The following is a 72,089-nucleotide window of genomic DNA, read 5'->3' as shown; positions in this document are numbered from 1 at the left end:
CCGCTATAGCAGCACTCAACAAATCTGTGACGCCAGTTCTACTCCCCTGTACTGATAACAAACCAATCATCAGAACTTACATCCGCTATAGCAGCACTCAACAAATCTCTGACGGCAGTCCTACGGTACTGACAGCCTGTACATTCGGTACTGACAGCATGTACATCCGGTACTGACAGTCTAATGCGTACTTGTATTTTCCTGTAGTTCATTTTATTGAATATTATAGTAATATGAACTACACCACAAACGGAATTGCCAACAGACAAGAGTTTATTTTAAGGGTAAAATTGGTTGCTTATATCGTTGCCAATTTTCAATTTTTGCACCTTTTTTCTTCATGGTTAGTTGCTTTTGTGTCACTCCCTTGTGTAAGTTTCATGGATGTTCATGTAGGAACAATAATATAGAGAGACCAAGTAGTCAGACATGCCACACAAGCCCACTGTTATCTCTCTCCATGATGAAAACAATCTCTCAGCTGAAGATCTGCCGCCAGAACTGTTGTGTTCGCGGAGTGACGTCATATCTGGCGATGATGACGTCATGGCTATGTCCCCGGTCTTGGCACCCAGTTGCTGCTCACACAAGGAAAGTGTCTTGTTTACAAACAGCGGCTGGGAATAGCTGGACGTCTGTGAGACCCCGGCTACCTTGGCGGCGTGACGTCATATCTAGCGATACTTACGTCATGGGCTGTGTCCCGACCTTGGGCTGTGTACGGTACTTGCACCCAATGGGGAACATTCCTCAGTTATCTCCCTTTACTGCTTTGCCAATAGATGGCGCCAATCGCTACGGTCCTGAGTGTACTTCCGGCTTAATGATGGCGTTCAAAGTTTGTGGCACGGTCGATTTCAAATGCGCAGCAATATTACTATGCCTGAGACATGCTGCCGTGCCTCGGGATGCTGCAATAGAGGTTCGACGTGTCCGAGAGGTCCAAACTTGCTGAAATGGTGGTTGACTATCATTCGAAGTAGCGACGAATGAAACAAAAGCATGACGAGGTAGCCGTCAGCTCTCGCTGGTCTCACTCTCAGCAGGATAATCTACAACCGTTATACAGTCTTCTAGACTAACGCTTAGTCTCTGAATTTATATAATTTGGATAGTAACAAACAAACCCATTTAAATTGAAAAGGTGAACCTGGGGAAATCTAGACTTGCTTCGTTTAGGGCTTTAGCACTACAGGGAAGGCTAGGCTGTAGGGAAAATAATGTGGTTCAGGGACTGTGAGACACACTATATAGTCTCCCTGCTCTCAGTGTTGTGTGCCATTTCCACTTCTGACAGAGCAATTTCGTTACTGTAACTAATTATGGTAAGTACCACGTATTTTGCATCTTTTACAGTTTGAAGAAAACGTTGTTATTGTCCTTGCCAAATTTAGTTCACGTACCAACCGAAATTACGAGCAGGGGTTTTGAATCAATTCAGGTAAAAAGAATGTGACATATGCTGTACAAAACTTTTCACGCGAAAACATTAGGGGCCTCTCTCTGTAGTAATCATCAAAACTTACAGTACACAATCTTTTCGCTTTACAAGGGGTGCAGCCCAAGGCGTCACCATCTGTAGAATGCCACTGATATCGTCTGAAATCGGCACCCCAGTGAAGATTAGCTATAAACATGATAAAACAGTTTCTGTAGTAGTTAGGCTTTATTCATTGTTAACATTGTTTCAGAATTTTCCACAGTACTTGAACACAGCTATTGCATTCTAATTTCAGGTTAATCTATTGAATTTATTTTCAACTATATTTCAATTGTATCTTAGCAAAGCATTCATCACTTGATATGGCCTGTTGATTATCCCCCGCAATGCGTTTTGCGGGGTATTAAAATGGACTTCGTCCGTCCGTCCGTGCACATTTGTCTTTTCCGGAGCAGAACTCTAAAACCATTCAATATTTCTTCACCAAACTTTGCACATAGATAGATCTGGTGGAGTACATAATTCTGAATAAAACATTTTTGGCATTTCCATGGCAACAAGTTTCGACTTATAATGAAATTAGTGGTAGTGTTCTTTTCCGGAGCTGAACTCTAAAACCGTTCACTATTTCTTCACCAAACTTGGCACATAGATAGATCTGGTGGTGTACTGGTGCCTTTTGGTAGTTTGGGAATTCTTAATAAAATATTTTTGTCATTTAAATGACAACAAGTTCGACTTAGACTGAAATTGGTGGTTGTGCTCTTTTCCGGAGCTGAACTCTAAAAACATTCACTATTTCTTCACCAAACTTGGTACATAGATTGGTCTGGTGGTGTACTGGTGCCTTTTGGTAGTTTTGGAATTCTGAATAAAACATTTTTGGCGTTTCCATGGCAACAAGTTCGACTTAGCCTGAAATTGGTGGTTGTGGTCTTTTCCGGAGCTGAACTCTAAAACCGTTCACTATTTCTTCACCAAACTTGACACATAGATTGGTCTGGTGGTGTACTAGTTCCTTTTTGGTAGTTTGGGAATTCTGAATAAAATATTTTTGGCGTTTCCATGGCAACAAGTTTGACTAAAACAGAAATTAGTGGTAGTGCACTTTTCCGGAGCTGAACTCTAAAACCGTTCAATGTTTCTTCACCAAACTTGACACATAGATTGGTCTGGTGGTGTACTGGTACCTTTTGGTAGTTTTGGTTTTCTGAATAAAATATTTTTGGCATTTCCATGGCAACAAGTTTGACATAGACTGAAATTGGTGATAGTGCTATTTTCTGGAGCAGAACTTTAAAAACCTTTCAATACTCTCCTTCCACTTTTCTATATACACACCTAAATATTTGACATAATCACAACTCGTAGACATAATCATGAAGAGTATTTTGCCATTGCGGGGGATATTGATGACTTTGTCTTCTTGTTAAATTAGATTTATGCCAAACTGGCATAAAGAAGACGCACTTTGAATTGATAATTTGATGAGAATGAGTGAGCACTTGTGTGTTTAGTTAGTGGTAAGCAAGATGAAGATTGTGACATTACTTCTGGAACAAAAGGATGCTGATTGCCTTCAATAATCAACATCTGCCCTCCAAATATTGTTTGATGAAATGACATTATTGAGATACCAGGTGTTTGGGGAAAAAAGGGATTTGCCCAAGTGACAGAGGTGATGAACCTTGGGAGCCTTTTCTCTGTGCCCCAAGTCTTGTTTTCTCAGAGTAATGAGTACTAATCATTATTCATAATCAGATTCATAAACATCCAAGGTCTGATGATCAGTCTGATGTAGGTCCTTCTTTGATATGATGTGGTATCCCAGCGGAACACATATCCAATTCCCAGAGCTTCTGTCAAACATTGATGACTCATCATAGGCGGATCCAGACATTTTCAAAGGGGGTTGGGGGGGTTTAAGGGGGTTCGAACCCCCTGAACCCCACCTTGGCTCTGCCATTGCAAAACATTAACTTCAATGTGGTCTTTAGTCGGGTGGGGGGTGGGGTCGAACCCTCAACCCAACCCAACCCAAAACACAGCACCCCCCACCCCGGATCTGCCACTGCTCATGTTCTACATGATGCTGGAGTAGATGAAGTGTCATGGCTTGACAAATGCTGTGGTGTGGAGCTGTACAAGGCATATAAGAGAATCTGGACATTTCAGTATTCAGGATTATTTGTAGCAAAGTCCCAGATGTTGAAAAATAGGACCTAGTTTATATTTTTGATCTGGGACTTCATTAAAAAAAAGCCTATTTGGTACAACATGACTTTAGCACCTGGCGAGGACAGATAACTCTTAAGCAGTGAGGTCAAATGTAGTTACTTGAAAAAATATATATAGCATTTTAGGTATTTTAATAAATATTACTCCTGTTTATCTCCTGGATTTGCTGTTGACGATGTATGCTCTCTGATTTGTTCAATATGGCTAGTAACAAGTATTCAGTAAGTTTTTTTACTTATTGCATCACACAGTGACATCGCATATATGAGGTCTGAATATTTAATAGATTCCAAATAGCTTCGGTTTTACTTAAGAGGTAGTTGTTTCATTCATAAAACTGGATACAATAAAAGTTGCATGTTACAGCCTAGGCTGATCACCATTAAGGTTATGTTTGACATTCTGAAGGAAATGAAAATCAAAGTATGTTTGCTCAAACCAAGACTGAAAGATCTGTGTCTTTACTTAACAGAACTTTCAAATGTATGTTACTGGGAGCTAGTTCAGCAGTGTAGACTGTGGTAATATCTTCAAACACAATGAAATGTTACTTGAGAGTAGCTTTTTTTAAATTTTAATGTTGATTAATTGTTAATGAATTTGATTATCAAATTTGGTAAATTTGTCCCATTTTCTGTCCATCCTCATCTGATATGTTTATATCAAAATCTTGTACAGTGACGTACTTAACTGCAGATTATTATCATCTATGTGCCCATAGTGTTTGTTTGTTTTAGAAGCTTGATATGTGATTGGTGATGTTCCACAGAAACATGACATGTATCATTTAAATAAAGTATTAAACGACAGTGATGAATAAAGGCCCTTTTTGTGTTACAGGATCGGCAAATTTCAGAGCTGAGAAACCATTATGAAATTACTATGAAATATATCAGATGTGGTTACTGGAAGTTGAAGTCTGCTTTGTTCATTTCAACACCTGAAATGTTTGGGTCAAAGGTAACTGCACAGGTAATGATTAGATGGGTATTAAACACAACCAGATAGTAACAATTTCATTTGGGATCCAACTTGCTCATACTTGAGGTTTCACTCATTGCTGTTGTATTGTCAACCATGTCAAGAGTCCTAAACTTCAAAAGTGAGAAAGAAAACAATCTACTTGTCACCCATTTGATCATGTGTGATCTTTTGCATATTACAAAATTGCCACAATTTCAAAATTTGAAAATTCCAAATGGCAAAAGGACCGTTATCCCTCATTGCCGTTTGTTTCTCCATGACGATACCCAACTTAAGCACTCAATTTAAATATGAGTATTATTGACATTTACCTCTTGTTTAAAGGTCGTCACACATCATGTATATCATATATATCCATGGGGAAGAGTTGCATATGAACTGTGTATATCATACTTTGTTATTGCATAACATCATGGGAATGGGTATTTGTTAAATCAACAAGACTTGTACAGATATAGAGCTGCAATATGTGTACATAGACATTGTAACACACAACACTGTATTATACAATATATTTTGTAATGTAACTGATAATAAAATACTGATAATTAATCATAATGTTTTGATTCTTCATGTCCAGGGTGAGTGAGGGGCGATGCAGTGGCCTAGTGTTAAAACGCTTGCTCCTTGCATCAAACACAGAGGTTGGGTCCCCACAAGGGTACAAAGTGTGAAGTCCATTTCTGGTGCCCCACCATGCAATTGCTGGAATATTGCTGAAAGCAGTGCAACTCAGAGTTGCTCCCCCTTGATATGACAGGAACCTGTGATTGGTGGTTCAAATCTTGGTTCGCACTGCTTGTTTTGTAAGCATCAGAACATTGTTGTGATAAACAGCTTGGATATCCAAGCGTTACACTGACACACTTAATGCAACTGAAATTCTATTAAAAGCATCCTTTGTCCAAACTCCAGCTTGTGAAGAAGTCATCCAGACAGATATTGTTTGTTGCCTACCATCGCCAGGATCATACAGGACCCTGTAAATGCCCCTCTGTCTCCCCATTTGGCGAACCAGTAGCACCCACCATTAACACAATATAACGAACGTCAGATAATAATATAGAACATGTTTTCAGCAACCCGTGTTTGACGTAAGATACGGCGAATGGGATCGGGTGGCCAGGCTCGCTGACTTGGTTGCTCCATGAAATAGTATCCCACTTGCGTAGATCGATGCGCATGATGTCAATCACTGGATTATCTGAGCTGGAATTTATATAGCTGGACTGACTGACTGAGTTTAGTTTTACGCCGCTTTTAGCATTATTCCAGCAACATCACGGCGGGGGACACCAGAAATGAGCTTCACACATCATACCCATGTGGGGATTCGAACCCGGGTCTTCGGCGCGACGAAGCTGGAACATAATGCTGAGTGCGGCCTTACACAACAATTCTTGAAAAATGAATGGATCTCCTGACAATCAGACGACATTGGGTAGGTTTTATTAATAATTTAACATTGAAGACACAGGTACCTCAGTGACTTGTAACATCATACCCTTATATACGTGTGTTTTTGTAAACTTGGAACTCCGCTGCTTTGTCATCTATCCGTCAAAAAACCAAAAGGCTAAAGATAGGTACAATGGGTGGACAGGCCTGGTGTCATACATTGCAAGTACGTCAGAGAAAGCGACTTTAGACCCACTAACAGTTATATAGTCATACATTAACAGATTCTATTTATATCCACATATATTCCGAGTCACCAGACGGCCTGACTACCGCCACGTGTACCATAGACATTATATAAAGGGGACTCCAACTGCTTCAGCACCACGTGAGAACCAACGTTGAACCTGAAATCAGCTTTGAAGTTTGCGACGTTTTGTAGGTAAGTTAATCTGTATCCAGTTGATTTCTATAGTCCGTGAGTGGGTGAGTGAGTTTAGTTTTACGCCGCTTTTAGCAACATTCCAGCAATATCACGGCGGGGGACACCAGAAATGGGCTTCACACATTGTTTCCATGTGGGGAATCGAACCCAGGTCTTAGGCGTGACGAGCGAACGCTTTAACCACTAGGCTACTCCACTGCCCTGATTTCTACAAGAGATGACAAATTGAGAGAAGTAAATGTTGTAACACACTTATTTAAATTATTATATGGAGGGATTGACTGCTTCTGCTGGTGTTCCTGCTGCTTCTATTGTTACTGGAAGACATATGATAACTACCAAGGCTAGGGAGGAACACATCTGACGGTGAAAAACTGTTAACTGTGATTCCTATAATGCTTGATGTTAGGGTATCAACTCTTCGATTGGTCGTAAGTGAATGCCTTCAGATGTATGAGCTGTGCCCCTTTCGCGTACCCGGATTCTATGATCGAGGGCGCGAATCCTGGATTTTATTTGGTATTGTCAGTACATATCTCTACTTGGAGGGGAAGATTTCAAAAAGAAGTAGATGATGTCCCAATCTTACAATGCCTCATTGTCTTGTGTATGTCATATCACAGGATGGCAGCTCGGTTACCGATCTTGATGAATTCCTCAAACAATGGGCGTGGAAAATATATACACGGTTCCGGTATGGTGTTTCTCAAAAGATCCGGGTGTATCAGGAAGACGTACCTCACGATGATGATGATGATGACAATGGTGATGATGACTACAATGGTGATGGTGATGATGATGACAATGGTGATGATGACTACAATGGTAATGGTGATGATGATGACAATGGTGATGGTGATGATGACAATGGTGATGATGATGATGATGATGACAATGGTGATGATGACTACAATGGTAATGGTGATGATGATGACAATGGTGATGGTGATGATGACAATGGTGATGATGATGATGATGATGACAATGGTGATGATGACTACAATGGTAATGGTGATGATGATGACAATGGTGATGGTGATGATGACAATGGTGATGATGATGATGATGATGACAATGGTGATGATGACTACAATGGTGATGGTGATGACTACAATGGTAATGGTGATGATGATGACAATGGTGATGGTGATGATGACAATGGTGATGATGATGATGATGACTACAATGACGATTGGTATGTGTAAACAAATGTGTCATTTGATGGCAACGTCATGCGAGGTGTGCATGTGGTATTATGCGACTATCCATGTGATTCTGTAACATTGTGTGAATTCCTCTGCACATAGAGAATGTAGCATGCTTATGACGAATATAACGAACTGTTATTGTACCGGTCACCTGCTGCAAATTTTTAGTAGAGGTGCGTATAACAAATTACAGTTGTAAGGAATTACTATTTGTAGTCCTCCTGAATGACGACTATGACGTGAAACTGTTTAAAAGAATCACTGAGGATAGGGGCGGTGGAGTAGATAAGTGGTTAAAGTGCTCCCTGTAACCACTGAAGGGGGTTCGTCTCCCCACATGGGTACAATATGTGATGCCAATTATCTTTCTCCCCCTGATATTGCTGGGATATCGCTAAGTGCGGAGCAAAACCTTATTAACTCACTCACTGAGAATGGTGACAACGGCAATGGGCGATGAGTGAGAAGCATCCACACCTGATAAACCTTCTTTTCCAAAGCGTTAAAAGGGTGGCTCCAAGCAACTGTGTTCAAGTCATTCTCACAACACGTTTGTCTGCAGATCAGTAAACAGTTAATGATTACCCTTACTGAACAGATACAATGTCTGTGTTTACTCCGGCCAATCTTTAGACGTCAAGACTGCCGGTGGATAATAGGCCCTGACGGTGGTTCCACGTACCTGTTAAGCTGCCCCTCTTACAGATCAATCCTCCCGATCCACAAAACGTTTGTAACGCTACGGGGGCGGTGGGGTAGCCTAGTAGTTGCAGTGTTCGCTTGTCACGCCGAAGACCCGGGTTCGATTCCCAACATGGGCACAATGTGTGAAGCCCATTTCAGGCGTCATCCCACCGTGATATGGCTGAAATGTTGCCAAAACGGCGTAAAACCATACTCACTCAATTCTGTTACCACAAGTGCATACGTCAATGTAGAGGAGATCATCAAGTGATACTCAGAGGCTGGAGAACTTGATGTAACACGTGACTTTAATTAACACGCACCTGTTATGTACTTTCTAAGGATAACATCACAGAACACCCTGTCAATTCCGGACCTATTTGTACCCAGAATCCCTTCGGATTCGCACTATGTAGGAAAGTGTTCCCATGGTCAGGGCTTTTACACTTGAAGGTCATGAGTGACGCACTCCTAACACGGCCACAACCTACACTACAACACAGTCTGTTTGTTTGTTTAACGCCGAACTAAGCAATTGTCCTACTATATCATGGGGGCATATAGTTAATCGAGCCTGGACCACACAATCCGTTGAATAATTTAAGAGTACCATTTGTTTGCTGTATAACGCCGCACTCAGCAATATGGCAGCTATGTGGCGGCGGTCTGTAAACAATCGAGTGTGGACCAGACAATACAGTGATCGACATCTTGAGTATAGATTGACGCAAGTGGGATAACATGTATCATCCAAGTCAACCAGCCTGACCACCGATCCCGTGTTTCAACTCAGTGACATGAGATGAGGTGAAGTTGGGTTTAACGTCGAACTTCAGAATATTTCGCTCATATGACGATGTGCATGCGTGTTTGAGGCTGCATGTACTAGCCCAGACTTAAGCCGGTTTTATAGTGCTACCTCACTGATAAACCATGCCGCAGTTAAGCATGAATGCCCCATGACACATTATACTGACTCCGAGCCGACCAGTACTTATTTTACCCATTAATGCCGAGCGCCAGGCAGGGACCAACAAGTACCATATTTTAACGTCTTTTGGTATGACGCGGTCGGGGATCGAACGCGACCTTCCGCTCTGAGGGCGGACGCTCTAACCATGTCTATGTGGACGCTGATACATTTATCTGCAAAATCTGCAAAACGGGCAAAAATGGAAATATTGTGAAAAAGTTAAAAGCGGTTCTTAACCCATAAATACACTTGTGTTTCTCAGAAACCTCTTTCATCGAATTGCGTATTCCATTATCTGCACAGCTTAAATATATAAACATGCTTCTGTGATCGACGGACTTTAAGGGCTCTCTGATGATTTCCGGCTCTTGCCTGTAGGTTTAAACATATGATTGTCAGATAGCCAGTATTTGGGTAATTCAGGGAGCAGTCATCAACGTAAGACTTTCCAAGACAATGTTCCTTAGTGTAATTTTGAGACATTTATATTAAAACCTGCAGTATACAATCTCTGGGACATAACAGCAGACCGCCACATAGCTGAAAAGCGAGATTTCGTTTTCAAAATTGTTGCCATTCGATAAATAACCAACGGAGAAGTAAACCGAAATTATGTGACTGTAGGTAAAATGATTCCTCACAAATATGCAAAATTTAACTTGGATCTTATGAAAATGAAATTCATGAAAATTATTAATGCTACACTAAATTAACACGTAAGTCTATGGAAATTACACCAAGTTGCCGAATATAACTGAAACGGGTCTGTAATTTAGGGCAACCAATTAACCTTCTGTTTCCGAACATGCCAGGGTGAGGTACAGCGACGGTCATGACACCTCATAGTTAATAATAGCTCTACGCTAATGAATTATGTGCAGCTGATGGATTTAGAGCTACTTCTGTGGAAATATAAACACAATAACGTGATTATTACAATTATATGACTGTCTAGAGAATGCATGGGGGCATGGAAACGGTCTTAATGGACAGACATCGTCCTTTGATTTTTTTCGGCTCCTCATGCTGTACCCACCTTATGTTTGTAGACACGTGACTTTCCTTGTCCACAACAGGGTGCAAGTACACAGCACAAGGTCGGGAACAAAGCCCATGACGTCAACATCGCCAGATATGACGTCACGACGCCAAGGTAGCAGATCTGACAGCTGAGCCCCTAAATTAAGCTGTTGCCAGCCGATGTCAGCCCCATGGGACCCAGAGGGTCATATATGTACTTCCTCTTCAACTCTCACTTTTAAGTCCAATACAATTCTAAATATATATAAGTTTATCACGCACACTTCATCGTAAATTTATGTCGCCATTTTTGATGCATTACAAAATAGCGATTCACAGCGTTATTTGGTGTTTGTTTTGAAATGTAAAAATCGGATAATTACTTGGAGTATTGAATTATAAATATAGCATATTAATGATCACTGATATCAATTCTTTATGAAATCACTAATGATAATTCTGAAACATCCCCGATAAACCTAGTATCGGTTGGGATGTTTTTGAAAATACACTAACCTGAACGCTGAAGTGCGCTTTCCTCCATATTGGATAGTGTTTACAAAAACACGTTTCGCGAAGGCCGGTAGTTGAGACGCCTATTACATCGCGTATATATATTTGATTATTTCATATTCAGATGCGACAAATGCATCACTGAATTCCCCATTCATTTTACTATCACATAAGAAAGGGTCTTTTTCACCAATACCAACTGTCTTGATGATATGAAACGAAAGAGTGTAAAAACGAACGCTGTGCTCGGAAGACTGCTCTTTTTCTGAAATGTAAACAAAGACACAAATCCGATTTTACACTGCGTGGCATTTTCTGAAACTTTCCGACATCCAGTCGTCTATTCATTGCTTGCAATGACTCAGTACCTTTAGAATATGCATGGAGAGAGTATCGTAGCACGAAATAGGAAATTAGAAATAGATAGATCTACAATGCAATGATTTGATAATTCATAAGAAGTTGTGAAGGTTTCTGTGCAGCGTGACGCCATGACTGACGGAAAATCTGGCAGAACGACAGCGGTAATGATCGACTACTTATCTTACTTACAATGAAGACGATAACACATATAACAATATACAGATAGTCAGAATCATTCTGATTACTTACATCACATATTTATGTACATACGATCCCTGAATCAGGGGAAAGTTCCTCGCAAAACCCTGCGTACCAATGTCAGCCAAGCCGCCATTTTGTAAGAAATCGGTCAACGGTAGTGATGTCATACGTAAACCTTGTTGTACATATTTGACAATTTCTTTGAGGCGAAAGTCGGTGGAATAAGAGTAAACACAATCGCCACGTTCCACCGATTACACTTTCAGTTATTTATATTGTACATTCTGTTTATCGTTCAGATATTTCTTTATGAAAATAATTTCATTATCTACATACTAAGCCTTGTTCAGTATCATATCCGTGGATATTATCTACATATTTAGCCTTGTTCAGTATCATATCCGTGGATATAGGGTATACGGTTTTTATTCTTTGAAGGTTTCTGTTTGTTTGAATAATATTTACCTTAGAAATTTGACATACTGAGTGCAGTACATAGAAGATCGAACGTAGGCATAACTGCAACATGTATTTTAATGTTAGTGAACAGCGAATTGATTTAACCTTGTAGTGAGTGAGTTTAGTTTTACGCCGCACTCAGCAATATTCCAGCTATATGGCGGCGGTCTGTAAATAATCGAGTCTGGACCAGACAATCCAGTGATCAACGATTTAACCTTGTAAGTAAAACTGACAATATTATTCAAAATGATTTTGATATTTCATCAAATGTATACATATGCAAACATTTTTAAAGGACTTGCCTTTTTCATTGAATTTGGTTATTTCGTTTTATTGACAAAACGGTGATCTATAATGAATGGCAAAGTGAGCGTATTTCACATACATTTTACGATTCACTTTCATTGTTTTCGATAAAATAATCAATTCATATTCGAAAAAAATGTTGTAATGACAGGATATCAAACTGTAACAATATTTCCACCAAAAAACATAGACATATAGACCATGCCATGTCTTACATTGGACAAAGCTTACATCATTATTGTGATAGTTCCATACAAAATGAGAGATGTTTTTGCATCTTTCAAAGTATACTTATGAAGAGAAATAATCACATAATCACAACAAAGAAAAGTCTTATCCTGAAAAATACATTCGGGAGTTGTGAAATATTCTTTTTCATTTACGTTAAATTCATACCAAACAGGTGCGTCTGTTGTTCATATCAAGATACACAGTCAAACGGTCTAATTATAGATCTATTCAGGACATTATTTAAATGGTAAAATCAGTCTTTTTAACTTCTGTTGAAAGAGTGTTAAATTCTGACAAAGAATGAGTGAGTGAGTGAGTTTAGTTTTACGCCGCACTCAGCAATATTCCAGCTATATGGCGGCGGTCTGTAAATAATCGAGTCTGGGCCAGACAATCCAGTGATCAACAGCATGAGCATCGATCTGCGCAATGAGGAACCGATGACATTTGTCAACCAAGTCAGCGAAACTGACCACCCGATCCCGTTAGTCGCCTCTTACGACAAGATAGTCGCCTTGTTATGGCAAGCACATGGGTTGCTGAAGACCTATTCTACCCCGGATCTTCACGGGTCCCTGACAAAGAAACCAAAACCTTTTATGCAATTCAGAAAAATTAGGCCAGACATAATAAACATGTCAGTGTGTTTTTCCGACGTCGGAAAATACACAAAACAAGCCATGGTGTCATCTAAAATGTTCTATCATTTTCAGTAATTTCATTCCATTTGAAGATAGTACTATGTTAATGATGATGCAAAATTAGTCCAAATACATCTACACAAACAGGAGAATATGGGAATGTAAGAGCTAATTTACATATTGGATAGGGCAACCCAAATCGCTATTATGTACTTTCTCATGTAACACGAGTGAGTGAGTGAGTTTGGTTTTACGCCGCTTTTAGCAATATTCCAGCAATATCACGGCGGGGAACACCAGAAATGGGTTTAACACATTGTACCTATGTGGGGAATCGAACCCGGGTCTTCGGCGTGACGAGCGAACGCCTTAACCACTAGGCTACCCCACCGCCCCTCATGTAACACGATGCCATCTTTCTTAGAAATTGTGATACTACCAAAATGTATTGGACTGGTTTGGTTCACCGTGAACAAAACATCACGAAAATATAGTGACGTATCCACAGGAAATTCTGTACGCGTGATCTAAGTTACAATGACCCTAGTGTTAAGCATAGCAGAGTTATGCCCCCTTATCTCTTATCCACAAATCCCTCCCGAAACCATAGCACCACTTCCAGCATACGGAACGACCTCGAACACAATAAGCTGCTGTTCGTTCCCCCCTTCTACGATGCATACGTTGTCGACCATTACCCCTGAAAAAGCAGAATCGACTCTCGTCAGTGAACGACGACCCTCTGCCAGTTACGTGGCTGCCAACGTCGTACATTTCAGGCCTATCTCAATCTCCGACAACGATGTTGCACTGTCAGTAGCTGCCCCGTAGCTGTGCGGTGTGTACGCTCTGATTCCTTGAGCCCTCAATCGTCTGGCAACTGTCTGTCGACTGACCACGTGTCCCAAGGCATTCCTTGCTGATGACGTCACTGTCAGTTATGGCGGTTACGGAGGTGCAGGGTGCGTAGGTACCGGTCTTCATGGGGCATTGTTGACCTCGGTCTTCCTGTTCTTGGCCTGTCTGATGTCTGCCCTGTCTGTCTGTCTGTAACGTTGCATGTGGTTGGAGACAGCGACACGCGAACAGCCAAACGTTCTTACAACGTGGACATGGGTGGCTCCCGTCTGTATCATACCAAGGGCTCTCTCGCGTTGTTCTGGTGTCAGTCGTGGCATTTCTTTGGTGTTCTTTTTTCATTGTGTGTGTCTGACGTACTCTCGGTATGACTTTTATACGCTTATAGCACGTGCGGTTACGGCTGCAGCTACATCACGTGTTTTTCGCGTTTATTAAATTTGTTAGACGTTGCTTTTCAGATTTCGATATTTTTAGGTTTGACAGTAACTTGTAAAGTTTTTTGGGGACGTCAGTTTATATTACGAGTCAATTTAAAGACGACGGGTATAACGTTATACATAAGGACACAAGCCCATTTCATATACAATTTTATTATATAGGTAGCATTTTTCCTGTACAACGATTGGTCAAAAGACCGTCACATGATTGACTACAAAACACGATATTGACTTGAGTTTTCTGGTAAATACGATATTGACTTGGGTTACTAAAAAATAGACAAGGAATCCCGTACGAAGGGGCTTCCCCAGCTTTTCAGCCAATCAGATCACTCGGATAGATGGCACAGTATGGGCATTAAAAGTTTATGTTAAAACCCGTTTCTCTTTCATTATATAATAAAACAATTATAGACTCTTGTAGAGGTCGATATCGGTTTTTATTGACCTGAGAAAAACAATATTGTTTAACTCAGGTCAATAAAAAACGATATCGACCTCTACAAGAGTCTATAATTGTATAATGTCGTTGAGCTGTCAGGCAGGATTTTGTTCGCTCACACTTTCCGTAAAGATGCCAAATTTAAATAATTCGTCACACAGTGTTTTTATCGGTGCACGGTAAAAAGCGGAGAGATTTACTGTTTTGCAAGGCATGAAAAAAATTCGGACACCATTTAGAAATGTCTGTCGTTTAAATTGCCAAATCATTTACACCTGAATGTATACCATCGGATAGGAAATTTAATATTCTACATTTCTGTGTAATTTTATAGCCGTACGTAGATCCAGGACCACGCGACCGCAATTCTCGCACAACGTTCACTTTTCAAACCTGATGAAAATGTGCGCCTGAAAAAAACCCCTCGGCATTAGTAAACAAGACTATTTAGTGACTTTCCTTGTTTCAACAAGCCCAAGGTTGGGGACAAAGCCCATGACGTCAACATTGCCAGATATGACGTCACGCCGCCAAGGTAGCAGATCTGACAGCTGAGCCCCCTAAAGCTGTTCCCAGCCGATGTTAGTAAACAAGTGACTTTCCTTGTGTAAACAAGCCAGCATTTCTGAAATGGTTTATTGTATAGTTATTTAACTGAATTAAATACAAGTAAGTAACCTTGAAAGTGGTGCGGTTTTCAGTTTATATTACTGAATTATTTAAAGGGTTTCCGGCACTGTTGTTCAGCTGAGAAAATATACACGCTCCACCAAGCTGGGACACAAGAGCAGGCCGCCACATACGAGATAAGGCATGGAAAGTGAAATATGGTGAAAATGAGGGACGCCATTTTTCACCCTGAAAACCAACTGAAATTTCATGCAGATTTCGTTCATGAAAACATTTCCCTCATTTAATAACATTAAATACACGAAAATACATGCAAGGGGTTTAAAGAAACCTTTGTCGTGAATTTCAGAAAAGTTTCATTGCTTGGGGCTTATATTATTTTAAAGGGCATCCTGCAGTGGTGTTTCAACTCTGAATGTATTAACATCCAAAGAGCTATGGTAATTATAGATTTTGTTAAGAGTGGCCACCGTCACAGTCAACCACAGGAATCTGGCTAAAACGCCGTTTCATCTTCTCAAAATAGACTTGCGTTTCTTGGAAATGTCTACAATGGAATTGCGCATATGAATGTGCGCATGCGCACAAGCGACAAGTTTTGAGGGTACTCCTCTCTCTCTCTCTCTCTCTCTCTCTCTCTCTCTGAATAATGACGTGCGACTCTGGAAGGCTCTATACATGCATTCTAAATATCGCATAGAGGTTTAATCATACCGTAGTCGTTCCAATGCAATGTTCGTTAGTGTACGTTTGCGAGATGAAAATAATATTTAAAGTGCACACTATGAATCGCTGGGATACAAAGCAGACCTCACAGGAGAAAAGGCTCGAAAAATGAAATATATCGAAAATACAAAAAAGGCATGTTTGACACAGTCAACTGAAATTTCATGGAGATTTCATTGGTGAAAATGTTTATGATATTCCTCATTTAATAAAATGAAACACACGAAAATATAAATACGCACACGCGCACACACACGCACACACACAGTGACTCTAAGAATGAGTCTTCAAATTCCTTATTACTTGGGTTTTACAATGTTTTATATTGCATCCCCTATCACTGTCTCAGAAAATATACAAGATTTAAATTCTATCACTGAAAGATTTTTTCTGACTCTGTACAGTAAAATGCAGACAAACTTTCTAACTACATATGCCATCAAGGCATAATTTGCAATTGACTATGTACTAATCTACTTTAATAGTTCGATCGCAAATACGATGTTTACTAGAGTAATTTGAGAAATTGACATTGAAAACCACATAGTGCATACGATATTACACAAGGGCGGGCGGCTGCTTTGAAGAAGAGGCGCGTAAATATAAATCTAATGCAAAGATGAAAAGCAAATCAACTTAAAGTCCTTGGAGATTTCATGTGTGAAAAAGTTTGTTTTATTCCCCAATAAATAAAATGAACTACACAAAGATACAGGTACGCAACGTGTTCAAATAACCCCTTGTGTGTGATACTGTGTTCCATTATCACCAACTGATAACCCACATGAATTCACGATTGTTTGAAAGTAATTATCCTGATACTGTTATACCCATCTTAAGAATGGTCATCAATACAAACAAGTTTCACAAAGGCTATGTCAACAAACAGAATGGTATACCAATGATGTAGGTGTATAGAATGGCCATCAATACAAACAAGTTTCACAAAGGCTATGTCAACAAACAGAATGGTATACCAATGATGTAGGTGTATAGAATGGTCATCAATACAAACAAGTTTCACAAAGGCTATGTCAACAAACAGAATGGTATACCAATGATGTAGGTGTATAGAATGGTCATCAATACAAACAAGTTTCACAAAGGCTATGTCAACAACCAGAATGGTATTCCAATGATGTAGGTGTATAGAATGGTCATCAATACAAACAAGTTTCACAAAGGCTATGTCAACAACCAGAATGGTATTCCAATGATGTAGGTGTATAGAATGGTCATCAATACAAACAAGTTTCACAAAGGCTATGTCAACAAACAGAATGGTATTCCAATGATGTAGGTGTATAGAATGGTCATCAATACAAACAAGTTTCACAAAGGCTATGTCAACAACCAGAATGGTATTCCAATGATGTAGGTGTATAGAATGGTCATCAATACAAACAAGTTTCACAAAGGCTATGTCAACAACCAGAATGGTATTCCAATGATGTAGGTGTATAGAATGGTCATCAATACAAACAAGTTTCACAAAGGCTATGTCAACAAACAGAATGGTATTCCAATGATGTAGGTGTATAGAATGGTCATCAATACAAACAAGTTTCACAAAGGCTATGTCAACAAACAGAATGGTATTCCAATGATGTAGGTGTATAGAATGGTCATCAATACAAACACGTTTCACAAAGGCTATGTCAACAAACAGAATGGTATTCCAATGATGTAGGTGTATGTAAATGGTAGGACTGTGTATTGGCACATATATTGCGATTCAGATAGATTGTGCAGTCCTAATGTATTGTATACCTTGTACTTATAAGCAGTCAGTCTCAACATACACACCGGGGTGATTGTCACACTCTGATTGTGTGATGGGTAGTGTGGGTTGTAAAGTTTAACAAAGGCTATGTTGTGGTGTCAACAAGCACACCATATTTCCATAATGCGGGAGTATGTATATATACCTTTTACTTGGACGCAGTCAATCTCAACATTACATATACAAACCAGGACCAAAGTACCGGGTGGTACACTGCTTACTGATTCACAGCTTGTGAGTAAAGGAAACATGTAAATTTCATCCCTGTGTCTGGGCTATCGTAGGAGAAAAGTACACATAACAATATTGATTACAGTTATTGATTTCATGACAACATTAGTTCAATCAACATTTACATTTGTTCTCTCTGGCTAGGTCTCCAAAACACGACCCTGGTAACATTCAAATGGACTGATATAATACCTTAGATTATGATTCGAGGAGCACTTTTGCGTAAAGTATATGAAGTTTCATGGTGTGTTGAATTAAGACAGAACTAAAACACATGAAGGAACTTGGGTTACTGTGCTCTGAATAATAGAAATATGGAAAATAGAACAACATCTCAGAACAAATCGACTTTACAAGAAGGAAATGTTTGAGAGGTTTGCAAAAAGAGCCATGTGGGAAATGTAGCATGTCGCGTCAGAAACACAAACTTCCAACAAGATAACAATGTGGATGATTCCCACTGGACACTGATACTGGACAGTACACATTGATACTGCACGGTACACACTGATACTGCACGGTACACACTGATACTGGACAGTACACACTGATACTGCACGGTACACACTGCTACTGAACAGTACACATTGATACTGGACGATACACACTGATACTAGGCGATACTGGACGGTACACACCGATACTGGACGATACACACCGATACTGGACGGTACACACTGATACTGGACGGTACACACTGATACTGGACGATACACACCGATACTGGACGGTACATACCGATACTGGACGATACACACTGATGCTGGACGATACACACTGATACTGGACGATACACACTGATACTGGACGATACACACCGATACTGGACGATACACACTGATACTGCACGGTACACACTGATACTGGACGATACACACTGATACTGGACGATACACACTGATACTGCACGGTACACACTGATACTGGACGACACACACTGATGCTGGAAGATACACACCGATACTGGACGATACACACCGATACTGGACGATACACGCTGATACTGGACGATACACACTGATACTGGACGATACACGCTGATACTGGACGATACACGCTGATACTGCACGGTACACACTGATACTGGACGATACACACTGATACTGCACGGTACACACTGATACTGCACGATACACACTGATACTGCACGATACACACTGATACTGGACGGTACACACTGAGACTGGACGACACACACTGATACTGGACGACACACACCGATACTGGACGATACACACCGATACTGGACGATACACACTGATACTGCACGGTACACACTGATACTGGACGATACACACTGATACTGGACGATACACACTGATACTGCACGGTACACACTGATACTGGACGACACACACTGATGCTGGAAGATACACACCGATACTGGACGATACACACCGATACTGGACGATACACGCTGATACTGCACGGTACACACTGATACTGGACGATACACACTGATACTGGACGATACACACTGATACTGCACGGTACACACTGATACTGCACGATACACACTGATACTGGACGGTACACACTGAGACTGGACGATACACACTGATACTGGACGACACACACTGATACTGGACGACACACACTGAGACTGGACGATACACACTGAGACTGGACGATACACACTGATACTGGACGACACACACTGATACTGGACGACACACACTGATGGTTGACGATACACACTGATGCAACTACTGTTGATCAGCCTACGACAGTCTAGCATGGACCTGAATGACATCATTCCAAAGTCAGAAAACCTTAGCGATGTACATGTCAATGGCAATGATATTAAGATGGTCCCGTGATTGTAAAAGTTACCAAAGCATCTGTGTAGACTATAAAAGTCATAAACTTCTAAACTGTTGTAGCAACTGTTGCTTCCTAAGACTGACTTGTGACACTTAGATAACACTTCTGCCTGTCCGTCTGTCTGGCTGTCTGGCTGTCTATAGATAAAGAAATTGTAAGATGCCGTTTATTTATCATATAGTATATAGGATAAATAGGGTATTGTTAGATCTAGTCCATTTCACTTGTAGCCTGACAGGTTTTCCTATTTAGTTTATTGGGACAGTATTGTCAACAAAATATGCCGCAGAGCATATGCCAGTATCCGCAATATCAGCCAAATAAGGAAGTTCATCACTACCAAAGCTACTGTTTTGCTGGTCCAATCATGTCTGCTCTCGCATCTGGACTATTGCCACGCCCTGTTGTATGGACTACCCGACACCCTCATCAACAAGTTGCAGCGAGTACAGAACTCAGCAGCCAGAGTGGCGACGAGAACACGGAAATCTGACAGCATAACACCTGTTCTGAAGCGCCTTCATTGGTTAAAAGTGGAGCAAAGGGTGAAATACAAAGTACTTATGCTTGTGTTTAAGTCAAAACACAAACTTGCTCCACCTTATCTTCAGGAGCTCATCACAGATTATCAACCAGCCAGAGCCTTACGGTCAGTTAGCCAGAATCTGCTTGACCTTCCATCTTCAAGTTCAGCAACCTATGGCGACCATAGATTTGCAGCAGCAGGCCCAGCACTGTGGAACTCACTTGCAGAAAGCATACGATCTATTTCGTATCTGGATGACTTCCCGGAGAGCGGAAGGTGGCGGGTTCGATACCCGACTGCGTCATACCAAAAATATGGTACTTGTTGGTCCCTGCCTGGCGCTCGGCATTAATGGGTACAACAAGGACTGGTCGGCTCGGAGTCAGTATAATGTGTCTGAGTGGGGTATTCATGTTTCACTGCGGCATGGTATCTCAGTGGGCTAGCACTATAAAACCAGCTTAAGTCTGGGCTAGTACAAGCAGCCGCACATACACATACACATACGCATGCACGTTGTCATATGAGCGAAATATTCTCAAGCACGACGTTAAACCCAATTTCACCTCACCTCACCTCACCTCACCTGGATGACTTCAAGAATGCCATCAAGACTCACTTGTTCCAAGAGGCATACAAATAGACATTCCAAGGATTGTGTATATCCATACGTTGTCAGACTCTAGCAGCGCTTTTGAGCAGCTGTGCTCAGCTGGTAAATGCGCTATATAAATCTTGAGTTATTATTATATTATTGTAAACACGTATTAGGGCGAATACAGTATATGAAGACACGGACAGACGCCAAGTAACGGTACATTCTCTGGACGACAACAGGACGGACCAACAGTACTCCTTTCTGCGCAGAAGAACAGCTTAATATCCTGTTTTGCATAAACTTCACGTGCAGCGCACAACCATTGGCGGGTTATTTGATACCACGTGACGTGGTCGTGTCAGTCAAGCGCCTGCATCTATGGTAAGTAGAAGTTTCTTGAACGATTTGAGCAGATACCGTCCCGCTGTTATGTAACCTCGCTAAAAGAGATTGGTGTGCTGTATTTTTATACTGATACACTAACAGCAATGCAAAAAGACGTAATTAGTAGTTAAAGTATCTGAATTAATTTGCTTTGCAGTGTTTAATAAACGAGATGAAGCGTGTATTGTAAGAGTATACGTGATCACTAACCAGGAAACGAGTGATACTTAATCTAGTAGTGTAAACAGTAAACTACACAATCAGTATCAATGCAATTAGGCGATATGCTGGCATAATGACCACTACATAGAATACCATTTAGTTATCAGTGAATCAAGTCGTAATTTCTGTGTAACAGTTATTTAATTAACATATAATTGATGTGAAATGCAACAGTCTGTATAGCAGAACCCAGATGTCATCAAACAACAACAAATATTCACGATTAACAAATATATCACTTAGGATATCCTCAAACCAGCGGCCATTACACAACAGGATAATACACTCACAGGAATTTCAAGCATTTCATACCCAAAACATACACACAATAACAAGCTTTGTAAGACCCAGACCCCCCAAAACACAATCAATTACTCAAAACATACACACAATAACAAGCTTTGTAAGACCCAGACCCCCCAAAACACAGTCAATTACTCAAAACATACACACAATAACAAGCTTTGTAAGACCCAGACCCCCCAAAACACAGTCAATTACTCTGTTCCCCTGACAAATACACAAATATCAAACCACCACTAAACACATCAACAAATACCCAAACACAGCCTTCACCCCTCACCTGCCCCGAAACAACCGCACACGACCTCACACATCCAACTTCTAATGACCCTTGGAATCCCTTCTGCAGTATCTATCCTTTACTCACAATGATTTGTAATGACAACTGTCCAGTACAGATGCAATGTCATTTACGAAAAAACAACCTTAAGCACCCCCAAACCAAAGGTCAGATAAAAATACAAAGCATAAATTACATCTTCAAAACACTAACTGGCAGCTGTTCACAAATGTATGCAGTCAAATTACACAACATGTACAACATAAATTCAGGCACAAAATTACCTATACAATCCCTACATCCAAATGTGTTCCCTTTCCAAACAAGCCATGCCCCTCACTCCGTACCATGGGGAGCATTGAAATTGTAGTAATTGCAAGACAAGTGAGAAAAGGTGATTAATTAATCTAACCCAGCAAAACAGCTGAGAAATACAACTAAACACATAACCACATGAACAACAAGAACCATTGTAAAACCTTGTTTGAAATCAACAAACAAAATGCTGAAACACTGTGGAAAACATTCAAAGATATTATTTGAAATTCGAAAGTTCCTATTTTACTGAAAATTGGAAGCTCAGTAACAAACAATGCAATGGTACTCGGCCACAAGTAGCTCCTACAAACACACACAATTCTAAACTTAAATACAATTACCCGAAATATGTTCTCAAAATAAATGCTACCAGGCAATTAGATAAACAAATAAACCTACACTACAGTCAGCTATACCTACAGTACTAATTACATTACAGGTAATCACCAACAATGTCTTAGATAGGACAATCTACACTCCCTCTTTTTAATCAAATTATGGATTTCAGGCACCATTGCCACTCTATGAAAATAAGCTGTGGGAATATCAAGTCTTAAACAGGGATACCTTCAACCTACCCACCCCATTTCGTTAGATTAACTCATAATCCTGGAGACTGTTATTAATAACAAGCACAAATTCCAAAGTTCAAAACAGCCATGTTAGCTGAGACGAGAACAGATTCCATCCAATCCACTTAACTTTAGGCCATATTTTACATTAAGAACACCATCTGAAACATTAGCACCAAAACAGTACACTTTGACAATTTATTGATATTTGAAAACACTATTATATTGCTTGGTACATCTCAAACTAAAGATTGTATGCATGTTTAGTTGACATACCACAGTAAATTTAAGCTCCCTGCACCCTATCTGAACCTTTTCTGAAGACAACGCCACCCCCATTCTGGACATAGCAAACCAATGTAACCCGCCCCAAATGATATACAACTACTATTCCATGATGGTCCCCCTATTGGAGTTACGAGACCAACGCTAAATAAATTTGACATAGCATTTAAAAACTTTAACTTTTATGCCAAATTTAACACAAATCAACATCAAAATAGTGAGAAAAGACTGTATGTTAAAAGGAAGTAAAATGACCTTGACCTTTAACCACCATGTAACATGGTCGCCACGTCTGTACTACAAATGGCCAACTCAACGAGAGCCAGCAGCATTGACAGCGGCTGTGCAGAACAAGGAGGAACTCGCCAACAGGTATGTAGGATTTAACCAATCAACTTGCATAATTACTTACCCTGATGGTAATGGTGTTGTGTTAGGGTGTAAGATGGATAGTTTTATCAGTGGGTTTGTGGACTAGAGGTTGGAGGGGAGTGATTTTTGGGAGAGGAAATCTGGAAGGGGAAGGGGGAAGTTGTGTGTTCCATGCCATAGTCTTCTGTTGGATCTAGGGAATTTGAAATTAGCCTTTGTCTATTGCTATTTTGCCATATTCAGGTATACTGAGAGATTCGTGATGACAAGATAGCGCCACCTGGTAATGATGACCAGGATTAGTGTATGACGGCAGCATCTCTCACAGATCAGCAGCACGATTCAGTTGGTAACTGGTAAGTAATCTTTAAATACATATGTAATATTATTGCACACATAAAACATATATGTATATGTGTCCCCACAAGATAAGTAATCATCAACTTGTATAAGTTCCCTTACACTGACTGTTGATTATGATCTGAACACTTAGAGTCAATAGAATTCACTGTGTATAACCACTCTTTAACTTACGTCCCCCAGAAATAAACACCGAGTACATTAATTTGTATGGCATGGGGAATAGCAGCGTGTTCATGTAAGCACTATGTTCATAATTAGGTCACCTTGTCAATGTGAACTGACATCATTGGGTTTGCCTTGTGTTAATCTGTGAGTCCATCTGTTGGCACTTCAAGCTTTAATTCTCTACTTTTCCGGTCATGTCCCATTAGTCATACGCCCATTAGTCCTACTCCCACTAGTCATACATCAAATGAGGGATTAATTAAGACAACAACAGGCATATACCCTTTGCGCAAAATGGACTAGCCTGCTGATTAGAGAGCTTGAGGTTAGTTCAATCTCTAACACTGAGAATGCCACAGTCTGTGGTAATGAAAACATATAAACGAATGTTATTACAGTAAATTACATTGAAGTTATAATGAATGGTTTATTCTCATGAAGATCACACAATAGCGACATAGAGAAAATACAAATGTACAGAATTGTTTCATTGGAGCACATAGTTGTTTATTTTCAACAGTAGTGCTTTATGTGTACAAGACATTAGGGATATAAATTTATGTAATGATGTATAATTACAATAATAATTTGGTAGAAATGAAATTCTTACATTACTTAAATATGGACAATATAACATGAAGTGAAGTTCATCTCCTATTGTGTTCTTACACAGTGTACATAAGCTTTCTTCTTTAACAATATTATACCATCTACCTGTTTCTATTGAGAGTTTGTGGTTACAAGTTCTAATATAAGTAAGCCAAATGCGTACATTTAATGGGAGGTGTAATAGATAACTTTCAAGGTGGCCTTTAGTAGATTTTGATTTACATTCGTTCCAGTGTTGATAAAAGTGGTTACATAATATGGACTTAATGTTACTTTTAAGCAAAATCTTACTTGTACAGGTTTGAGATATCCATATATAGTTTAAGCCAGAACATTCCAAAATTGTTTTAACAACATTGATAAGAGGTAAATATATGTTTGGGTCATTCAGTTTCATTGTAAACATGATCCGATATAAAATGTTAGACAATGTGCCAGTTGATGAGATTAGTTTGCACCAATGTGAGATGATTCTAACCTTTATAAGTATATCTGTTGGATATCTTCCCAGTTCATCGTACATCATATAATCTGGTGTTGATTGTGTAACTTTTAATATATATTTACAAAATTTTAAATGAACCCTTTATATGAACATAGTACACTACAACCGTTGATAATCGAAACATTTAAATCAATGTCAAACTCTACTGAGTTTGACTGAGTTTACTCAATCTCGTAAAAAAGCATAAACTAGTGTGTAAAAGTCCCTTGTTATAGACTCGAGCATATCACCCCCCGATTGTGGGACTAATTTGAAGCAGGCCAGAAAAACTCAGTTCAATTTCTGGATGCTGTTGGTTATCTCTACGCAACTGACCATTAACTGAATTCAAGTTATTGACTGTGTACTGTGTTCATGATCAGATTATGCATGTATACCATGCTTGTCATACTGTGCTCAAGATCAGATTATGCATGTATACACTGCCGAAGACAGATTATTAAAGTTTACTGATGTGAAGCTGTATTTTTGTTTCTTGGACCATTCAGCTTTATGTTTACAAAGATATTACAAAGGTAGTTGTTGGTGCAGTCAACCATACCATATGTTGTTTTAACCCGTATGACTAGTGGGACGTATGACTAATGGGAGGACACCACTTCTCCAAATCTACTGAGCTTATAGTTCACTTTCACATCACGTCCTACATGTCCCCAGCTACAACTCCCTCTAATCGTATCTCCATAGGAGTAGTGGGACGTATGACTAATGGGAGGACACCACATCTCCAAATCTACTGAGCTTATAGTTCACTTTCACATCACGTCCTACATGTCCCCAGCTACAACTCCCTCTAATCGTATCTCCATAGGAGTAGTGGGACGTATGACTAATGGGAGGACACCACTTCTCCAAATCTACTGAGCTTATAGTTCACTTTCACATCACGTCCTACATGTCCCCAGCTACAACTCCCTCTAATCGTATCTCCATAGGAGTAGTGGGACGTATGACTAATGGGAGGACACCACATCTCCAAATCTACTGAGCTTATAGTTCACTTTCACATCACGTCCTACATGTCCCCAGCTACAACTCCCTCTAATCGTATCTCCATAGGAGTAGTGGGACGTATGACTAATGGGAGGACACCACTTCTCCAAATTTACTGAGCTTATAGTTCCCTTTCACATCACGCCCTACCTGTCCCCAGCTACAACTCCCTCTAATCGTATCTCAATAGGAGTAGTGCTTCAAAAGTTTTGGAATGTGTCAAAAAATAATTCATAGTTATATATTTAAAAAAAAAGAAATGTGCTTTTTAGAAAAGATTTTAAATAAGAATCGAATTGGTTCATCTGTCCTACAACTCTGCACTGTAATTGTGAGCAATGTTATTCAGTTTGTGATCTGTTGACTTTAAAATTGGTTTGAATTAGTTTTGAAATAGGTATCAAAACTGAATAGTTCCACAATAGACTGATTAATAATACATGTATAAGGTTACCATTGTGGAAAGGGCGATGATGATGCAATTGAACAGGTGCGTGTATTACGAATGAATACAAAAGGACCAAAGACACCCTAGATGTAACCCTTTTTGAAAACAATATGGCAAGAAATTTTCAAACTTTGATAAGGATCTCTTTGTTACGACTGCAAAGTTGCATTCATGCACAATATCATCTCTGGAACCTTAATAGTTTTGGAGAAAATTTGACCTCATTAACAATCTGAGGAACAGACAGACAAATGAACTGTTTCTACATCCAGCTCCCCACTTCAGGGTGGGGAATGATACCGTCCAGGTAATCTGTAAAGGATGGGAATAATGTTAACAGGCTTGTTTCACAACAATATGTGTCATTTGGAAAACTAGGTCATTAATGTAGAACAAAACAATGTACACCAACATTCAGACAGACAGTTTTTTTAGTAAATGACGGGAGGCCCATTATAAACACTTGATACAATCATTACGCATCAAGTAATTTCTGAAGGTAGTATACAAACGTATTGTTCAGTAGGTGGAGGTTGTGAAAATCTACACCAGTAAGTCTGGTGATGTAAACAATCTGTAGGACATACCATCCACCTTCTGGCGTAAAACCCTCTCCACTTATTATCAAACATGAAATGACCCAAAATCTACACCAGTAAGTCTGGTGATGTAAACAATCTGTAGGACATACCATCCACCTTCTCGCGTAAAACCCTCTCCACTTATTATCAAACATGAAATGACCCAAAATCTACACCAGTGAGTCTGGTGATGTAAACAATCTGTAGGACATACCATCCACCTTCTCGCGTAAAACCCTCTCCACTTATTATCAAACATGATATGACCCAAAATCTACACCAGTAAGTCTGGTGATGTAAACAATCTGTAGGACACACCATCCACCTTCTGGCGTAAAACCCTCTCCACTTATTATCAAACATGAAATGACCCAAAATCTACACCAGTAAGTCTGGTGATGTAAACAATCTGTAGGACACACCATCCACCTTCTCGCGTAAAACTCTCTCCACTTATTATCAAACATGAAATGACCCAAAATCTACATCAGTAAGTCTGGTGATGTAAACAATCTGTAGGACACACCATCCACCTTCTCGCGTAAAACCCTCTCCACTTATTATCAAACATGAAATGACCCAAAATCTACACCAGTAAGTCTGGTGATGTAAACAATCTGTAGGACACACCATCCACCTTCTCGCGTAAAACCCTCTCCACTTATTATCAAACATGAAATGACCCAAAATCTACACCAGTAAGTCTGGTGATGTAAACAATCTGTAGGACACACCATCCACCTTCTCGCGTAAAACCCTCTCCACTTATTATCAAACATGAAATGACCCAAAATCTACACCAGTAAGTCTGGTGATGTAAACAATCTGTAGGACACACCATCCACCTTCTCGCGTAAAACCCTCTCCACTTATTATCAAACATGAAATGACCCAAAATCTACACCAGTAAGTCTGGTGATGTAAACAATCTGTAGGACACACCATCCACCTTCTCGCGTAAAACCCTCTCCACTTATTATCAAACATGAAATGACCCAAAATCTACACCAGTAAGTCTGGTGATGTAAACAATCTGTGGGACACACCATCCACCTTCTCGCGTAAAACCCTCTCCACTTATTATCAAACATGAAATGACCCAAAATCTACACCAGTAAGTCTGGTGATGTAAACAATCTGTAGGACACACCATCCACCTTCTCGCGTAAAACCCTCTCCACTTATTATCAAACATGAAATGACCCAAAATCTACACCAGTAAGTCTGGTGATGTAAACAATCTGTAGGACACACCATCCACCTTCTGGCGTAAAACCCTCTCCACTTATTATCAAACATGAAATGACCCAAAATCTACATCAGTAAGTCTGGTGATGTAAACAATCTGTAGGACATACCATCCACCTTCTGGCGTAAAACCCTCTCCACTTATTATCGAACATGAAATGACCCAAAATCTACACCAGTAAGTCTGGTGATGTAAACAATCTGTAGGACATACCATCCACCTTCTCACGTAAAACCCTCTCCACTTATTATCAAACATGAAATGACCCAAAATCTACACCAGTAAGTCTGGTGATGTAAACAATCTGTAGGACACACCATCCACCTTCTGGCGTAAAACCCTCTCCACTTATTATCAAACATGAAATGACCCAAAATCTACACCAGTAAGTCTGGTGATGTAAACAATGTGTAGGACATACCATCCACCTTCTGGCGTAAAACCCTCTCCACTTATTATCAAACATGAAATGACCCAAAATCTACACCAGTAAGTCTGGTGATGTAAACAATCTGTAGGACATACCATCCACCTTCTGGCGTAAAACCCTCTCCACTTATTATCAAACATGAAATGACCCAAAATCTACACCAGTAAGTCTGGTGATGTAAACAATCTGTAGGACATACCATCCACCTTCTCGCGTAAAACTCTCCACTTATTATCAAACATGAAATGACCCAAAATCTACACCAGTAAGTCTGGTGATGTAAACAATCTGTAGGACATACCATCCACCTTCTGGCGTAAAACCCTCTCCACTTATTATCAAACATGAAATGACCCAAAATCTACACCAGTAAGTCTGGTGATGTAAACAATCTGTAGGACATACCATCCACCTTCTCACGTAAAACCCTCTCCACTTATTATCAAACATGAAATGACCCAAAATCTACACCAGTAAGTCTGGTGATGTAAACAATCTGTAGGACACACCATCCACCTTCTGGCGTAAAACCCTCTCCACTTATTATCAAACATGAAATGACCCAAAATCTACACCAGTAAGTCTGGTGATGTAAACAATCTGTAGGACATACCATCCACCTTCTGGCGTAAACCCTCTCCACTTATTATCAAACATGAAATGACCCAAAATCTACACCAGTAAGTCTGGTGATGTAAACAATCTGTAGGACATACCATCCACCTTCTGGCGTAAAACCCTCTCCACTTATTATCAAACATGAAATGACCCAAAATCTACACCAGTAAGTCTGGTGATGTAAACAATCTGTAGGACAGACCATCCACCTTCTCACGTAAAACCCTCTCCACTTATTATCAAACATGAAATGACCCAAAATCTACACCAGTAAGTCTGGTGATGTAAACAATCTGTAGGACACACCATCCACCTTCTCACGTAAAACCCTCTCCACTTATTATCAAACATGAAATGACCCAAAATCTACACCAGTAAGTCTGGTGATGTAAACAATCTGTAGGACACACCATCCACCTTCTCGCGTAAAACCCTCTCCACTTATTATCAAGCATGAAATGACCCAAAATCTACACCAGTAAGTCTGGTGATGTAAACAATCTGTAGGACACACCATCCACCTTCTCGCGTAGAACCCTCTCCACTTATTATCAAACATGAAATGACCCAAACTTCTGGCCCACAGCACAAAATGAGAGGAACCATGGAATAGTTGTTTGATATCCTATGTACAACCAATATTTACATTTCATTGAAAAATGTTAATGGCTAAATTGCTTTATTGGCGTGATGCTCAAACAGCCTTGACTCTAAACAACCTTGGACATAATGATGGGAGAAGCCTGAGGCAAATCTAGACTTGCTTCAATAAGAACTTCTGCATTGCAACAAAGACTGGGTGGAAGGGGGATTTAATACTGTGGGACAGACTAACATGTGCTAGTACAGAAATCTCCAATTTTCCCTGCCAGCTGAAAAAAATATGATTAAATCTAGACATCATCAAACATAAGTAGACACAAATTAATTAAATCAGGTGAAATAGAATCACCTGTGGTACCAATACCTTCCTAAAAGGTTATTAATGACAGCAAAGAACATTAGGACCTTGATACAGCCTTGACTGGTGGCACCCTTTGAAGGAAATACTTCTGCAGTTCATAGTGCCTGATTTATCCACTGACGTATGTAGAGGACCAGCTTTACTGTTACCCCATGAAAGTGGCCAAATACTAGTAGTGAAACGCTAGAAGATTTAGTAAGTCCATTCGAAATACAATCTTCTGAAGATTTGATGTTTTAACTTTGCTGCCAACAACAAAGATACATAGATGAAGAGGCAAACCCATAATCAACCATCTATATCATTGTGAGTAATACAAATGAATTCGCCCCTAAAGTTATCAAAGATACTGCCATTAAATACATGTACATTTCGGCTAGCTTGACTCAAAAGTTATTGATGGTGTCAGGTTACCAGATGTGTAATAAGAATAATGGGAGTAATCATGCAGACAATGTATGTTATCTTCCTGTGCCAAATCACCAAAAACCTCAGAAAATAGCTATGGAAGAATTTTTTAATTTTTTTATTATAGGATATTTATATAGCGCACATATGCATGCAACCATTGCTTGCTCAAGGCGCTGGTATTTTTTCCCCTCGATCATTGGATGTCAATCTCAACGTCACATCGTATTATCAATCTCAACTCCCTGGGGAGTATACAACTCTTGCAGCCACTAGGCGCACCAAGTTATTATGGCTTTCTCATCCTAACGAGGTACCCATTCACAGCTGAGTGGACTGGGACACATAGTCAGAGTACTTTGTCCAAGTTCACTGCACGTTGCTGTACCCACAACTAGGAGTTTACACGTATTCATGTGGCCACCATCTGGTCAAATACCAACGGATTCGTGGGTTCTTTTAAGTGCACAGGGTTGTGTACTGTACACTGGGGGTTGTGACAACACTGAAAGAGTCTGCACACAAAGTTGACTCCAAGGTTTTTTACACCCGGTCACAGGTAGGCTCGATCCCGACACCTTCAACCTCGCTGGATCACTAGCCTGGCACTTTAGCCAGCTCGCCCACCGCGCCCCCTAAGAATCAATGAGGTGTCCGACCAGAGCTTTCATATTCTTTCATTAACATGCTACTCAACTAATTGTTACTTACCAGTAATTTTAAAGTATTATTATTGTATGTCTCTTTTGATAATTAGATATACAACTTTACAACTTTATTATGCTGTTGATACAGTTGTGATTGCCATGCCAAATGTCTCCGATGACACATTACATAATTCCATCACCTACTGATATTCAATACTTGAAGTTATTAGCTTGGTTACATTCACTGTATCAGTTTCACTACAGTGAAACCCCATTACAGCTTAACAAATGCAACATGGCCTAAACATGCACAAACAGTGATATAGGTCTTTCAAGTCAGGAAGGCCTCATTATGTTAATGGATGGTACATTTGTAAAGGCTTTGTGTGGTTATCCCACGGTATCAAAATGAGCATTTCATGTACAGTGGGCAAGCCATGCAACAATTTCTGTAGTGCATGTTGGAACCATTATTTTTAAATTGTCAACAGTTTTCGTGGAAAGCTTTTCATCTATATTTAATTTTGAGATGGTAAAAGTACATTCAGCAAGGTGATTTCTGCGAACAATTGTTATAGTTTTACCATGATTCGATAACAGGAAATATCACCAAATCTGTTTTACAATTAAACTTAGATAATTATTATCATAATGGAATATATGATATCATATTTGTCTGTGTTACTTGATGATTTATACCACAATCTGACAACTATATCTTAAAAGCTGATGAGTCAGTTCCTGTACAAAACACTGCCCATTTTTCTGTTGGTATCTATCTCCTATTAATAACATATCAACAGGAAATGAACGAAATAGTCCTTGTTACCTGCATATGAATGGGAATAGAAATTAACAGCAAAATGTGACAGTGGAACATGGTTTGTGATCATTATTCTTTTGAAGGATATAAGAAATATACTATAATAGTTATTACTGATTACTGCTAGTATTCCAATCACAACCACAAATGTGGTATTCTTGTAATAATACTGCTTGTACTTTTGTGTTCAAGGTGAGGAGGTCGTGGAGTATCCATGTCTGTGCTTGGCGGCACCAGTGAGGAACGTTACAATGTCCAGGACATAGGTGGTCATTGAGCAGACCCATGGTTTACTGAAACAGGTCGTGGAGTATCCATGTCTGTGCTTGGCGGCACCAATGAGGAACGTTACAATGTCCAGGACATAGGTGGTCATTGAGCAGACCCATGGTTTACTGAAACAGGTCGTGGAGTATCCAAGTCTGTGCTTGGCGGTACCAATGAGGAACGTTACAATGTCCAGGACATAGGTGGTCATTGAGCAGACCCATGGTTTACTGAAACAGGTCGTGGAGTATCCATGACTGTGCTTGGCGGCACCAGTGAGGAACGTTACAATGTCCAGGACATAGGTGGTCATTGAGCAGACCCATGGTTTACTGAAACAGGTCGTGGAGTATCCATGACTGTGCTTGGCGGCACCAGTGAGGAACGTTACAATGTCCAGGACATAGGTGGTCATTGAGCAGACCCATGGTTTACTGAAACAGGTCGTTGAGTATCCATAACTGTGCTTGGCGGCACCAGTGAGGAACGTTACAATGTCCAGGACATAGGTGGTCATTGAGCAGACCCATGGTTTACTGAAACAGGTCGTTGAGTATCCATAACTGTGCTTGGCGGCACCAGTGAGGAACGTTACAATGTCCAGGACATAGGTGGTCATTGAGCAGACCCATGGTTTACTGAAACAGGTCGTGGAATATCCATGTCTGTGCTTGGCGGCACCAATGAGGAACGTTACAATGTCCAGGACATAGGTGGTCATTGAGCAGACCCATGGTTTACTGAAACAGGTCGTGGAGTATCCATGTCTGTGCTTGGCGGCACCAATGAGGAACGTTACAATGTCCAGGACATAGGTGGTCATTGAGCAGACCCATGGTTTACTGAAACAGGTCGTGGAGTATCCAAGTCTGTGCTTGGCGGTACCAATGAGGAACGTTACAATGTCCAGGACATAGGTGGTCATTGAGCAGACCCATGGTTTACTGAAACAGGTCGTGGAATATCCATGTCTGTGCTTGGCGGCACCAGTGAGGAACGTTACAATGTCCAGGACATAGGTGGTCATTGAGCAGACCCATGGTTTACTGAAACAGGTCGTGGAGTATCCATGTCTGTGCTTGGCGGCACCAGTGAGGAACGTTACAATGTCCAGGACATAGGTGGTCATTGAGCAGACCCATGGTTTACCGAAACAGGTCGTGGAGTATCGATGACTGTGCTTGGAGGCACCAGTGAGGAACGTTACAATGTCCAGGACATAGGTGGTCATTGAGCAGACCCATGGTTTACTGAAACAGGTCGTGGAGTATCCATGTCTGTGCTTGGCGGCACAAATGAGGAACGTTACAATGTCCAGGACATAGGTGGTCATTGAGCAGACCCATGGTTTACTGAAACAGGTCGTGGAATATCCATGTCTGTGCTTGGCGGCACCAGTGAGGAACGTTACAATGTCCAGGACATAGGTGGTCATTGAGCAGACCCATGGTTTACTGAAACAGGTCGTGGAGTATCCATGTCTGTGCTTGGCGGCACAAATGAGGAACGTTACAATGTCCAGGACATAGGTTGTCATTGAGCAGACCCATGGTTTACTGAAACAGGTCGTGGAATATCCATGTCTGTGCTTGGCGGCACCAGTGAGGAACGTTACAATGTCCAGGACATAGGTGGTCATTGAGCAGACCCATGGTTTACTGAAACAGGTCGTGGAGTATCCATGTCTGTGCTTGGCGGCACCAGTGAGGAACGTTACAATGTCCAGGACATAGGCGGTCATTGAGCAGACCCATGGTTTACTGAAACAGCAGGTGCTTCTTGTATCCCTTATGTTGATGTGTACATTATTGAGTGAGTGAGTGAGTGAGTTGAGTTTTACGCCGCACTCAGCTGAAGACCTATTCTACCCCGGATCTTCACGGGTCACATTATTGAGAGTTCCTTTCCTTATTGTTAAAATTCATAAACATATGACTATTTCATGCTACCCACCTTATTTTGGATGTCATAATGGTGTGTTTCTTGGAAACATTAAGTTGTTATTTTTTTAAAAATGCTAATCTCTGGTAATGTATACAGGAATGTTGATGAAAAAAGGAAGAAATCATGTACCCTGTGAAATGTTTAACAATAGATTGAGGAATCCTACTATTTTATTAACACAAATATTAAACACTGTCTGAAATAGTTGTGTTGTGTTTGTATGTTGTTGTTTTGTCCATAAAAGTGATGAACTTTTTTCGTCACATTTACAAACATGATTGGTCTTAATATTTCGACTTTATTACTGGACAGAATGGCGTTATGACAGTGTAGGGCATCAGAATATACTGGTCTTCTGATGGGATGGAGTTTGCTGGAGGATCATGGGGGGGACATGTTGGGATGCGGTTTGCTGGAGAATCATGGGGGGGGGGACATGACGGGATGGGCTTTTTCTGGAGAATGATGGGGAGGACATGTTGGGATGGGATTTGCTGGAGATTCATGGGGAGGACATGTTGGGATGGGGTTTGATGGATAATCATGGGGGGACATGATGAGATGGGCTTTTTCTGGAGAATGATGAGGAGGACATGTTGGGATGGGGTTTGCTGGAGAATCATGGGGAGGACATGATGCGATGGTTTTTTTCTGGAGAATGATGGGGAGGACATGTTGGGATGGGGTTTGCTGGAGACTAATGGGGAGGACATGATGGGATGTTTTTTTGTATGGAGAATCATGGGGAGGACATGTTGGGATGGGGTTTGCTGGAGAATCATGGGGAGGACATGATGCGATGTTTTTTTTCTGGAGAATCATGGGGAGAACATGTTGGGATGGGGTTTGCTGGAGAATCATGGGGAGGTCATAATGGGATGGTGTTGGCTGGAGAATCATGGGGGAGGGGGCGTCGAATGGGCTTTTTCTGGAGAATGATGCGGAGGACATGTTGGGATGGTTTTTTTATGGAAAATAATGGGGTGAAGATATTGGGATGCGGTTTGCAGCATAATCATGGGAAGAACATGTTGGGATGGGGTTCGCTGGAGAATAATGGGGAGGACATGATGGGATGGGTTTTTTATGGAGAATCTTGGGGAGGACATGGTAGGATGGGGTTTGCTGGAGAATAATGGGGAGGACATGATGGGATGGTGTTGGCTGGAGAATCATGGGGAGGACATGTTGGGATGGGTTTTTTATGGAAAATCATGGGGAGAAGATGTTTGGATGCGGTTCGCAGCATAATCATGGTGGGACATGATGGGATGGGCTTTTTCTGGAGAATGATGGGGGAGGACATGTGTGGATGGGGTTTGCTGGAAAATCATGGGGATAATTTGATGGGAGGGGGTTTACTGGAGAATCATTGGGAGTACATGATGGGATGGGGTTTGCTGGAAAATCATTGGGAGAACATAATGGGATTGGGTTTGCTGGAGAATAATGGGGATAATTTGATGGGATGGGGTTTGCTGGAGAATCATTGAGAGTACATGATGGGATGAGGTTTGCTGGAAAATCATGGGGAAAACATGATTGGATGGGGTTTGCTGGAGAATCATGGGGAGTACATGATGTGATGTTTTTTATGTAGAATGGTGGGGAGAATATGATGGGAGGGGGTTTGCTTGAGAATGATGGGGAGAAGATTTTTGGATGGGATTTGCTGGAGAATGATGGGATGGGGTTTGCTGGAGAATCATTGGGAGTAAATGATGGGACGGGGTTAATTTGATGGGAGGGGGTTTGCTTAGAGAATCATGGGGAGAACATGATGGGATCGGGTTTGCTGGAAAATCATGGGGAGAACATGATGGGATGGGGGTTTGTTGGAGAATCATTGGGAGTACATGATGTGATGGGGTTCTTATGCAGAATCATGGGGAGAACATGATGGGAGGGGGTTTGCTTGCAAATCGTGGGGAGAAGATTTTTGGATGGGATTTGCTGGAGAATCATTGGGAGTACATGATGGGAAGGGGTTTGCTAGAAAATCATGGGGAGAACATGATGGGATAGGGTTTGCTTGAGAAGCATGGGGAGAAGATTTTTGGATGGGATTTGCTGGAGAATGATGGGACGGGGTTTGCTGGAGAATAATTGGGATACCACGATGGGAGCTGGAGAATTGGGGGATAGAAGTATTAAAGCATGGGTTTTGATGAAGAATGATGGAATCGGTTTTGATGAGGAATGATAGGATAATGTTTGAATGGGATATAAAGAACCCATCTTCATGGAGTATGGTCATACAATATCTGGTGAAGGGAATGATGGGATGTGGTTCAATGGAGTATAATTAATTTTTTATTGTGTTCATTAAAATTCTGGAAATCTGATTGGTTAACTGGGAACATTTCTTTTGATTTCATTTCCCAATGAATCTAAAAAAATAAGCCACGCCCACCGAACCGGACTACTTTCGGACCTGAGGAATGTCGGGGAATACCTTTACACAGCGAGGGAATTCCCTTGCACTCGGGTACCTTAATGAACTTTTTGATAAACATTGAAGTGATACATTGTGGTTAACATAAACAAACAACTCAAAATTATCCGTGAACGTTAATAAAGTGTTTATTTAATAAAAAAGTGTTTGTCATTATACATTATTTGACTGGTTACGGTGGTTACCACGTGCAGTCAGCGAACAGTCGTCTGCAACTTGTCTTGTTTACATTCCAACAAGATGGCCGATTCCAAGTACGGAAGTTTTGATCTGGGGAATTTTGAGTCGATTTTCGAAGATCAATCTACCGGAAACGTTGCAACTCTTAGCACGGATAACATTGATTTTCCGGATGATTTAGACCTGGAAGAAATTGAAACTTTGTTAGAGACAACAGCATCAACCAGATCTACAAAAACATCGGCAAATCACGAGATGACGTGTGCAATGCAAGTCGATGATAAGCCATCCCAAACACATCGTTTCAAACGTTTATCAAGTAATGATTTACTTCGAATGGACGACTACAGACAATGAACATCCACAAAAAGAAACACAAAATGGGGTGTTAAACTATTCCAAGGTAGATATACACAATTCATATAAATATTATTTTCAAATTCCATCTTACGTATATTTTCTCAAAACGAAACACAGTTCATCAGCACAAAGTTGTATTTTTAAAAATGGAACAATTATCAGAATGAGATTAAATTTTGTAGATCTAACCGAGAAAAATGATTTGCTATAAAGTTACCTAGTTCAAAGTTTGCACAGTTGGGTCTGTCATAGTCAGGTTTCTAGATATTGTTTTCGTTCTGTTTATTTAGATTGGTCGTTCGAGAGCGAGGGGAGGACTGTGGATTTTTCAACAATTACACCAGGAGAACTTAACACAAAGTTGAGATTTTTCTACACTGAGGCACAGCCTTAAAACAAGGAAACAAGATGTGAAAATATGCCGGCTGCACATGTTGCCGAGTATCACAAGAACACTTTAAAAAATGTTCGTTCTGCCCTGAAAAGACACTTAAATGATATCGGGAGAGATATTGACATTATAAGAGACAAGCAGTTTAAGTCTGCAAATGATATGCTTGATGCTAAATTAAAGTACAATGTACAACATGGCTTGTCACGTCCCACACAACATAAATCAATCATTGAAACAAGTGATCTGATGAAAATTAGCACTTATCTGCATTCGGCATCCAATCCTGTTATCCTCAGGTACAAAGTATGGTACGACTTGGCCATCCATTTTGTAAGTCGTGGTCTTGAATTTCACCAGCAGCTTACGCCCACATCCTTTGAATTTGCGGTAGATGATAGCAATGTTGAATATGTCCCACTGTCCCACGAAACGAAACAAAAAAACATCCAGGGTGGTCTCAGCAGCGATGAAGCGCAAAGCGACAAACGAATGTACGCGACGAATGATATAGATTTCTAAACCAGTGTCCCGTCAATGCACTTCGCCAGCTCCTTGACGAAAGTGACCCAAATGCCGGATCACTTTTTTCGCACTGTATTAAAGATGTTCTTAGTTCTCCAGACGCACACAACATTTGGTATACAGCAACCCCAGTCAAAAAATACCAGTTCACTCGTTTCATGTCTGACATATGTCGCAATGCCCAATGTAGTCAGTCATACACTGCTCATTGTCTTCGTGCCACAGCAATCCAAACCATGAGTGACGCTGGCTTTGAACTTCGTCACATAATGTTTATGAACGGCCATAGGAATGAAAGTTCCGTGCGTAGTTATAGTCGCCACGCAACGACTACTCAAAAACTAAGAATTAGCGAGACGCTTTCCGCCATTGTAACGCCTCGACAAGAGTATGCGCACGTTGGAACATCAGTTCATGGCATCGCAATCCCAGTCACATCACAGCCCCTTTCCACTTGCGCAAATACTGCTGCCACTAACAATCTCAGTTCCGCTAACTTCATGTCATCGGGCTTCATTTCCAATTCTCACTTTTCAAACTATGTCTTTCAGTTCGCTGGTAATGATTCAAAATGTTTGAACTTGAAACTTTGCCGTTAACGGAACGCGTCACGTTGTGTTGTTCCGCTCTGATTCGCAACCCCGATGTTAGCTTGGTTGATTGACAGCTGTTGGGGGTGCTCTATCCTGATTGGCTAATGGTTTGGTAGGCGTGTCATTTTATGTAAATGAGTCACCTGAGTCATGTCACGCCATTACCGAATTCTTACACCGAAAATGTTAATCGGTGGTAACAAAGATATCTGTTTCGATGAATTTGATTGTGTTTAAATAAAATATTGTTGAAAGCCTGTAGTACTTGTTGTTGAATTTAATTATAAGGATTGACTGTGTATTTCTTTCGTTGCATTGAGGTATGAAACTAAAAACCAATGAGCAAACTTTTGTAAGAATCCGCTACGCGGATTCATACAGTTTGCACATTGGTTTTTAGTTTCATACCTCAATGCAACGAAAGAAATACACAGTCGATCCTTAAGACCCTTGAATATATCAACACCCCGCAAACTAAGATCCTGAGAGTCCCAATCTTCTGACAATCTTCCCCCGCCGTGATATTGCTAGAATAGTGCTAAAAGCGGCGTAAAGCTAAACTCACCCACTCACATTTCAGTCACTGGTTCTTGGAGGTTTTGGATTTTGAAGTCTTTGAGGTTGATTTTAATGGCTTTCCAAATTGCATATGCGTTTTATGGAAGTAATGATAAAAAAACTTTCAGATAATAACCACTTTAATACAATGTTAACATCTACTAAAATATACCCGATGTATAGTTTGTCAAAATACATTAATGACATTGATCCCTTTTCTGGAGTAGAAAGAAGAAGAGTTGACCCAGATGCTGGAGTCGGTGTCGTTGACGGACGAACCCCAGGATAACAGCAGCAGCTTCGGCTACAACATGAGGAGGAGTTGGAGGTCCCTGTCCAGCAGGGTTGGCCTAAACAAGCTGGGGAGGTCCGAGAAGGGCAGACAGATCTCCAACGTACTCAACAACATCAAGAAGAAGATGAAAGCGCCGTTAAGGCGAAGTAGAACCAAAGGTGACTGAAGCGAAACCATACTTGTCCAGGGCCTACGTGCACGAAGTAGGAGTAGTAGAACATTTGCGCTAAGATCGCTTTGGGAAGCGGGACCCTTGGACCTGCTTGCACAAAGCGATCTTAGTTCAACGGCCTTCGTTAGTCTAAGTTTAAGTATGAAAGTTTCGGTCTTGTCTTAGCGCTAAGATCGCTTTGTTGAACAGAGCACAGGAACCGTCTGCATTAAACGATTTTAGCCCTAAGGATGCGTTAGTGTATGTTAAAACAAGAGGGGTACGATCGTCTCTGAACTAAAATTTAGAATTGGATTTGATTGAAAATAAACTATCGAATTTTTCTTTGTATGATTAGTAGCCACGATAAAAACGAGTGGCTTCCTGATTTAGCGGCTTCATTTTGTGTTATATGTTGTAGTGGAAGACACGCTGTCCAATTCAGTCATATAATACTGAATACCTATAGCATTATCATACAATTAAATCTTCCTGTACCGCTTAATAGTGCCTGATTTGGTAGTATGACGGAACTAACATAGGTTGACCCGTGTTTCCTTGCCTTGCGCATGTATTTAGCGGTGTCTTAAAGGATGCGCTCATAAAATCTCATAATATTCAGTCATCCTGAGAAACAGAAAGCATTTCTCACAATACAACATGGGACTTTTATGACGGTGTTTGTGAGTCTGTGTTTGTGAAGCGTGAGAGCATTTTGAACTTGAGGTCCTCCTAGAGCTGCATATTAGTTGCCGTCATAAGTCACGTGAGCGTTATGTGTGAGGAAAGGTACAAGCGACGCCAGATGTAGTAGTTTGTCACTTTCGGAGTTCGTGGATGGCCCAGTAGGGGAAGGTTGGCTCTTCTAGCCTATTGTCCGGGTTCGATTTGGAATATGAGTACAATGTACGCCCTTACTTTCTGGCATGATTCTGCCACAATTTACTAACGGGCACGGTGCTGCCTAAACAGCAAAGGTGAAATATCAGTCTATTTCGGTCTATTTCGATCTAAATCGGTCCAGAGGTTGTTGTATAAGTGAATATATTCTCTGTAATGACAACGTTGGTTTCAGATGGTGTGGTGAAGACGGATGTAGACACACAGACACCAGATGCAGGTACATCTAATACATCTAATACAATATTTTTGTCATCGGATGAATGTTAAATTTATTACGACCATATTTGAGGCTTAAAATGTTAAATTTAGCGCGATAAGAAATCTACTGATAACTTAGCTCGACACTGAAAATATAGTTTTGTATATTTCCTTTGTATTTGTATGAATGCAAACTGTTTGTGGAGTGAAGTTTAGGCAGTATTCCAGCAATAATCCAAAAGTGAAATGGCTCATTGTGATTCAAAACGTGATTGTCTAACATAGAAAAGCGCCCATTTTCAAGCTTCCCCTAAATTTTCAAATCCACCTCTTTTCAGATATTCTGCTCTTGTTTTTGACCCAAAATGTATTCCCTCATTTTGGATATTGCAATAACCACAAATCTGTTTTGTTACCCACTGTTGTAAACATTACTGCAAATATAACGACAATGGCGTACAAAGGAGCATCTTTCTACAACTATTAGATTCTGGACAAGGTGTTTCAACAATCAAATCAGCTGTTTCCGGTTGTTATATTGTGATTTGAAACCTGGGACCAATCACAATGACATAATTTCTAAATTATTCCACGAATTGTGATAAATACTCGAGTTTTACTTGTTGTATTAACGTATAGAAGCGTCCCCAGCATTACTCGGAAAGCTGGGGTTACCGGATTACTAGGGTCCAAAGTAACGAGAGTTAGCAGTATTGCTGGTACATGTAGTACACGACTTCTAGTTGTAGATGTGTCGGTGCTGAAGTATTACTGGTACATGTAGTACACGACTTCTAGTTGTAGATGTGTCGGTGCTGAAGTATTGCTGGTACATGTAGTACACGACTTCTAGTTGTAGATGTGGCGGTGCTGAAGGATGAAGAATCCCAGACTCCAGGTGAGGGTATGCTATAGTGTTGGGAATTTATAAAAAATCTAATGATTGGTGATTGGTCCATTACAACCGATCAATCATCGAAAATAATTGGTAAGCGTCATTTATCAAATATTCCTGTTATCTTTGTTAATGCACACAATTTTTTTTAGAAAAAACATGTAGTAATTTGGCTTTATTGCAAATTGCACAAAATTCATTTGCAAATTTCGCATATTTAAAGGATGATTAGTATGTTAGGAACACAGATTTCCTGGATTCTTTAAGATAAATTCAATCATGACTTGGAACGAGCTTGTAGTGCTTATGAAATGTAATTTAATGACACAGACAAAACCAACCTTGTGAAAAATGTTGTAAATGCAAACAAGTGTTCCAAGATTGGTTGCGTTCGATTATGAGAAAACATGTTCGATTGCTTGGTTGTTTAGCCACTGCGACCAATCTTCGATTATTTCAATTAATCGGACCACCACTATGCTACATCTACACCCGTGTTACAACAGCTCTCAGCGTATTAACGAATGAAATAACAAAATGTTTCTGAGAAAGGTTCCACTCGGATGTCAATACTGTTGTGACAACACTGTTAGATATTTATCACTGTATACATTCCTTGTGGCGAGTTTTAGAAATGTTTTACATTAGCAACAGGCTCCAGATCGTGTTCTATGGGCCTATGGTCTTATCTGTGTTATGAATACAGCATGATACAGCCAAGGTGCAGATACAGTGGATGGTTTGTGAAGTTCTGTTCTGATGTTGCAGGTGTGTATCCGGATGGGGAGACAGAGGAGGGACTGGTGTACATTCTGACCGACGTCCAGGGGATGTCCAGCATCTCTATCACATGTGAGTGTACTGCTGGGGTGGGGAAAATAGGGGCGGTGGGGTAGTCTAGTGGTTAAAGCGTTCACTCGTCACGCCGAATACCCGGGTTCGATTCCCCACATGGGTACAATGTGTAAAGCCCATTTCTGGTGTTCCCCGACGCGATATTGCCGGAATATTGCTAAAAGCGGCGTAAAACTAAAACTCACTCACTGGGATATTAGGGGTGGGCTGGAGAATGGGGGTAGTAACGGGGACCCTCGTGACCTTATGAATGAAGGCATTGAAGCAGGCTGTGTAGAGTTTCCTCCCATTGTCCCTGGTAAAGTATGTGAGATACAAGGTCCACAAGACTATGATAGTGCTAAGGGAGGACTGAATGGGGTTTGAACTTCTGTTCAAGATTATTGCGCACGTGTCGTGACGTAATGCACGTGTGTGTGGCTACTTGTTACCTACCCCTTTAGCAACAATCCCATGCATTTGACATATAACAACTATAAATGAAAAGATAGAGCGATGCTTATTATGTTGATCACTGAATTGTCTTGTCCAGACTTGATTATTTACCGTCCGCCGCCACAGCGCGTTAAAAAACAAACAAACAAAACGATTCAAAAAAAGAAAACTCGTTCCTGGCATGTTACTGGCATGTTGCTGGGTGCGGTGTTAAACAAAATCAGTTTAACAGAGCTGAACAAACACATCCTCTGTATATCCACTGCTCACATTTCGGTAAACCTACACTAACCCCTGGTTCTTAAATTACCTGAGATATAGAGGGTGGAACTAACGGGCTTTCACTTTGTCTCGGGTAGCCTAGTGGTAAAAGCGTTCGCTCGTCACGCCGAAGACCCGGGTTCGATTCCCCACATGGGTGCAATGTGTGAAGCCCATTTCTGGTGTCCCCCGCCGTGATATTGCTAGAATATTGCTAAAAGCGGCGTAAAACCATACTCACTCACTCACTCATGGTCTGTATTCAGGTCCTCACCAATCGCTGGACACGAGCAGGGTCAACACCGAATGTTGCCACATCACACAAGACGGTCAACTGATGAACTGTTCGCCCACGGACCCCGGTCAGGGACAAAAGAAATATCAGAAATGTTTTGGGACATGTGCATCACCTTTCATCACCCTTGCCAGGAATACCGCCACGCCCCCCTCCCCACCCCAGTACTGGGAGGTGGAAGCCCAGGTAGACATCATGGACCTTGATAAGTTGTGGAAATGGAAGACGTGCCTGGAGATTGGCGTAGCGGAAGAAGATTCGACGGACAATATGTCGCTTTACCGCCAGACGGGTGTGTGGTGTATACGGGTGGCAGACTGTAAACGGGTGATTTCGTCTCAGATATGGATCAGAGGGAACCTTGTGACCTTCAAGGACATTATGTCTCGATCTCCAGGAACAAGTGCCACCCTTAGCTTTGGCATTGTGCTGGATGTTCAAAGAGGCAGGATAGCCTTTGTGGACGTGGGCAGAAACGTTCTTCTGTACAAAACTGATGCTGTGTTCAAACAGACGCTTCATCGGATGTTTAGTGTTCATCCCTTCTCAGATGAACTGTCGGTGAAGGTGAAGCTGGTCAGCGGAAAGGACATCGTGATGACCACACAGAAACAGAAACTGATTAGTAGTGCACTGGCACCGTCCCTTGTTGACGAGTCCGAGTGCTGACTTGTAGGCCTGGTAATCTTCACTTTCCCGAGACAGATACTTATCTGGATAATAAGCTCTGGATACACGATGATACATATGATACAATAACTCGAAACGGATACATATCATGCCTTAACACGCCGTTATCAAAGGTCATCGTATCCCAGTTGCGTAAATCGAGGCTCATGCTCAGTAACCGCTTAAGAGGCGACTAACGGGACTTGGTTGACACATGTCATCGTATCCCAATTACGTAGATTGATGCTCATAACTGGATTGTCTGGTCCAGTATCGATTATATAGAGACCGCCGCTTTACAGCTGTAATATCAAAGAAGAGAATATGTGGTCAACAGAAGCATGCTTGGTAGATAAAATTAATTCCATGAAAAAGTAGCTTGAGTCACTAGTACACAGAAATCTAGAGTTAACTTTTAAAAAGTTTTTGTTTTACCAGGTAAGAGGAAGTATACACTTGAAGACCAAAATAATACAAACTTAACCAAAACGTCACTTTGCCGAAAACAGACACCGAAACACTGCAAAGTTAAGGTTCCGGGCAGCGATCCACATGGTGTTCGTAACCTTACGACCTGTCGTAAAATTCTACAGTTTATCATAGGCGTATCGCTACGAACGCTTTGTGGATAGAGACCCAGATCAGAACCACGATTCTCGTTTCAAATTCACCGCACTCGAATTACCATGTCTGTTTTGCTCCATATAAAACCACCATCAAATAGCGGTGTATACTTTCTTTTGATCGTCAGTGTATGTTTCCATCTGAAAAAATTGCGGTGGGGAAGCCTTAAAGCGTCCGCTCGTCACGCTGAAGGCCCGGGTTCGATTCACACATGGGTACAATCTGTGAAGCCCATTTCTGGTGTACCCGCCGTGGTATTGCTGGAATATTGCTATAAGCGGCTGAAAACCACACTCACTCACTCCATCTGAAGAACGTTTGCACGGTTCCTTCTTTATTTATATACATCCCGAACTTCCGTCCATGTACGTATGACATTGAGTGAGTGAGTGAGTTAATATTTAACGTCACATCGGCAATATTTCAGCCATATCGTCGTATGATATTGATCTCATTGTGAAATGTGTAAGATACCAGCGATGCTGGATAGTTGGTCACAGACACTAATGGACACGGTCGCAAGTAGTGGGCCAGCAAGCAAAGGAAACAGCTGAAACCGATTATACAGAACTGTCATCTATTACAGTGTGGTTCAGTTATATGTCGTGAAATCAATAAGAACAAATAAGATAACTGATTTTCAGTGATCGATGCATATATGTCACCGCCATTTTGTCTTCCATCTGATTCGGTGGTTAATCGAGACTAGCGATTGCCTGGTATTGAAGTTCCTAAATACCATTTGCTAGTTACATCCATCTATAAAAGGACGAGCGGTGGGGTAGCGAAGTGGTTAACGCCTTCGTTTGCCATACCGAACATCCGGGTTCGATTCCCACATGGGTACAATTTGTAAAAGCGGCGTAAAACTAAACTCACTCACTGACTTTAAAAGGTAGTGGTCATAGCGTTCACGTGTCAGGTCCGAGTTCGATTCTACATATGTCTACACGCGTGAAGTCCATTCTTGGTGTCCACCACTGCCATTATACTTGAGAATCGCAAAAACAGACTCACAGAAAGGGAAACTGGGGTTTCTATTTGAATTAAACTGCAAATACTAATATTTTGCTTATACATTCAGATTAACAGAATCCATTTCGGTCCTTGCTAGATAATGACCCTCTGATATGCTTTGTGTTTGTTAAATATTATGGTTAAATTATTGTCTGTGTTCGTGATATTAATGTCTATTGATGTTGTTACATTGTTACAACCAAATGTTATTGATTATATCTCGACCACAACGACGGATATTTTGAAGTAAAAATGTTCTAAGAAGCGCCAGTGGTGTTGTTTTAACTCTTTGCCGGACAATGTTTTAACATTCGTATCTGACAACGGGGTCATCAGGCTAAAAAACCACACAACCCTGTATGTGTTGATATACATCTCTTGTTCAGTGGTACCAACCACAATGTTTGTAGCAAGATATGACACGATTTTGGAAACAAACCGAGATCAAAGAGGTACAGGTTCTACAGAACGAAGTCAGTGTCAGCTGTATTGTCAGCGGGGCGGTGGGGTAGTCTAGTGGTAAATGCGTTCGCTCGTCACGCCGAAGACCCGGGTTCGATTCCCCACATGGGTACAATGTGTGAAGCCTATTTCCGGTGTCCCGTGACACTCACACACGTATTGACAGCGGTCGTTTAACCACCACGGTGCAGAGTTAGACATCCAGCAGCTGTGAGCAGAGGATTTTTATTTTTAACATGTGACTTATGTGATCGCATTGTGATCGAATATATACTCTTCAAAAAAAAACAAAAACAAAAAACAAAACAAAAAACAACAACAAACAAACCGTATCAGCCATTTTTAGAAGAATTTCATGCATTAGGTAAAAGGCAGTTTGCGTAATGCAATGCGTCAGTTGAATCCCCACATGGGTGCAATGTGTGAAGCCCATTTCTGGTGTCCCCCGCCGTGATGTTGCTGGAATATTGCTAAAAGTGGCATAAAACTAAACTCAATCAGTCAGTCAGTCCTGGTGGTAACTCTTGGTACATGTGTGGCGACTATTAGTTCCGTCCTGGCAGCACCATTGGTACACGTGTGGCGACTATTAGTTCCGATCTGGTGGTAACTCTTGGTACATGTGTGACGACTATTAGTTCCGTCCTGGCAGCACCATTGTTACACGTGTGGCGACTATTAGTTCCTATCTGGTGGCACATTTCTGTCTAAGTACAAAGTATTTTGCGTTAGGCTCCCGCTGGATGGTTGAAAATGTTTCCCTCCTAGATCTATTTGCTTATTGGTCTTGGGTCAATACCATTGTTATGGAGCTCACCTTAAGTTACCAGTGAAATACTGATATGTTTTGTAAATGTAATAACACATGATATTTCATTAGAGTGAACATAAGGTTCTTCTACACCGAATCAGAATCATTAGTTTAACAAGCAGTTTTCACAGGGAGACTTCCGTGCAGATTGAATCAGCTGTGACTGGTCCATTTTGTGTAAGATTGTTACATGTACATCCATCCAGTGATTAAAACTGACAATATGTTTCAATATTGTGTGCTGTCGTTTTGAACATAATGACTGTTACTGAATGCCACCAAAGACATTTTCAAGTGGTTGACTTTTTGTTTTGAACTGTGGTTGGTCTGTTTAGTTTCCTGTACTGGGATAAGGAGCTGGTTGATCATGTCATTAATTGTTGTTTCTATAGCTGCAGTAAGGTCAGACCACGCTCACTTGTACGTGTAGGAGCTGCTGAGGGCTGAGTTATCTAGGATGTAAAGATCGACGTAGTTTTAGTGTTGAATAACACTGACAGGACGATTTATTTCCAGTAGTTACAACCCTATACGTTATTTCACTTTAATCGTACGTGTCTTGTACTGGAAACAGCTATAGTCGACTTTCTGCAATATATTAGTATCGCTCTAAAATATTAATATATGCATACAGAAATTACCACTGATCGGCACGTTTTGACAAACAAAATCATAATTTTTGTTTGTGTTGGTCTGGTTGTCTGGTTAGGTTATCAATACCACATTTGTCCCTCAAATGTCAGCACAGATATTTTAGCACAGATGTACTCCAGCCATTATAGAAATCGTACGCCCTCCTCAAAAACTGTATCCGCTGTTGGTTAATATTTTATTAAACTCGTCAATAGAGACTGTTATTTTCATAGTTTGTTATTTGATCATGATGAGGTGGAAAGCATTCAAGAATATTTTTCAAATTAGGACAAACTTTATGGATGAACAACGTCCGTATTCAGATGATGCGACGTAGTGATAGAGACTCTTATATCGCTGCAGCAGGTATGTAAATATTTTTCAAGTTGATTGTGTATATAATTATAATCACGTTTGATAAAGACGTAATTGTTCTCAAATAATGGACAAATATTATATTCTTTTTCATACAAGTTCATAAAAGGTAAATATATTAAATAGGACATTCCATGTGTTGCTTGAAATCGCATAAGTGAGAAGGAAAATCAGAAATACCATTTCCACTTCCTATCTTCGTAGACTCCATCTCTGTCCCTTGACCCGTGTAGGTCCAGGTTAGAATGTACTTTCAGTAACCCATGCTTGTCGTGAGAAGCGACTAACGGGATCGGGTGGTCAGGCTCTCTGGCTTGGTTGACACATGTCATCGGTTCCCAGTTGCGCAGATCGATTCTCATGCTGTTGATCACTGGATTGTGTGGTCCAGGCTCGATTAATTACAGACCACCGCCATATACCGGGAATATTGCTGAGCGCGGCGTAAAACTAAATTCATTCTCTCACTCACTCTGTCCCTTGTTTCATGGGGCTCTGATCTCATTCTGACACGTGTCCTCTGAAGTATCAGCACCTCTTGGACGGACTCATCAATAATGCAGGAATCGAGATTTGTTGCACATACCAGACCAACTGTCTCTCCATGGTTGCTGGTTATGTAGGTTTCTAGACATTTGATAAAGAGGCACAATAAACAGATCCAGATCAGCATTCTAACAGAAGAAGCGTACAACATTGTCAGTGAAGATAAGAGAGTAAGCATGGTTTTGTTCTGCTTTTCGTAATTTTCCAGGAATACCAGGTACAACAAACGGCCATCTTTGTTGGGAATCGACAATCATTAATTGTAACTGACCACGCACCACCCCCCAAATGTGCGATGTAAAAGGTATTTGAACTAATACCTTTCGATCTGGGTATTCCACCTCATGTGACCTCATAATTCAAGTGGGGGCGGTGGTGTAGCTTAGTGGTTAAAGCGTTCGCTCATCACGCCGCGTCGACCCGGGTTCGATTCCCCACATGGGTACAATGTGTGAAGCCCATTTCTGATGTTCCCGCAGCGATATTGCTGGAATATTGCTAAAAGCGGCGTAAAACCATACTCACTCACTCATCATTCACGTTGAAAGTCTTAATGTACTCCCAGCATGAACGGAGAATACATTGACATTTAAACACCTGCTTTCTGGGCTCCACTGTTTGAAGGCCATGTGTGTATGTAAATTGAGTAAGTGATGGGTACTACCTGTAGCTTAGGACATGCTTTTTGTTGTCGAGGCGGTGGGCTAGCCTAGTGGTTAAAGGGTACGCTCGTCACGCCGAAGACCCGGGTTCGATATCCTACTTGGGTACTGTGTGTGAAGTCCATTTCTGGTGTTATCCGATGGGATATTGCTGGAATATTGCTAAAAGCGGCGTAAAACTAAACCCACTTACTTTGTTTCCACGAACTCCGAAGTATTTATATAATTATTATTAATATTTTGCCTCATATGCCGATGGAATCTGTGTTGGCAGATCATCGAATCTGGTTATTGTCTGGCGTTGACGTTACATTTCCCAAACATTGATTCCATACATTCCAGCTACCATTTGAATGTACAATTGTATATAAAACATCATCATCATCATAAACTCACTAACGTGATTCACGCAGAAGCCTCAGTGTATAAGTGAGTGAATACATACTGAAATCATGTTGTAGACATGTATGTCTTAATGATAACAACATGTTCTCATAGGGTATATTATCCGATGCTCAAGCGAGCTAACTGTCATGATGCTGAAAATACTTATGCATAACTTTACATACTGACTGTACGCTCAGGGATTATGTAGATGTTAACAAAACAACAACAGAGTTAACGCAGCCATTATATTATATCAAGGCAGAGTGAGCGAGACGGGATACAGGTCGGTGATCTTTGTCACTTTGTTGAAATATGTGTGAAGACAGTTAAGGTTTTATAAGAGATAAAGTTATGTTGTATCTATCGAGTAGATGGAGAATCAGTGATTCTGAAAATAGATTGTTACTGATTCAACCACGACAGATGATAACATATCAAACAAAGAGCAAGTTTCACGTGTAATACAATCGAAACATCACAAACTTTCATTATTCTGTTCCCAGGAATCTAGGAGGGTTGCGCAGCACTATCGATATTCCAGCTGTGTGACGTCACACAGTAAATAATCGGATCTGTTAAGATCTGGGTTAGAATTGGTCTTCAGCAACCCATGCTTGTCGTAAAAGTCGAGTAACGGGATCGGGTGGTCAGACTCGCTGACATGGTAACACATATCGTCGTATCCCAATTGCGCAGATCGATGCTCATGCTACTGATCACTGGATTGTCTGGTCCGGTCTTGATTATTTACAGATCACCGCCATATAGCTGGAATAATGTCTTTTTGTATTTGATAAGCCTTATGGATTGACGTGACTTGTAAATAGTGAGTCCTATTTTCCTATGACACAGGAATTGTCACTGGTGACAGATTAATAGCCTCTATTTTTCTATATATAACGGTTCATATTGCAGGGACACAACTAGGGTTCTTATAAATGTAAGTAAATCCATTTCGAAGAAATAAACCGAAGCGACCAAGTCCCCTAAGGATGCTTAAGGGCCCACCCTCCAAAATTCTTTAAATTAGATGCTCTTCAAAGTTATTATAAAAAAAACCGTCACACATACCAACATAATTTAAATCAACAGTTGCCCTTTAACCCCCTTTAATTGATCTATCATCCTCCCATGGTAAAGTATATTATGTAGTATAATATGCATTCAACTAAAATAACAATGACAAGTTCCCGATGCTATTTTGAAATTGTTTCCAAGGTCATCTATGTCTTCATCTGTCGTCATGCACGGACTGAATGTAAATATACTTTTGTCAGTTTCTGAAATAGAACTGATAAATTCACTTTACCCCATGCTGAGAACTGGGTAAATTAACACGCGCCCTTTGTAATCTTCATCGACCACACGTGCTAGCGATTACGTGCCTCAGTCTGGCGTTTGGGCGTTAGTGTACCCTACCATAGTTACTTACTACTTGTGACTCAGTAACTTACGATCATCTGAGTGCTTTGTGAGAGGAGGCCATGGACATCTAACTAACCGCATTACATTCTGGCACAGATACATTCATAGATAAGCGTAACACCAAGATTTTTTCTCTGTCTTAGTCCATTTCTAATACAACTTCACCAACAGTTAGGGTAGGCTCGTACCACACGGGGCGACTGAGTGGCGTGGATGCTTCCGTCACTTAAAAGCGCGCACCACTCGCTCAGTGCCCAACCTGTCTATTTATATGGTTCGAGCCTGGCCTGATCTTGATCACATGTTTCAACTCATTGTTTTGATTCGTTAATCCTGTATCCGTCCTAGCACTCATGAATATTATGATAGAAAATTATTGGTAAGTAACGTTCGGTCACTCTCCCCTCTTTATTGATTCGTTATTGTATTCTGTCTCTCACGACGGATATATTTCTACCTTATGGCTAAACGCCATTCTCTCTAGACTTTGTCTAACCGTTATCACTCATGAGTCAAACTGCAAATCTATATCTATATACGGAATCTGACGTAATTCTCTACTGATATAGGGATGCATGTTTACCTTATAACGATACCACTTGGGACTCAATCCCCAAAGAAACGGAAAAATGTAATCCTAAATATTAAATATATTACATTTGACCACTTTCAGTGTTCAGAAATGTGTACAGATAATGTGTCCAAGTATATTTCCGCTGTCCTTACAGACGGCAGCCCAATCTCACATCACACTCAGTTACTTTATCCGGCAAATCGACCCATGGCAGTTGATGAGCTTTAGCGGACAGTGTTTGACAACTGGGAAGAAGCCAGTGCCCCTCGAAGTCTGACATTTCTGCTTCAGTTAATCCATAAACTAGTCATGTGTGGATTTGAAATACATTTTAGTGACAATAGAATCCAACTAATTAGGAAAATAAAAGATTCTGCTAACTTGATTGTATTTCTGAATATACGTCACAACATGTAAACGGGGACATTCTATGTCCGCTTCAATCACTTTCATCATATTTCTTCACTGACATCAACTGTGGCGTATGTGGATTCACAACTACAATAATTTCATCTCAACAATATTCATGTGGGGATTTAAAACATTTGTATTACAGAGAAGAAACGAAACATGGCGATAAATTCATGATTTGAAACAACTTTTGATGAATTTGTGACTCAGTTATTTGTTGTGATATTTCCCAGACATGTATGAAATGTATGATAAACTGGTCAACTACTGGAGAATAATAATCATAACAATAGTCATGTGTGGATGTAAAATCTTTCTCATACCCAAGAGATTCCAGTCAAGCAGTAAAACAACACATTTAGCTGACTTCGTTACATTCTTGTCCACAACAAACAGCACATAGACAGACAACTTATACGTCCGCCTCAATCACTACAATTACATTTGACAGTTAAAAATAACTAAGTCACACTTACAAGTTTACACAATGTCATGTTTATTTCATTGTCTAATTCAGGGCGTCATAGATAAGTGACTTCTTGGTGTCAGTCATGGTGATATCTGCCCCACTTATCACCTTCATGTTGACTGTGTAGCGTTCTGGCTCCCCAACACCAAACATGGGAAGAAGAGACTCGCTCCACTCAACATCGACCTTGGCTAAAACAACCTCCTGTCGAGGTCGATGAAGGCGAGTTCTCCCCTCCCCACATCCAGCACAAACGCCGTAGTGGAGGGGTGGCCTGTGTGCCGGGTGTGGTAGACATTGTGTTAGTGTAACACTTCCCTTCTCCCCTGCTGCCACACACTGGTACAGAGACTCCCCCGGTGTGTGTCATCACAGCTCCATACACAGACACACCCCAGGAGCGGCGCTGGTGACAAACATACCAGTTACTGTCTACCTGGCTCTCCTCCACCACACACCCATCTCCAGGACAAGCCACCACAACCCTCCACTCACCACACCCACCCTAGAGGTGTGTCTCCCAGTATCGTGGTGTGTGTGGGACAGGAGTGACAGTAGAGGGGGATAGAGGAAGGGGGATGGGGGAGGAGGCACATGTACCCCGATATTCCCGTAACCTGCCGCTGTGTCTGTGTTGTGTGGCGAGCGGCGAGTTCACCAGCTCACCGTCTGTAGTTACGTGGCACTCGTCGGTGTTGGCTCGAGCAGCGTCCAGTTGTAGTTTAGGACCTGGAAATATACATTTTGTTTACAGTTTAACAAATTTCCCGACTTCAGACAACAAATTAGTCATGTTATTGTCAACCTCGTTTCAATGTTTACAAAACAGCACACTGAATGATCGGCCGCCATTTTCGTCTGTGTGTGAATTGTATCACCACTGTCACTTAAATACACACAATTATACTGTAGAAAATATTTGTATGGGTATTCTAAATGTTTTTCATACAGTTTTATATTGACTGACAATGAAATAAACACTCCATGAAACATTTTGTCAGACACTGTCAGTTGAGCTGGTTTGTAAGTCAGTCAGAAATAGACATTTCCGTATGAAAACCCATGTGTATAAACATCATTTCATGATAAAAACTATTACTGTTGGTATTCTAAACTCTTCTTATACAGTGTACTAAACAATAAGATATAAAAAAGCAGTTGTTTGATGATATTTTTACATCTGAGTGTCCACCAGACAGTGTCAACAGGTAACTTCTACGTCCGCTTCAATCACTGTGCCCAGTTTCAACACACTCCTGTGTGTGGGAGGTGGTCGAGTCATGTGTATTGGCTGGGACAGATGGAGAGTATTAAAGATGGTTTTGAATTTATCAATTTCGTATATCTCCTTGCTGGAGGTCCGTTTCAAATTTTTCAAGAAACAATAAAATATAATTTCACCGGGAGGACTGACAACCTGGCCAATCATTATCACAGGTATTTGACTTTTAATTAATGGGCGAACATTTTGTGATATGAAAACGTTTATTTCATACGCAAATAGTTTAAACTATCGTCAATCAACTTTTAGTCTGAAAGCGATTTTCGCAAAGTATAAATGTTTCTAAGTAGTATAATATTTATTACAGCTCATCAAATCCCAGATCTTACTGTTATAACGTTAGACTTTCATCTCACTGATTGACACAAACTGACACCGACAATGAGTTATTTTACAATACACAAAAGCCAAGAATTTGTTCTAAATGTTAACAAAGATAATGAAACAAATTTGTGGTGATTTAGGCCCTTGGTTTAGACATTAGACAACGGGACAGTAGACCAGTCAGATCAAGTTAGTGAGAACCAGGTAGACCCTCATAGTGTGCGTCGGCTTTTGATTGCACATCCATATGTCGCCCCTTTAAATTCGTAATATAGTTTTGGGGGCAAATTCCAACTGGAGTCCCTACAAGTACACTGAATTCTGTGGGTCAGAATACATCAAATACATCTATTCTTGAGTAAGTCAGTCACTGCGAATACACATCTCCTTGAGTAAACACGCATTTCGGTGACCCATTGTAGACACATTCATATCACATCCCATGTCCTCCGTGACGCCCAGTCTGGCTAACCTTCAGTGGTCACCTCGGCAACACCCTAGTGGATTGTGTCCATAGCCAGGGCTTCAGTTCCACAAATATATTTACCACCTACTCTAAGCGCCAACACAAAATAAACACATGTAATTTTAGACCCATGCTTCCTCAAGCTGATGGTTCACTGTCTATAACGATACGTCCGAGGCTTTGGAATGACATAAGGAATATGGATTCTGTTGATACATACGAAAGTTGCGTCTTCTAGAAACAGTATTGACGAAACAGACGCTAAAACTCTTCAATATTCAAAGCCAATAATTCTTCACCCCAAACCTCATGACGATAAAACTGCACAGGCTTACCAAAAACTAGAACCGGTGGCATGCCTATTGTTTAAAGGGCGTAACTCCATGTCCAGTGTACACACCCGTGAAGATCCGGGTTAGAATTGATAATACCCCATGCTTGTCGTAAGAGGCGACTAACGGGATTGGGTGGTCAGACTTGCTGACTTAGTTGACACATGTCATCGTATTCCGATGGCGTAAATCGATACTCATGCTGCTGATCACAAGATTGTCTGGCCCAGACTCGATTATTTACAGACCGCCACCATATAGGTGGAATTTTTGCTTGTTTATATTATAAGTTTGCTGATCACTTAGATGTTTTGCTTGTTAAAATTAAGAAATGACTATATAATTCTTCATTTAAAAATATACACATAAGGAATTCAGTTGAGCATGTTATAAAACTTGATGGTAGTTTCCAGTGAAGGCTTCATTTTGTGGTTTGTGGCCCCGCCCTGTGTAGAGTTGTTTGCTAAGATTCTCCTATTTTCTGCACTATAATATGTACCCTTTGGTTTTCCCACAAGCGTGAAATAATGTTTGTCGTAAGAGGCGACTAACGGGATCGGATGGTCAAGCTCTCTTATCTGGTTGACACAACTCGTATCCCAGTTGCGTAGATCGATGCTCAAGCTGTTGATCTCTGGATTGTCGTCTCTAGGCTCGATTATTTACAGACCGCCACCATATAGCTGGAATATTGCTGGAGTGCGGCGTAAAACTGACCTCACTCACTTCGGTGTTAAACGAAATTAAATGAGTAAAAACTAGTACCACAGAACCCCTATATAAACCAGGCGCAGCATCACTACACCAAGTAACGTGTCCTTTGTTTAAAGAGCAAGCAAGACCGTAACATCCAGTACCATATATTGTGTTAAAGGCGGACATCACTACCCAGCGCTATAATGAGTGTTTAAAGGCGGACATCACCACACCCAGCTATAATGAGTGTTCAAAGGCGGACATCACACACCCAGCGCTATAATGAGTGTTTAAAGGCGGACATCACTACACCCAGCGCTATAACGAGTGTTTAAAGGCGGACATCACCACACCCAGCGCTATAATGAGTGTTTAAAGGCGAACATCACTACACCCAGCGCTATAATGAGTGTTTAAAGGCGGGCATCACTACGCACCCAGCGCTATAATGAGTGTTTAAAGGCGGGCATCACTACACCCAGCGCTATAATGAGTGTTTAAAGGGAGGACATCACTACACCGAGCACTATCATGAGTGTTTAAAGGGCGGGCACCATCACGACATCTAATACAGTCTGTGTTCTAATGATCAAACACCCAGCGCTATAATGAGTGTTAAAGGCGGCCATCACTACACCTAGCGCTATAATGAGTGTTTAAAGGGCGGGCACCATCACGACATCTAATACAGTCTGTGTTCTAATGATCAAACACAGCGCTATAATGAGTGTTAAAAAGCGGCCATCACTACACCTAGCGCTATAATGAGTGTTTAAAGGGCGGGCACCATCACGACATCTAATACAGTCTGGGTTCTCATGATCAAACACCCAGCGCTATATGAGTGTTGTTAAAGGCGGCCATCACTACACTCTAGCGCTATAATGAGTGTTTAAAGAGCGGGCACCATCACGGCATCTAATACAGTCTGTGGTCTAACGATCAAACTTTAAAGACCAAATCAGTACACCACAGCCTGTGGTCAGAAGATACGGAAACCTGAATACACCCAGTACCATATCCTTTGTTCCAGAAGACACGGAAACTTGAATACACCCAGTACCATATCCGCTTGTTCAGAAGATGGGGATCACTAAAACAATAATCTCTATCGGATTCCAATGGTACAAGGTCCACAATGTCATAGGGTTTCAGCGAAAGCAAACCTGGACAGCACCGTCACACGTCAGGAAAGAACGTTTCATCCAGTAACCTATCGGTGTTACAGCAAGCCCGCCAAGCAACTGATTATACTCACACACTGCAGTGTCAACGTGGTCCCTTGTTCCTGATTCCAGACTGTAGGTGTGTTCGTCCCCGCATCTGCAAAATATTCTCTTGCATGAAGAACAAAAATAGCCGTGCTCATACACACATAGGACATAACAGTAGCTTCGATATTTGGGACTTTCTTTGTTTCAAACAGAGGTACTCCAATCTTTATAAACACAACAAATTATCGGCTAGGACAGACCTGGGTCCCTTTAATGTCAGTAAAGTCACATTTCAACATTGTTTACCCTCAGCTTCTGTCCATTACAAACGGGTATTGATAACGTATCAGATTTGTGCCCTTAAGCCAGTACAAGTATCACGCAGTATCATATCAACATGAAAAAGATTCAAAATCTGTTCAAATATTAATCACTTAGATATCCTTTGGATAAATAGCTTTTATGGGGCCATCTTCGCCCATTCATAACTATTTCTGTTTAAATCATACAGGAGTTAGAAGTATGTGCTTCTGATAATATATGCAGCTAAGGGACACATATGCAGTTACGTTATTTTCCATTCTTACGTTTTGCAAAGTAATGGAAAATAACCTGCACCAACCTGTGGTAGTGCTGTTGATCCTTAGAGGTCTCTGGAAGCTTCAACTTGAAACAAAGGAAGGCGCCAATGTCGCAATCCAAGATTCACAAACAGTAGGCTTTGTTCACTTCGAACATACAAGCATAAGTTCAATATGAACATTATATGTACGCAGGTGACAATAATTATTACCTCAGAGACTACGAGACATATATACGTATGCTTACTAAGAAGTACTTACATGCTTGAGGAGTGTTCTCCAGGTCAGGTAGATGGATGTCATCTGTTCTGTGTACCTCTGTCTGTAAAATAACCCACAATTGTTACCAATCAATCATTTTATGTTTCACCGAGTCTTTTTTAGAAAGGAATAGAACTAACATCAGCTCACCATCTTAAAATCAAAATTAAACAGCCTGGCCCAGAAAACATCAACAAGCTATCATTTTTTTCGGACAAAGCATGTTAGAAATACTTTGACAGTATGCTAGGAAATACTGAAAGAAAAATCAAATGTGTGACATATTGAGTGAGAAGTAACATATATTGGCAGAGCAAGAAGTAAGTACCCCTCAGTGTGTGTTCATCAGATGCTGATCCATCTCCCCAACGAGAGACCCAAACTTAGAAATGTCGGTTTTCAATTTTCCAGTCCTCTCATGTTGAAGACGGCTGCAGGTGAACAGTGCTGCTCTTGGTGGAACTGATCTGAGGTGAGTCTGTGCTGTTTCTTGGATTGAACTCTCCAGTGTCAGAAAGTCCGAGTTTGAAGCACATCTGAGCACTGTCTTGATGTAGTCTGAAGTCCACTTGCATCGTTCACTCTCGCCTTCAGAGGTAACTTGCTCTGTGTGTAGATTTGAGAGTTTCTGCTTCGTCTGATTGTCAAGATCGATGATCAGTTCCTTCTCTCTTTGATCGAGTTGTGTCCTCAGAGAATGGAAAAGTGTGGTGGATGGTCTCCTTCACAGCATAGCTCGCTTGTCTTCTTGGTGTCATTCACAGCTTTGCTGATGCTCTTCAGATATGCTTGGCGAGACTTATGATGTGCAGTCACGTTCTTCCCATGTTGTTCCCCATCCGTCCCTTTGAGCAGCGCCTCAGAAGCTACGTCTAAATCTTCAACGTCGTGTTCAGCATGGTCGCCAAGTCTGCATTTCGCGCACAGATTAAAATGTTGCAGCTTTTGTCAAAATATTCCAGAGGATAACGCTTTCGTGAAGTTTGCAAACTGGTTCGAAGCCTGCATGCCTCCCGGTGCTGTGGTCCACAATGGTTTCAACAGCATGTCGTCCTGGTTGCTTTGAACGCTGCCGCATGTTCTGGCAGAATTCACAGAGGAACTCTTTCACACCTGGACACCAACACACAGCCCGGTTGCCGTCATCTTCGTTTGTACAGAGAAAGCTCTGTGGGGCGATAAGTTTGACCGTCAGGGTGAATATTTCCTTCTGGTCTCACTGCATCCTTCTGGGAGGCTTGTGGTTCAGAGGCTTGACCTCCCTCTGACATGTGGGAGCATGATATCATGACCACCAGCCGCAGATGTCACACATCGTCTCACACACAGCGTGTAGACAGTGCAGTAGTAGGTGGGGGCAGGGCCTTGCAGGAGTAAAACTGCTGCTGACAGACAGAACATTTTGGGAAGGAGTCCATTCTGAAACAAAACATATCATGTCCCTAATTCACTTCATAAATAAAATAATATGAACATTTGATCAAGAATGGCAAACCAATTGTGAAGAAAATATTTGCGTTGAAATTTAAAGCACTTCCCAACGATGAAGTATGATTTTCAGTAAACTCTGGCAAACACATTTCACTACATCAATGAAGGGAAAGAGGCAACAACCCTTGTGGAGGACTAGAAGAGAACAACCCTGTACACCCCAGTCTTAGACTTAGCTTACTATATCCATTATTGAGTGAGTGAGTAAGTAACTGGAACTGGATTTTAGCAATATTCCAGCAATATCACTGCAGGGCGCAAACCAGGAATGGGCTTCTCACATTGTTCACATCGGTGATCGAACCCAGACCTTGACGAGACGAGAGAACGCTTTACCCACTTGGCTACCCACCGCTCTATCATATCAGTTAAGTCATTACAAACAGATGGGTCCGCTAAAGGCAGGATTAGTGACTCTAACTCTCACACTAAGAGAGTGGGTTCGAATCTCGGATGGGACTTAACCCTCTAGTACTTTCCTGATAAAGTGTAATCCCAAATATAGTACAGGTTCCATCTGCTCACTTTCTAAACGGCGTTGTGAGTTCATACATGGTCACAGTTGGGACCGACAACTGCACCGACACGGCCTCGTCACGAATTCTAGACAATATCAACTACCGGACTCTCACGCAAGTCAAACATGTCTTTCTTCCACTTCTTTGCATGGCTTGTTTCCATCCTAATTTACTCTAAAGCTCAATGCTAATTTGTGTTATTTGCTCATCAGTTGTATATTTCTTCACCTTATTTGTCTCTCAACTTCCAGTGACAGAGTCCATCAACGAATTTGGCCCTTTTCCAATAAATAGCAAACAAATACAAATACATTAACAATTGCCCTTAAAATTAGCTGTAGGTGCAAGGACTGGTACCTCCGCCAACACACCCCTGTTCACCAAAGGCATAACATCAATTACAACAAAGAGACAACAGTACTAACTCACGCCTAACAACTCTCCTGGGACTGGAGCACAACCCAATAATATACCATGAGTGAGTGAGTATGGATTAACGCCGCTTCACACACTGTACCCGTGATCGAACCCCTGGTCATCAGTATGACGAGCAGTCATTTTAACAATTAGGCTACCCTTACGCCACTTTTGTTCTACCTCACACAATATACTATTCAATCTACCCATATTTCCCTCACCTCGAGCTGGCTAGAAACATCAACTGTTTATCCACCCCGAACTCGTGCCCCTTTATCTACCCGACCACCCGCAGTCACCCAATGACAGAACTCTCTCGGTGATCACAAGCACCATTAAACGCCTAAAAATAGCCTGTCCTACTTGTAGCTTGACGACGATAACGCCCATGCACAACGATCCACAATAATATCATACCTCAAGTTTGACTGCTGTCAAGTCACAACTGGGCTCTGCCAGTTTGATACTTGTAAAGAAACGGAATGTATCTATTTCTAATATATGCCAGTAACACCCTGTATCTCAGTGGCAATGTTAGGTCGAGTTGTCCTTGTTTTGTAAGTGCAATATAACATGCAGCGTGTACAACACACCGCAAGTAATGGCGTCTGAGGTGGAGTGACAATGAAGGGTTTACCTGTTTGCCCTGACGCCTGATTGTGAACACTTAAATGAAGGTCGACATAGAAATTACATAATTACTATACTCACGCACGTATTGCGCTGAAAATTAACCAAATACAGCTACATCAAGAAGGAATTTCTGGAATATGTCGAGACAGTACAGTATTCACCTGCTTGTCGTTCTGACTTCCTTGTTGTACAGGTAACTTCCTGGTTACAGGCTTATGAGCGAGTTTTGTCATAATGGAATGGCGTTAGGGACACACGCGCCTTGTGAATATTGTCATAGTACTGTGGGAAGAAGGTCCAGTACTCTAATTATTCTTACCCGACTGATTACATGGGAGAGAGCAGGGTGGAGGGAGCGCTGGGAAGAAGGAGATGTGAGTTCTTGGTAGGAGGGAGAAGCGGGTGAGGAAGTAGAGGCGATTATGTGTTGGAGGGAGAGGCGGGTACGTGTTGGAAGGAGAGCTGGGGAGGAGGAAGACGTGGGTACTTGCAGGAGGGTGACGTGAAGAGAAGAGAGATGTGGGTACTGGTAGGAGGCTGAAGTGAAGAGGAGAGAGATGTGGGTACTGGTGGGAGGCTGAAGTGGGGAGGACGAAGTTGTGGGTGCTGGTAGGAGGGTGAAGCGGGTAGGAGAGAAATGTGGGTACTGGTATTAGGGTGAAAAGAGGAGGAGAGAAATGTGGGTACTGGTAGGAGGGTGAAGAGAGGAGGAGAGAGATGTGGGTACTGGTTGGAGGCTGGTGCGGGGAGGAGAGAGATGTGGGTACTGGTAGGAGGGTGAAGCGGAGAGGAGAGAGATGTGGGTACTGGTAGTAGGGTGGTGCGGGGAGGAGAGAGATGTGGGTACTGGTAGTAGGGTGGTGCGGGTAGGAGAGAGATGTGGGTACTTTGTAAGATCGAGAACAGGAGGCGAGGGAGAGGCGATTATGTGTAGGAGGGAGAGCCCTTTCTGCAATGCTAAACCCCTAAATAAGCACGTCTACATTTCCTGAGCTGTTTTTCCCTCACACTGGGGCTCCTTATTAAGATTTACGGTCCGGGAATTACTTGTTTCTATCAACACTACATATACCCTTAAAAAACTTAAAGGAACTTTCTTTTTAAATTACGATTGAAAAAAAATTGGAGATATATAACGAGTCAATCTATTTTGATGTGATGATAATGAATGTTTTGAGAGTACATCACCACTTGCACTTCCCTATGACCATAGTTGTCTGTACAGTAGTCGCTCTTGAAACATGATAGGTGTATGACGTTAAATCTGCATGACTACGATTTTCATTTTCAGATGCAAGATGATTGTCAGCGATCTACAGTGATTTAACGAACTTCTTGAAAACCGTCAAAACCAATAACAACACCCTATACACGTGTATGGGAGCTACTCGTAAAGGAAAATTGCAATGTGTGCCTCACATCCTGTACCTTACACAACGTAACTCACATCCCGTACCTCACATTAAGTACCTCACATCTAGTACCTCACACCTTATACCTCACACCCCATACCTCACATCCTGCACCTGACATCCCGTACCTGACATCCCGTACCTGACATCCTGTACCTCACACCCTGTACCTCACACTCAGAACCTCACACCCTGTACCTGATACCTCACAACCCGTAACTCACATCCCGTACCTCAAATCCCGTACCTCACGTCTAGTGCCTCACATCCCGTACCTGACACCACGTACCTCACATCCTGTACTTCACACACCGTACTTCACATCTAGTACCGCACATCTAGTGCCTCACACCCCGCACCTCACACCCCGTACCTCACATCCCGTACCTCACACCCTGTACCTCACTCAGTACCCTCACATCCTGTACCTAACATCTCGTACCTCACACCTCGTACCTCACATCTCGTACCTCACACCACGTACAGCACATCCCGTACCTAACATCTCGTACCTCACACCTCGTACCTCACACCACGTACCTCACATCCGTAATTCACACACCGTACTTCACATCTAGGTACCTCACGTCTAGTGCCTCACATCCCGTACCTCTCACACCCTGTACCTCACACTCAGTACCTCACACCCCGTACCTAACATCTCGTACCTCACACCCTTTACCTGATACCTCACATCCCGTACCTCATACCCCGTACCTCAAATCCCAGTACCTCACGTCTAGTGCCTCACATCCCGTACCTCACTCAAGTACCTCACATCTCGTACCTCACTGAACTGTTTGATGTTTGATGTACGTGACACTTAGATCTATATTTTACAGTATTATTGTTGTACCATGGCGGGTCCATGTAATGTAGCCCACAATTGTGTTTGGTCTAACTTGACTGATTTCCCCGACATGAAAACGTGTGTAAGGTGCGTGCGTACGCGCGTGCGTGTGTCTGCTTTACCCATGGCATGACAAACGACACTGGTTACACCATTCCCATCTGTGTTGTTGTATATCCACATCAACTTCATGTACTGTGTTCAGCTTCATAATGGTGTTTATTCACAATTTGGCTGACATTGCATACAACTATCTTGACCAAAGTGATAGCGTGTATATCGGTGTAAATCTCCATGTTCACATCCTGTACCTCACACCCCGTACATCACTCAGTACCTCACAAAAGTACCTCACATCCCAAACCACACTTCCCGTACCTCACATCTAGTACGTCACATCTTATACCTCAAACTCTATGCGTCACACCCCGTACCTCGAAAGCTGTACCTCACACCCATTACCTCAGATCCCGTACCTTACATCTAGTTCCTCGCATCTCATACCTCACACCCCGTACGTCACACCCCTTGCCTCACATCCCGTACCTCACACCTCGTATGTCACACCCTGTACCCTGTATATTTCCGTTGCAAATTAAAAGTTCAGGATCCCCTACTTTTTTAAGAGAATATAATCAGAGACTAAACGTTAGTCTACTATATGTCACACACATCCTTCTGCTTTAACCATACACTCCACCCGTATTTCTCACACCTTGAGCTTCCTTAAGTATGAGCCATGTATCCACCCTCAACTCCTGCACCTCGATCTACCCGACTGCACACAAACGCCGCAGGTATAGATCTGTCCCACTGATCCCCTGCACGACTACTGATCTAAAAATAGCCTGCCCTGCATGGCACTTGACGACGACAACGCCCGTATTCACACAGTCGACGATAATGTAGACCTCAAGGTCGATGCAGTCAAGTGACGACAGGATTTCTGCCAGAGTGATTGTTTTGTAAATAAACGGAATCTGCCTGATCCTAATTCGCCAACTGACACCCTGTTCCACTGTCATAACGTTACATAGAGTTGACCTTGTTTTGTAAAGTGTAATATGACATGTATCGTGCGTGACACACCACGAGTAATGGCGCCAGTTGGAGTGACAATAAAAGGTTTACCTCTAAAGACTGATCACTTAACTTAATTCAAGTCCAGCATAGAAATTACACAAGCTATTATACTCACGTATGTATTTCGGTGATTTAAACTGCACTTATATCCATCTCAAGACAGCTTTACTGGAATATGTCGCGACGACACAGCACACACCTACCAGGAGGTTCGGCTTCCTTGTTATACAGGTCACTTCCGGGTTATATGTTTAGGCGCGAGTTTTATCATAATCGAATAGCGAACAGCTCTATCATACTAAGCACAAACTGAACTGTTTGATGTTTGATGTACGTGGCACTTAGATCTATATTTAACAGTATTACTGTTGTACCATGGCGGGTCCATGTAATGTAGCCCACAGTTGTGTTTGTTCTAACTTGACTGATTTCCCCGACATGAAAACGTGTGTGTAAGTGTGCGTGCGTACGCGTGTCTGTTTTACCCATGGCATGACAAACCACACTGGTTACACCATTCCCATCTGTGTTGTTGTACATCCACATCAACTACATGTATTGTGTTCAGCTTCATAATGGTGTTTATTTACAAATTGGCTGACATTACATACAACTATCTTGACCAAAGTGATAGCGTGTATCCTGCTGGGAATTACGCATGAGGAAAGACACAGTAAATCTCCATGTTCTCTAATGGCCTCATGTTGGTTTCTAGTTCTCTGTAGTCTAGTTGAAATTTGTACCTAATTCTGAGAAATTATTTGTTTGATATTGGTTTGGTTTGTTTTATAACTGCTCATTCACTTATCCGCATACCCTCAACCATGCCTCCTAAAACATGTCTACAGAACACAGAGTTGATTGTGTACGATTCTATCCAGAACCGTATTTTGTGCGTCTCCTTGTGGATCACAGTAAAATAGCTATGATACCAGATGCATGAACTTGAATGCGTATCCTTTGCCACCCGAGGCATACAAAACAGACAGGGAAAAATGACATCCTTTAATCTTGAGGAGTGAACATCATCGACTGATGACTGATAATGATTAAGGCCAGTTGGCCTTCTGCTCTGTATACAGATACTTATAATATAGTATTCACTATAACAGGTTCTTTGTAATGGCACTCATAATCACTATGTCTTCAATTTGTTGATTATAGGATAAAATAGATGTTTTGTTTTTACATATTCCACGTGTTCTTTGTATAAGAGAGTAAATGAGACTTGGTAAGAGTTTAAGGAATCCAAATAGTGCTTAGTGTGTGTGGTTTTACAATGTTCCTTCCAAGTCACAATACTGTTGCGGTGTACGTTTCAAACTCACTCACTCGCATTCACTAGAGAGTCAGCAATGTCAGAAGCTCTTGTGTCCTGAAGTGTGTCCTCAGAGGGTTCCAGGGCTCTCCTCTTCGGAGTTGACAGAAACCCAAACACAGTTGCCGAGATGAACATTGCTCCTGAAACAACGATAAGATCCACGATACAGTGGATCAGAGATGACAGAAACCCAAACACAGTTGCCGAGAAGAACATTGCTCCTGAAACAACGATAAGATCCACGATACAGTGGATCAGAGATGACAGAAACCCAAACACAGTTGCCGAGAAGAACATTGCTCCTGAAACAACGATAAGATCCACGATACAGTGGATCAGAGATGACAGAAACCCAAACACAGTTGCCGAGAAGAACATTGCTCCTGAAACAACGATAAGATCCACGATACAGTGGATCAGAGATGACAGAAACCCAAACACAGTTGCCGAGAAGAACATTGCTCCTGAAACAACGATAAGATCCACGATACAGTGGATCAGAGATGACAGAAACCCAAACACAGTTGCCGAGAAGAACATTGCTCCTGAAACAACGATAAGATCCACGATACAGTGGATCAGAGATGACAGAAACCCAAACACAGTTGCCGAGAAGAACATTGCTCCTGAAACAACGATAAGATCCACGATACAGTGGATCAGAGATGACAGAAACCCAAACACAGTTGCCGAGAAGAACATTGCTCCTGAAACAACGATAAGATCCACGATACAGTGGATCAGAGATGACAGAAACCCAAACACAGTTGCCGAGAAGAACATTGCTCCTGAAACAACGATAAGATCCACGATACAGTGGATCAGAGATGACAGAAACCCAAACACAGTTGTCGAGGAAGAACATTGCTCCTGAAACAACGATAAGATCCACGATACAGTGGATCAGAGATGACAGAAACCCAAACACAGTTGTCGAGAAGAACATTGCTCCTGAAACAACGATAAGATCCACGATACAGTGGATCAGAGATGACAGAAACCCAAACACAGTTGCCGAGAAGAACATTGCTCCTGAAACAACGATAAGATCCACGATACAGTGGATCAGAGATGACAGAAACCCAAACACAGTTGTCGAGAAGAACATTGCTCCTGAAACAACGATAAGATCCACGATATAGTGGATCAGAGATGACAGAAACCCAAACACAGTTGTCGAGAAGAACATTGCTCCTGAAACAACGATAAGATCCACGATACAGTGGATCAGAGATGACAGAAACCCAAACACAGTTGCCGAGAAGAACATTGCTCCTGAAACAACGATAAGATCCACGATACAGTGGATCAGAGATGACAGAAACCCAAACACAGTTGCCGAGAAGAACATTGCTCCTGAAACAACGATAAGATCCACGATACAGTGGATCAGAGATGACAGAAACCCAAATACAGTTGTCGAGAAGAACATTGCTCCTGAAACAACGATAAGATCCACGATACAGTGGATCAGAGATGACAGAAACCCAAACACAGTTGTCGAGAAGAACATTGCTCCTGAAACAACGATAAGATCCACGATAAAACAGTGCATACAATGCAAGCATGGAGAGGTTGGAAAACATTGGTTATCTGTGTACATGTACATGACCATAGGCCACCACTGCGGGTCAGAATATCGATAAAGGTTCATCACAGAAATACGGTGACACGATCGAAAACCGGACAATTACGCACACATCAACCGATATATCGTATTTTCAAGGTCTCACAAGTATCAAAAGCTATTGTCTATATCTCCGATGTGTGTAGGGGCATATACATGGGGTGCATTTGATGGTTTTATTAAATCGCCAAAGACCGAGTTGCTGTGCCGGAAGTATACAGAACTAGGTCGTCAGCACTTGACTTCACTTGACCGCCTCCGTCGTGTAGTGGTTAGAGCGTCCACCCGGAGTGCGGAAGGTCGCGGGTTCGATCCCCGACCGCGTCATACCAAAAGACGTTGTTGGTCCCTGCCTGGCGCTCGGCATAAATGGGTACAACAAGGACTGGTCGGCTCAGAGTCAGTATAATGTGTCTGAGTGGGGTCGCCTATCCATGCTTCACTGGGGCATGGTATCTCAGTGGGCTAGCACTATAAAACCAGCTTAAGTCTGGGCTAGTACAAGCAGCCGCACATACACATACACAAGCATGCACGTCGTCATATGAGCGAAATATTCTCAAGCACGACGTTAAACCCAATTTCACCTCACCTGACCTCTATTCTTAATGAATGTTACCCATTGTTGTACCATTGTTGTGACGATAGGAATGGTGCTATGCTGCACACACTGAATACCTAGAACTATTAAAATACTGAATGATGTACGGTTCACAAAGTCTTTCAACAGCCTATAACATTTTCAAAATGTGAGGAAACTGCACATATTTAATGCATTATTGCATTATTGTGACAATAGTAACTGTATGGCATAGTAGTCTGTCATACAGACCCTGAATAAAATATATGCAACAAAGCCCATGCAAGTCTAGAATGTGTGGCAAAGTCTAGATAACCACAGTGAATAAAAAGTCTCTGGGCTCCTTTTCATGATATTTTATGATTATAATCCATGAACCGTTTTATCTTGTAAAATATGTTTATTTCAGAGGCTAAGTGATAGTGTAATCGCATAGTTATGCTGCCAGAACCAGTTAATACACATAATAGTCAGCAATCAATGTTCCATTAAACCCCACGTTAGAAAATAGGAAGTTTTTTCATGGCACTGAATGAAATGAGATTCACGGGGTCCTTTCCACAGGCCACAAATTAGCCCCAAAAGTGAACAAACTGCACTAACTTTATGGATTTCTGTTCAGTGAAGCTTCATTTCATCCAAATGTAATTGTTGTAACAGACCATGAATATGAGAACACTCTCTTGGATAGGTTATCCACGCAAGCAAATGTAAAACCGACTTTCTGAATGATGGACAGGAGAGGTTTTCATTGTCAACTTTTGACAACGGCACGGGTCATTGCATCCTTATTCACAAACACCATCTGACTTGGAGAATGTTCGCTGGACACGTTCTGTACAGCTTTGTCTACCTCCTCAGGTTAAAAATCCTAAAAATGAAATACACAAGGCAGCCACCCACTGTTCGAATTGCATACATTAAACTACCAGAGCATGTAGCTAACAGCTCTTCTCCGTGAGTGAGGACATGTACTTAGCACCACATTGCTAGTGGTAGAGGCGACCAAACTGGGTAACCTGTTTGCCGTGGGTTGCGCTCCTGTGTAAATACAAGGTATTAATGAAAGGTGTAAATACAAGGTGTAAATACAAACAGTAAAGAGAATATACTTGAATGTATAATGGCAGTTACTTATACATATATAACAATGATTCTAACATATTTACACTCGTATTCAGCACTTGACCTTTCTCTTACAGGTGCTAACTTATCAAACGAATACAATGGTTGGTGCATGATGACCTCAGTGGCAGCGATCACTTTCCCGACAATTTCAAATACGGGTAGGTTCCACATTTCTGATTATTTCCACCAAGATCAGGGCGTCCCTCAAGGCAGCATCCTGTCTGTCACCCATTTTAGCATCAAAATTAACAGCCTCACTAACGTACTGAACAGTTGTGTTGATGGGTCCCTTTTCGTGGACGATTTCAATATTTCATGTTGTGGTAAGAACATGCATGCAATAGAAAGGCAGCTACAATTCTGCCTTAACAAAACCAAAATAATGGCCAATGAAAACGGCTTTAAGTTTTCAAAATCCAAAACAAATTGTATTCACTTTTGTCGTAAATACAAACCACGCAAGGATCAGACTTATTTTTAGATGGTACTCCCATCAAGGTAGTAGAAGAGGCCAAATTCCTGGGACTCATATTCGACCGTCACCTGACATTCTTACCACACATAAATATTTGAAAACCAAGTGCTTGAAGGCTCTGGACTTACTAAAAGTCGTTTCAAATACAGAGTGGGGAGGGATCAGACTACCCTCCTTCACTTGTACAGATCTTTGGTTCGCTCTAAACTAGACTACGGCTCCATTGTCTATTGTGGAGCCTGCAAAAGAAATTGAGAAAAATTAGATTCTATCCACCACCAAGGCCCGAGGCTCTGCCTGGGAGCTTTAGGACCTCTCCGGTAGACAGTCTATATGCAGAGGCTAACGAACCTTCCCTTGAACAACGCTGTATTAAACTTTAACTGCAGTATATGACTAAACTACGTTCAAATCAGTCCAATCCAGCATACAATGGGGAACATTCCTGGAGTTGCGCCCTTGCCCGCTTGGAGCGCTGCCGTAGTTACGGTCCAACAGTAGCTCTGATACTGGCATATAGGCCTGCCTGTCGGCCAAGCCAAAACTTAAATCAACATTAAACCTACTTTTTACTCTGTGGTTCTTTTATTACGAATTACGGAAGCTGAAAGTTGCCCAGACCGAAGACTGTTGTCAAAGCACGAAGAACTAGCGTGTTTGGACGAAAATAATGCTAATAGAACGGTACTGCAGTTATTGTAATATTGCCGTTTCTCGGAATTTCTTATTGAGTAGTTGCTTTGTAAATTCGTCAAACCATTTACTCCCCATTATGTCACATTACACAGAGCATTAATGGCGTCGTCGTAGTTGTTAGAACATAGCATTAGTGTACACTGAAATTAGCGTTACACAAATAACGTTAGCACTGACCTGATTACGCGCACAACATAAGTGCTTTAGTTTTCGTTCACGTAAACAAACTATTCTCATAGTCTATAACGCTTTGGGATGCAATGGAAAGATGAAATGCTATAGCAACAGATCGTTTTCGAGAGGATTTGAAACAAATATTTTTTATCAAATTAACGACTCGTTGACAATGTGTTCAACAAAATATATTACACCTATTTACACGATAAATAAGCACACGACTTCCGGTTTATAGTTTCCACATACATATTTAAGGACCGTTCATAATTAATGGGGTGGGGGTGGTGATTTTTTATGGAGAAGCATGTACAATGTGAATGACCTCCCTACAATTCATGTACAAAGTAAGTGACTTCCCTACTTGCATATGTCATATTCAAATTCAATTTTAACTCACCCCCACCCCATAATTTTAAGCATAATCTTTTTGATATGCACAAATTTGCTTACCCCCTAGTACATGTGTACAAAATTGATGACATCCACCTTTCCAGAACAAAATAGGTGATCCCCTTAAATTCATCATCACATCACCTCACACTCCACATCCCTCAAATATATTATGAACCCTTAGACCATTATTCAATCCCCAAATGTACAGTAAATTGGCAAATTGCTTGCACAATGTATTTCTAAGTATCATTTGGGACCCCTACCCGATCGGTACCATTTTTAAAGGCTGTCTCTTCTCAACACAAATAACCAGTATCTAAATGACAGATCACATTTTGAAAACACAAGAATATTATTTGAAATTGTGTTTCAGGTGTTGTCAAATAATGTAACTAAGCATGAGTGAAACACTGAAATATTATAAACACATTGAACCATAACTGGAGGTCTGAACTATCTGATGCCAGAAGCAAGGGGTATCGGGTTCATTGTCTTTTAAGGTGGGAGCCTTTTAAATTTGAATACCAATATTTCACATTTGTTATTCCAGCATGTGCGAAGGGTTTGCAAATTACATCAAGGCTCATCACAATTATAATGGACTCACAGTGTCAGTGAACACAGTGTGCATTTGAAATACTGAAACAAGGAATAATTTAGCTTTTGAATGGTAGTCTAAATTGTACAATCGAGATTCTACAATACTTACGATTATCCCTCATGTGTCAATTATCATCAGACAAAAATCAAGTCTGGGTTGTCATTTCAGTTTTATTGTTCAACATATTATATTCTGCATGG

At 41.2% G+C, this 72,089-nt stretch overlaps 1 protein-coding gene and 1 long non-coding RNA gene across 2 annotated transcripts in view; one reads left to right on the top strand and one right to left on the bottom strand.

Annotated features, from left to right (window-relative positions):
- Positions 1-15,299, bottom strand: part of LOC124274268 — a 24,008-nt gene extending 8,709 nt beyond the window's left edge. The window contains exons 1-2 of the long non-coding RNA XR_006897904.1: positions 15,288-15,299; positions 3,389-3,398 (exon numbers count right to left, since the gene is read on the bottom strand). This is a non-coding gene — a long non-coding RNA (uncharacterized LOC124274268). The remainder of the gene's footprint in view (positions 1-3,388; positions 3,399-15,287) is intronic.
- Positions 15,300-40,202: 24,903 nt separating this feature from the next.
- Positions 40,203-46,566, top strand: LOC124274271. Its single transcript, XM_046709609.1, has 5 exons — positions 40,203-40,431; positions 41,500-41,544; positions 42,379-42,423; positions 43,189-43,272; positions 44,238-46,566. The coding sequence occupies exons 1-5, from the start codon at positions 40,227-40,229 to the stop codon at positions 44,933-44,935; spliced, it is 1,077 nt and encodes a 358-aa protein (XP_046565565.1). The 5' UTR covers positions 40,203-40,226; the 3' UTR covers positions 44,936-46,566.
- Positions 46,567-72,089: the final 25,523 nt, after the last annotated feature.

Source organism: Haliotis rubra, unplaced genomic scaffold, assembly GCF_003918875.1.
Source record: "Haliotis rubra isolate DU_JTF1 unplaced genomic scaffold, ASM391887v1 Scf1898, whole genome shotgun sequence".
NCBI classification, from domain to species: domain Eukaryota; kingdom Metazoa; phylum Mollusca; class Gastropoda; order Lepetellida; family Haliotidae; genus Haliotis; species Haliotis rubra.
This window is presented reverse-complemented; position numbering and strand designations above follow the sequence as displayed.

Excerpts from the sequence above, each read along its gene's own strand:
- LOC124274271 (XM_046709609.1), top strand. The coding sequence starts at position 40,227 with ATGCTGGAGTCGGTGTCGTTGACGGACGAACCCCAGGATAACAGCAGC. Across the intron at positions 42,424-43,188 it reads TGAAGAATCCCAGACTCCAG|GTGTGTATCCGGATGGGGAG; the intron begins GTGAGGGTATGC and ends CTGATGTTGCAG. Across the intron at positions 43,273-44,237 it reads GTCCAGCATCTCTATCACAT|GTCCTCACCAATCGCTGGAC; the intron begins GTGAGTGTACTG and ends GTCTGTATTCAG.